This window comes from Amblyomma americanum, unplaced genomic scaffold, assembly GCF_052857255.1.
Source record: "Amblyomma americanum isolate KBUSLIRL-KWMA unplaced genomic scaffold, ASM5285725v1 scaffold_69, whole genome shotgun sequence".
NCBI classification, from domain to species: domain Eukaryota; kingdom Metazoa; phylum Arthropoda; class Arachnida; order Ixodida; family Ixodidae; genus Amblyomma; species Amblyomma americanum.
Genome location: NW_027526541.1, coordinates 247,171 through 319,259, shown reverse-complemented (window position 1 = coordinate 319,259; position 72,089 = coordinate 247,171). Strand labels below are relative to the sequence as shown.

The following is a 72,089-nucleotide window of genomic DNA, read 5'->3' as shown; positions in this document are numbered from 1 at the left end:
CGCCTTTCAGCTGGCGAAACAAGCTGCTTCACCTTTGTGCCTATGATTGTGTCCTGATGGAAGAGTAGCCCGTCAGACACAAACATTCCCCCTTCCCTTCTTTGGCATCGGCCCACGCTTTTGTCAAGCTGTCGTCGCCAATTTGAGCCTCGCGTAATTTTACACGTTGACTCGCTGCATCGCGTGCATCGGCGTCTTGTTCAATCACCGTATCGGGGGTCATATCGGGGCTTCCCTCACATGCTGTCGCCTCAGAGTGCTCACGGCACGTAGTCTCCTGAACATTGTTTGTAGGCCCAGTCGCAGTGAGCTGGTTTACGGCCCATGTCTCACTGCCGTGGTCCAGTTGCTGTATTAGCTCCCAGTCCTCTCGCGTGATCCAGCAATTCAGGTCTTTCGAGAGCTCGATGGTAAGGGCGCACACAACGTGTGCTCTCTGGGGGGTCTCCACAGTTAGTCTCTGACGTCTCAAGTTCATAGGTATAGTGACTAGCGCTGCATCAACCTTCTTGTCAAAGGCGCAGACCAGTTTGATCCTGCTTGCAGGCTTGCGATATTCACTCGGCACAATGTCTTCCCTAACCACAGTAATCTCCGCGCCCGTGTCGACGACGGCGTTGGTGGGCACACCAGCGCATTCTGTCTCGACTTCTTGTAACTTAGAGGTCCGCACGCAGTCATTCTCTGCTCGTGTTTTTATCTCAGCGACCAACGCGTCGTCACCTTGAACTATCTCACAAGCCCGTCTGCTTTCCTCGGTTGCTACTGCCACCCTGTTGGTTCGCGCCCCCTTTGCGGTGACGTTGTCCTTCTTGCGATTGGCGATCTGCCCAGAGGCCAGAATATTTCCAGCAATATGCGCCTCTTTGTGACATGCGAAGCAGCCCGTCCGCTTTCTGGTGCTTACTTCGCTCTCCTTGGGACTCTCAGGCGCTGCCGACATTGGCCGCACCGCTCTTCCTTTCCCTTAGCATCCTCGAAAGTGTCGAGCTCGTGCGCCAGCTCCTTAGGTGTAAGCCACTTTTCGCCCTCGCGCAGACGGATATACTCCAATCCTTCAGCGCTAAGGACGCATTTTATGCGGTCCGCTATCATTAGAGAAACTATTTCTTCTTTTGTTTACGACCTTCTGGCTCGGAGGTAATAATCAAAGTAGGCACGCGTACAGAAGGCAAATTGCATCCAAGTCTCGGCCTTCCCCTTACATGCCTTCTCGAACACTTGAAGTATTGTGACGGGGTTAGCTTTAGCTCGCTGAGTACTGCGGCCTCGAGTGCTGCGGCCTCGGGTTCGTACTCGAGCTGTGACTGGTTCATTGTGAATGTGGCGTCTTTCTTTCGCGCCTGTCCCTGGAGCGTCAATCTGACTAGAGCCTGTCCCTGGAGTGTCAATCTGAGTAGTGTCTGTCCCTGGAATGTCAATCTGACTACTTCCCCCTGCTTTGTTCTTACCCACTCTTCGCCAGCCAACACTACGCACCTCCCAGCTCTAATGCCTGAGCTACACACGCCAACGGACGAAAGAAATCCCGCTCACCTAAGCAACCGTAGCTCCTCCCCGCCGCGTTGCTCCTCTCTGTAGGGGCCACTACTTGACATCGGTGGCTCGGACCGCCGCCGGTTGTGGTCCCTAGGTCCCCTGCACACGTCCAAGACTCCGCTCCCTCGTTGAATGACCGGTGGTCTAGATGAGCGCAGGAAGACGTTGCGCCTGGCTCACGATACGGGCTGGCTCTTGCGGAGTGCCGGTGGTTGCCAAATCCTTGTCGACTGCGCCAGTAAGGTTTTCAAAGGTTCTTATCCTACACCTCTCTTCCCCGAGATGCAGATGATTTGGCGGGTGACGTGTAGCACGAAGTGCAGACGATGGGCACACGGAAGACGAGGCAGGTTTAAACACAGGACAGGCACACACACAGGGAATAAAACTGAAGCAGCATGCTTGACACTACAAACACATGAGCCCCAAGCTCTCTTCTCACTGTTTATCGAAGCCGGAGCTTGCCACTTCACTTGTTCGAAGCCCAATGCAAAAACCGAGTGAAAACATGCAGCGCGCACTCTTATAGCGTCATCCGAATGTTCAAGAGATGAGCGAGGGCACTGGGAGAGGAAGTAGGTGCCACGGCACTGACACTTGTTTCCCTCTCCGCCCACCTTCGGGACGCTGTCGCGGCTTCTAGAATCGCCCAGCCGCGCGCCGCTAGGTCAAGGTCACGAGAGAGGAGGACCTGTCCGCGCGCTAGAATGCAATAAGGAGCGCGCGTGCACACGAGAGCCTTCCAAGGAGTTCCACACTTTCTCTTTCTGTGCCAGGCGAGCCGAAAGCGCCCGGCGTAGCCACAGCGGCCTTACAGCCGATATATGTATTGTAGCCCATGATGTGAATAAAAAGGGAAGTGTAGGTGATTAGCTAAGTGTCAGTGATATTGCCAGCTGTAATTATCAGTATGTTCTGCTTTCCCTGCATACATTACCTGCGAATTCATTTCCTATTAGTAAACAACAGGAGGCTTGTGCCTGCCATGGCTTTTCTGGGTGCATCCCATTGTCGCTGCCTTTTGAAACAGTTTAAATTCCTGGAAAAAAGGTTGAACATGACAAAAGCCCATGCACTATAAATTATAATAAGGAAGAGGACGCACTCCTTTGTCAAGCCAATCTAATACCCCTTTCAAACGGCATTCCTCAAAGAAGCAAAAGCTTAAAAGGGCAGCGACGCAGCTACACGGTGCAGCCCAAAGGTGTAACTGTCGTTCAGGCTTAGCACCCGCTGCTGTGCTTGAGCCGGCTGAAGTGAGTGTTTTAAAATTAAAGTGTATTCTGTTCATTCGTTGAGCTCGCACAATTTTTTTTCATTCTAACTGCTTCCTTAAAAGAACTGCAGCAGCTACTCTCATCAGCAGCAGCAGGTTTTGTGTACTGCCTTGGCAACACCAGGGGCACTCGGTGTTGCTGCAACACTTTCACTGCCTTGAAATCTGGGCATAAAATATAAACACCCGTAGTAAAAGCAAAGCCAGACACACCTTTCGTATTTAAAAAAAACATGTTTTCAAACATTGTTGGCTGTATCTATTTTTTTATTGCTTTTACTTTTTGACAATTTGTTGCACTGTGATCACAGGTTCCCGAAGGCCGCGCCTTTGGGCTCCAAAGGTCTCTGACGGGCGCCTGAGCCTCCAAGGCCCTTAGCGGCAAAGGCGCAACATTTGTGCCGTGCAGCTGCACTCCTTACGCCTTTGGATATAAGGACCTGAATCTCAAAGACCTTTGCGGTGCCCGTGTGACAGGGGTATAACAGGGGTATATAAGTGGTATGTGACAGGGGTGACAGAGACTTACCAACTCGCCCAAATTTAAGCTTTACTCAGGGGTAAAAGGCTTTTTGGGTGCCCCTCCTAACATCACCTAATGTTGAAATAAAGGCATTTGTATCTGTTTGTATTTTAGGGTACCACTCCTGGTAAACAAGGAAAAGCTTCTGGCTAAAACTGAAATAATTGCCAGGCCAGCTTACACAGCTAAAGAGTCGTCTCCACTCATGTGGTAATCAGATGACGTCGTACACACAAAATTATAGGGATTATTATAATAAATGTAGCTTTAGTTCAGGTTCATAGCTGCATGGTTTTACACTACGTTTCTCTACATTATGCCTGTGCAAAAAGCTTTGCTTACTCAACCAGCTTTTACTGAAACACTACATTAATTACAGAGGCAGCATAAAATAATCTCCTTCTAAAGCACTATTTTTGCTCGAACAAATTCTACACCTCGACTTTTTATATACATAGTGCTGCTTTATCCAATGCTTGCAGAATATGCAGCAGCAGTAATTCTGATGAATTACATTTTGCCGGAACAGTAGAATGCAACCTCATATTATGTAACATTTTTTCAGATGCTTAGCATGATTAAACTGTAAATATTGACAGACAGCATGAGAGAATGGCTATTAGAACAGTTACCTTCCATATCTGCTGTCACATGCAGGCCACCTGAGCTTAATTAATTTTTAGGTTCACTCCATTGTGAAAATGCGAAAATATTATGGGTTCACGTCAGCTATGGAAATTATTCACATCAGTGAACATCACCTTCCTGCTGAAGAAGGAAGTGTTCACAGTGCAAAGGAGACAAACAGTCTCGCATAGTTGCACATCAAATTTAGCTTCACATGCGTAAACAGTGCTAGTCATATCTGTTTGGTAGCATGCCAGCCTGCCAAGGATTCTGTGCATGATTTTTTTCTGACTTTTCCTGCACATATTGCAGGCAGCGCCCCTGAACTAATTCAATATGGAACCTTTGCTGAAGTCCAGCCTACTTTTTCAAAAAAAAAAAAAAACTGCATTGATACTTCACACAACAAAAAAGATCACAATTATTCAAACCAATATTCAAAAATTCCTTCACTACTAAGTCCTCCAAAACAGCCAATGGTTCCAAAATCTGTCTAATAGAATGGCTGTAGCTGCACAAAATAGTATACTATGTTCACTGATGGACATCAAGCAATGATGAGCATGCTGCAATGTCATAATTACATAATAAAATACATACCACACAAATCTAGTCTTGACTACTCGTGCGGTTTTGAAGAAGCCAGGCTGAACTTCAGTGCCAGGAGCAACAGTGCTTGTGTGCCTTTGCATCCCTCCTGCTGCCAGGAGCACTGCAAGAGAAGCACCATTGATGGCATTAGTCTAACGGTTGGTCATAACTTGTATAATAATTAAACCACATAATGGCAGTGCACATGCTCAAGAAACAGCAGGAATATTTTGACAGTGAGAAACCACAACATTTCAATCAAAAGTTTATCCAGAACAGCACTTGTCACGTATTTATAAGAGACGTAACTGACGCAGTGCACTAGTTTATACTGGACAGCTGCTCGCACAGTAAGCATAGACAAACTTCTTACACTACAATCGCTGCGTACCACTGAATTGTCACTAAGTGCCTGACATAATTAACTTATTGTCTAACAACAGCAAGTGTAGAAGAAAGAAAGAACTATATTGTTACTGCTTACAAGGTTCAAAATATTCATAACAGAAAAAGCTTAGAAACTACACTACAAAGTCTACAATCTCACACAAGGATTGCGTGCTGAACTGAACTTAAGAGAATACAAGAGCACAAAAAGAGGTGACAGACTGTATGCTTTTGTGGTCAAATGTTTGGTCACCAACTAGCCCAGCCCTTTTTACTTGCAAAAAGAACTAAAAAAGACCACTTTTCACCATTAGTCCTTCGCCTGACTGAAGGATAAGTTATTAGCACCATTCGTACACGCACCTTCCATTCGAATACAGTAAAACTGCTGGCATGATAAGTCACCCTCTGGGTTAGCAAAGAATATTGCAAGGTGTGTGCGAAAAAGGCCGCACGCCAGGAAACGCACAACACAAATGAGCTGCGAATTTCTTGACTATCAACGTTCCACGTTTACTGTTTTATCGTTTGCTTTTTGCTCAACAGTAAAAAAAAAAAAAAATTACGCCCTCCATTCACACACGAGAGAAGAAAAAAAAAGCGACCTGGCAGGTGGAGTCTTCTTGTAGCGCTAAAATTATAACAGGTTTACTGTCCAATGAGAATCAGATATAGTGCTGCGGTAGATATGAGCACTTCGCGCAGTACGTCGTGCCACAGAAGCGTGCACACTAATTTACTCGCCCTTTTATGAACGGAGACTGCTTTAGACATACCTCATCCTGAATGGTCGTCAGGAGGGACAAACACGTTGCGTTGAAGAGACGACAGGCAATATTCTTGCGCGGAGGATCCGAAGGGTCAGAGCCTGCAGCGAAAGAAAGCATTGAGAATGATCGTGCGTTGTACACGAATCGGCTCCCTCCGGCCGCTACGGAGTCAGCTCAAAAAAAAAAAAGACAGCAACAAGTACCGGCTCGCGCACACAATCAATGATAAAACATCGTTATTCAATACACCATAATTTGATGGTAGGTGAAAACCACGTAAGACCAAACGAAAAGGTCACTTACATGTACGGTTGAAATTTGGCGCAAAGAATTCGTACGATGAGCTCGCCGCGAAGATCTGGCGTGCGCTGTTTCTTCCAGACGTTGACCCTTTCGCGAAGGTGTCGCTCACTGCAGCGGCACGCAGCCATGAAGCGTGCACGACGAAGTAATCGCACAACCGAATTCAAAAAGCGTTGTAAACAGCTAGACAGCTACGGACTACGGTGGCTACGGCTAGAGTCAGCGCAAACATCGGCTTCTTCTTCGACTTTAAGAGTGCAAATAGCCAATCCAAATAGACAGGCACGTGACCTAAAGAGCGAAGGGAAAAGTATAAAATGTAAAAAAAGAAACAGTGCTTCGCGTCTTCTGTTCGGCAGGGAGCCGCGCTTGCCCTCTTTTCCTTTTCTCCTCTGACTGAGGGAACGTCACCCAACATGTTTCTCAGCAGTGCTCCACGGTAACGCTGCCCGCATGCGGGGCGACAGGCTTCGGCGTTTTCAATGTGCGGGTTGCTTGCATTCTTCTTACATACGCCCCCCTCTGCCCATGTTACCCTACCCATGCGGCATACATTTTTCCGCGTTCTCGGGGCGCCCATAGCTCTTCCGCTCTCAGGGACAAGGAGCGCGGCGAGACTTTTTTTTTACTCGACTGTTCCTCATCTTCCTTGCAGTATGCGTTAGCTTTTCTAGTAGTAGTACTAGTTTATTTTAAAAAAAAAAGAAAAAAGGGAAGGAAAAGATTGTTGCCGGGACACAGGGAGATGATAGCGAGGAGGAATATATTGCCAGCTATTACGCAGTATAGGTAAATACGCAGATGCTACCGTAACTGTGCTCTCATTTATGTTGCACACGGAATGCACTGCGAAATGACTATCAATAAGTTTCCCTTTCTGTACTTCGAAGTTATTCATAGAACTCGCGAAAAAAGCGATGTAAATGCTATAGCATTACTGATTGCACGTCAGATACAGTAACAGTTTGTAATATTGATATGAAATTTAAACTTTCTTTGTTGCTTATGGGCCGATCGCTTACGGAGATTCCGAATAAAGAAAAAAAATTAGCTTTGTTTCCAAGTAGTCTAGTAAACCCGAACCGAGTGTATAGAAGTTTCAGGCAAACGAAGGGAATTCAATACATTTGAACTTTTGAGGAAGATAGCGCAGAGGAGGGTTTCAAACGACAGTCGACCACTGCTTATGCAGCAGTTCTCACCTCTCATCGCTCGAGTGTACGCGGAGTTCTCCAAAAAATTTTCAAGGATGGGTCTACTGAGCAGAAATTGAGCACTGCCAGCCCAAGCACGTGTTAAGACTCTTCAAGCTACAGGCAGTGCGGGCGATTCTGCCTATTATACGAGCTTTCATCTTATTCAAGCTAGGTAACAACCACCACTGAATTTGGGTTGTTGTTAAAGATGGGTTCATCAGTGCGATACAATGCGTCGTTTATTTCAGTTTTATTTGTGCGTACAAGATAAAGTCTCAATCATCCGAAGCAACTTACGACGATGGAAAGCCTGTCAGCGGTGGCCAAGTGGTTGAGCATCCGCCTCGCATGCGGGAGTTGCGGGGTTCGATCCCCAGTGCCGCCGGGTACCCACCGGGGATACAATGGGTACAAGCTTTTCCCTGGTCTGGTGCTCGGCTTATTTAGGGTGAAATGCTTGGGAAATGGGTCTTTGACCCCACCATGAGAAAAAGAAAATACCTTATGTCAAGGCGTATTTGGCCATAGATGCCCTTGCGCCATAAAAAAAAAAAAGAAGAAAGCCTGTCTGTTTATGCGCCAAAGCTTCATTTATTTTCGAGCTTCGGTCTTCGGGTTGCGCCTATCCAGTGCAATGTAGTGTTCAATGCTTATCATTACCCTTTAAAATAAAAAGTTATTTCCTGACAGATCAGTCATTCCATTAGAATTCGCAATGCACTGCCGTAATAATAGCGCCTTGGTTACTGTTTTTTGTGGCACCCTGTTTGTTGCTGAATTTAATGCTTTCATTGCACTATGAAAAAAAAAATGGAGACGGGTACATTTCTGCCCATCTGTACTGCTTGAGTGCATTAAAGCTGCGCGAAACAACTTAAAAGCTAAAAATGACGTACGCGTACACTGAGTTTAAGTTAATTTCTACTCTTGTAAGCATGCAGCACAATTTCAGCAAGAAACCCGAAAGAGCCAGGTTCGTAATAGAATTAAATTGCGTTGGTCGCCTCGCTTTCTGTTTATCAATTTAAAATAAGCTGAAATCGAACTGATTCTGTGTGAAACATTTGTAGATGCCAAAACATGACCAGGAAATGCAGCAGTCTTGAAAACTGATTACTGTGGGCTTCGCTATGTACTGTAGAGAGAAAGGATCCGTAAACTTGTATGAAACGAAATGTCTTTTACGCTCCGTTGAGGAGTTTCAGAGAGATCAGCAAAACTGCAATGTTCAGTCCATATTCACAATGCACTTGAGCTGCCGAATTATTCTTTCCCTAGTTCTTGTCTTTCAGCCTTCTTAGTATTAGTGGTGAAGATGATGCATTTATCAGCGAGTATGGCTCGTTTTTTGTCGAAATGAGGCAGAAATATGAGAGTGCAATTTATTTGGGATCTGGAGTTACATTACAATACATTGTCAGTTAACATAAAATTACTGCATCAACAATATCGCTCGTTCGTGAGCTTGATTTAATAACTTCTATGCATGTTAACCTGTATCCTTTTTTAATAGTTTGGCATTGGTGATAGTCCAGTTAAGACTCGAGCGTCTGTAACGAGCAACGCACTATGGAGGACATTATCGAGGCGTTAAAATGATGATTTCGTTCAGAGCTGCAATTGGTCAACGGAGTGACAAAGAACCCATCATGCCGTCGGTCTTTGCCGACTTACTACTTTTTTTAAAACGATACCCAATCATAAGTACGAAAGCACATGCGCCGAATATTAGTTATTATTTTGATCGTTAGCAGCCAAGAGCATGATTGCATGCGTGATGGTTGTCGTGGCTGATCGCAGCATATGCACCTTTTTCCAGTAGCGTTCTGCGCATGCGCCAAGCCTCCTCGTCCGCCATTTTTGCCGACCAGGTTAGGCGAAAATGGGGAGGAGATCGCTGCACGTGTTCTTCCACGAAACACGCTTCCGGGCTTCAGTGCTAGCACCTTCTGGGCCCTTGCAGAAGCGAGGAGGCGCGGTCAGTTTCGCCGGCGTCCTTTAAGTCACTGATCAAAAGGATCAATGCAGGGGGAAGCGTGTGTCCACAGATGACTCACGCCTACCTGCTCTGGCTAGGCGAAGCCAGCATAGTTCTTAACTATTGTCCTCAAAATAACCCAGCCACCCTGCTTTCGGGAGAGGGCCATCTTCGAGAGGGGAGGGGGTGCGGGATGCATACTTTGTTTCAGTGCACGTTAAGGAACGCCAGGTGGTCGAAATTCCTGCAGCCGTTCACTACGGCGTCTCTCGTAGCCTGAGTCGCTTTGGGACGTTAAACCCCCATAAACCAAACCAAACCAAACCATACTGTGTTGTAAAGCATCTTCGCGCGGGGGAACAGAGCTGTTTTTAAGAGAGTAAAAAAAGGGTGTAATTTTTCCGAAACAGCTAGACTAACGACGTCCAAGTGGGTGTGATGAGAAAGCATCTTCAGTCCATGCGTCTTCAGATAGCATAAATCATGACGATGCACCATTTTTACACCTTTTTTTTTCTTAGAGGGTGCCCTACTAGTGCGTCCAGATCGCTAAATTGCCGTTAAAGGATGTGTATATTTCACTGGAAGCTTTTTTTTCTTCTGAAAGTAGCACAAGCTAAACAAACATAGCCTGCCTTTATGACGAAGTACTCACACTAGAGGACAAACCTTCTGGTCCTAATTGCGATGGCTCCTGATGACGAATAGCAGTGACGTAAGGCACACTGAAACAAAGAAAAAACTAGCTATCCGGTTCCCAACAGCGAACGACCGAAGAAGCCTTCACGGCCTGTCGCGACGCTGTCGACGTCAAGGGCAAGGAGAAACGCCAAATTTTCGAGTGGTAGATGTTCTTTACAGAGAGGCTACTAACTAACGAAGAAACAGTACTATAAATATTGGAACACTTTATCAAAGGTGTGTGTAGACGTTTCTCGTGTTCGCTCACTGGTGACGTGTGTAACTGTCATCAGTGTCACCATCGTCGTCTCTATCACTAAATTGCGATAAATAAATCGTTTCTATCTCGCTCCGATTAAACACCCTCCCCTTCGCGTTGCTTTCTTAAAACTGGTCTGTTTCACTGTCTTACAAGCTAGGAATGTCGGCACTGCACATGTGGCTCTTTGGCAGCACCTTCGTCTTTTCAACGTGCAGCAGATCCACAACTTCTTCCTGTATGGCTCATTTATATCTGCATTTGCGGTGAGGTGACTACGACTCATAGTCTTGTTGCACAATTGCAACGTTTTTAAGTTCACGCTTGCAAGTTGCAACGTTTATAAGTTCACGCCGTCTTCGATGTCTGATGTATGCGCGGGGCATCGCTAGGTCCTCTAAAACTGCGAATGTCATAAAATGTGCTGTTAAGCACCTCTCTTCCAGACGAGCCTGAGCAGGCTTGCATGCTCATCGGCGCAAATTCTTTTTTTCTTCAATATCACTCAATATCGCTAACGTAGTGCACCGGCAAGTTGATAGAAAAATTTATATATAAAAAAATTTACAGACGTTTAGAACTGAGCGCGCCTTGCGCTTTCTCTTTGTTCGTAAGCAGTGGATGGATGACATGTAGTGGATGTAAGGCCACTGTGATGCAATATATTCATCCGATTCTTACCATCCGCCTGTGCGACTGAGTGCACGTTTGCACTCACAGCAAAGGTGTGTGGGGCGCAGTAAGGATGTGCAAAAAGAACTAAACGAAAAGAACTTAGAATAAATCAGTGTTCCACCTACCGTAGCCCACTTATTGGATAACGGATCACCTTACAGGCAAGCCGTTACAGAGGCATTCAAGAACAGAACTTCTCGTGCCTTAAATCCGTTGATTAGTCGTGCGTGCTCAGCTGAGATGGTTGTTAACAAATATAGCATCTTATTTACCCAAGTCTACGCACATCATCTGTTTAGAAATAGGGGCTCGGTGTCTGATAAGAAAGGGAACGGAGCGGCGCAAAAACATGCAATCACACAAGAAGGACAAGACACGACACGAGCGCTGACTGACAACTGAATTTTATTAAGCGGAGGCACGCCTTAAAAAAGGCGAGCAACAGTGGAGAAAAAGAAGGAGAGCGGACAATCAATAAGGATACCAGCAAGCACTTAAACGTTAGCTGCTTCCAAAAAGTCTATTTCAGCTACAAGAAGCGATAACGAGGGAGTGCTGATGCAAGTGTCTGCATATTTCTTGATATAGTAGGCTTCCAGGCTAACACGCGCAGTCTTGTCGGCACTCTTGCCTGGAATCCTAGTCTCAGCCAAACGAGCCACGCATCCTCTGCACTTAATTACGTGCGCAACCAAATGTGCGTACTTGTCTTTTAATTTACTTAAATTTCGGGCATGTTCCCCCAATCGTTCATTGATGGCACAGCCAGTTTCGCCTACATAAATCTTTCCACACGTCATGGGAATGGCATAGATCACGCCTGTTGAGCACTTGACAAACGGTGTATCATGTCGTATCTGGCATCCTCTTTTCTTGGAGCCACAAATGCGAGGGCACAACTTTCCCAGCTTCTTGGGTGCCGAAAATACAACGGACACCCCATGCCTGTTGGCCACTTTCTTGATATTGTGCGAAGTCTTGTGCAGGTATGGCAAAACCACAGGCTTATCAGCCTTCCGACGGTCATCATTCAGTCTTCTTGTACCAGTCTTCAATTTCTGAAGCAGGGTTTCAGCAACAGCAATTGAGACCGAAGGGGGGAAACCCGCTGACATTAGTCGGCTAATCTGATTCTGAAAACTTGATTGCATCTGATGCGGGCACGATTTTTTTGAGACAGGATTCTAAACAGTGCGAAACAATGGCTCTTTTAACAGTCTTCGAGTGTGCCGAATCATAAGGCAGGAAATCCTTTTTCGCACGAGGGTAATAGGCCCAGCAGACGTGTCTTTCAGAGAACGTTAGTTTCAGATCTAAAAACTGTAAAACAGCTGCGTAAGGTAGTTCATGGGTGAACTTTAGCCCGAGTCCATGTTTGTTAAAAGCGTCTATAACTTCGCCAACTGTAGAGGGGTAGGCGAAGGCCGTCTGCCTTTTTAAAAGCACTAAAAAATCGTCAACATATCTAAAAACCTTTAAAACCACCCCCCTCCCATTAAGATACCTATCTAACTGCTGATCTACTTTTGCTAAAAATATATCGCACAAAATTGGAGCCACGCATGACCCAATACAAATTCCATTGCGCTGCAAAAAAGGCAGGTTGTCAAAGAGGATAAAAGTAGATCTCAAGTAAAACTGCAATAAAGAGACGAAATTCTCTACAGACTCGCCTGATGAGTTGTTGCTGTTGTTTGCCTATCAAAAGATGGCACATACCCACACTGGGGGATCGACCAAGAATCGAGTGGCTATTCACCTGAACGCAGTTAATAAAAAGGAAAAGCACGTGGGAGCGCAACACCGGTGAATTCTTCGTCATGAACAGAAAAGGGAGGAGAGTTTTGATTTCAAAATTATAAGAATAATAATAAAGAGAGGGATTAATTAATAATGATTAAGTCACAATGTACTAATTGATAGAAAATAAAAGTTTGGAACACTTAGCAAGGCAGTCGGTGAGATTCTATCAGGAAATATAGAACAGCGGTACAAACAGATCTGTGGCTGAACCCAAATGTGGTGGAGCCAAATGATAGCAAGAGCGGGCTGCTCAAACTAAGGCCAAGATGCTGCAAGGGCTCCTCCAGCAACCTTTTTCTCAGAGAGTTGAATCAGCGACAATACAGCCAAAAATGTTATATAGATTCAGGCTCACGGCAAAATGCACAAAGGGGAGAGAGCGCAAAACCCGACTTGTGTAAATAGAAATTTAGAGGGGGGATGCGGTAGCGCAGCCTCGTCAGGGATACTTCAAGCTGCCGAGAGCAACAAATTTTCCTGTTCCAATAATATTTAAGGTGCTCATAATCCGCCGATGTTAAAAGAGTTGTGTCTTGAGTGCTTAAAAAGGCACGTCGTCGAAGTCCAGATGCTGTCATATAGGCTGTAGCCGGGAAGATTGGCAACACGGGGCCACTGAGGGAAGCCTTTGCGAGATTGTCAGCAATCTCATTTACTGTCAAACTGCTGTGACCGGGAACCCATACTAAATGAACAAGGCTCAAATGCGGAGGAAGTAAAGATAAGAAAGTTGTTAAAATGGGACCGTCAACACGTGCAGCGAGGGACGAACACAAAGATAAAGAATCAGTAATTACTGCAACTGCTGTAATAGAGGGGTCTAGCTTGAGTAGAGCAAGTACAACTGCTAGAAGCTCTGCTTGAAATTTTTCAAGCAGAGCTGGAAGGCGCAATGAAAAGGACCAGTCTAAATGTGAGCAAAATATTCCCACACCTGCTTTTTCATTGCATTGCGATGCGTCAGTGGCTATTGCTATATCTGTAGGTAGGGTCCTCAGATGATCTTCTAGTAGACCATTTAGAATACTCGGTGGCAAAAGTTTTGCTTTTTTTGGGAACATGTCGTCGAAAACAATGTGGATAGCGGGCCCATTGCGAAGCGCAGGAAGGATATAAATGTTTACATCTACAGGCTTCCCTTCCAGTTATTTTTTTACTTTGAATCCTATTCTGCCCCCCCTCCCCCCCCCCCCCCCCCCAAGACACGCACTTTTCATTCAAGGCTATTCTAAGCAATATTTGAGAATAGCGACGTTTAGTACAATTTCTCCATTCTGCTTTTACGCCATCAAAACTCGTCTTTTCTTGGTCGCCTCTACTGCTAATGGATTAATTTTACTTTCACTAATCCTATCCTTAAAACCCAAAGCTACTAGAAGGATCATAGCGTCCTTTTTGATGCCTGGTTGTATAGAATTACGTTATACCAAAACAAGTTTGATATTTCCTAGATTACGCCCGCATGTGCCACGAATATCTCCGATGGGTATGGATGGTCAGGCAGAACCCTTTAAATCGTGCGGCGGCTGACGCCACCTAGCCGTGACTCCTATTATATTTCGTGCTTAAACACATCCGAACTTCAGACCGGCGGGCGCGCGCGCGCGCCCGCACCACATTCTATTTTATTAGCTTTCACCAAAGCGGTCTGCCAGTGCGCTTCGCCATAAAGCTCTGGGCGGTGAAAGTCAACCCCAGTTCGAAGCGCTCGCTGAACAACACAAGGCACACATGCACGGTCTTCGCGGTCCTCAGTGCGAGAAGTGCATTAACACCGCTGACAGCGAAGGGCGTGCTCCTGAGGAGAGTGGGCCAGCACAGGCGCTCAGAGGTTTCGTCACTGGGCTTGGCGAGGTGGTCACAATCAGCGCACATCAGTCGACTGACCGCTGCTTGGAGGCAAAACCGCAGTTTCACTAAAAAAGAGCGAGAGAGAAATGACGCTGGAGCACTAACCAAACTGAGCCTTCGTCGTTCTCCTCGACGGCGCCGACGAAAGGCCGGTTTACCGCCGATTCTGCACCGGTACTCCATTGCGGGAAGGGGGGATCGGAGTATTCCCCGCAGGAGCAGTCCAGCCGTCGGCGCAGACAATGGCATTGTGCACGGATGGCTGCGGCTATCTCGTTCAAATCAGTCTATAACATGCGACCACTCCACATGTTCATTGTGTCGTGGGTGGTGGTCGCCTTGCACACACAACGAAGATGAGGCAAGCGCTCGCCGTGGCACGGACGATTGCTTGCCCTTTAATGCAGGCGAGCATCCAGGTGCTGCCCATGAACACCCGGCCCCCTGGCCTGCTACGTCCACTACGGTGACCCCGGCGCGCTCACAGTGCGCGACATGGCGCACGGGCGGCACCTGCGCGCCTTCAGCAGCACCCACGCCAGATGGTGGAAAGGCAGCAGGTGCACCGGGCCATCCGCAGCGGGGCCAGCGGCCAGAATGGGGAGTCGAGAAGCAGCGCGGTCGGAACCCGGCAGCGTGAGGTGGTCATCTCCACGATGGGGACGCTGCGGGCCGCGCAAAACGAGAACCGCCACGCGCAGGGAGCGGACGCCGAAGATGTTGCACCCGGCGTCGACTCCAACCCGGACCAGCTGCTCATGCTTACCAGTTGACCTGAGGCCAGGTGGCGAAACTGCCTCAGGTGCACCGGGGTGTTAACCGCAGCGGCCGGACGGGCGAGTCGACCAGCAGTACGCTCCAGAACCAGTAGCGCGAGGTGGCCGTCTTCACGATGGTAACGATGCGGCCCGCGTACGAAGAGAGCCTCAACACGCTGGGTGCGGACGACAGCGGTCTTGTGGCTGGTGTCGACTCCAGTGCAGACTAACCATTCATGTCGACCAGCTGACGCCAAGACCACGTTGCGCAAGTACCGCAGCTGCACCGGGGTGGTAATCCCAGGGTCCGTCGCCGGACGAGGGCGTCGGGTAGCAGCGTGGTCCTGCAACATAAGGTGGCCACCTTCCGCACGATGACTGTGCGGGCTGTATGCAGTGGGAGAGACCATGCGCTGGGGGCGAATTACGATGACGTTGTGTCCGGCATCGACTCCAAGCCCGACCAGGTGTTCAAGGTGACCAGCATACTCATCTTCGTCATCTTCACTTTGATTGCGACTGGACAAAAAGCGGCGCCTTGGCGTCAGACCGCAGCGGTGTTGCAGAATATGGACAAACTGCACAATGTACTGCGTTGCTCCGTCGAAGGGAGTACCTGGTGCCGGTCTTTTGTGAGTCCGCGTTTCGGCCAGGGGGCCCAGGTTCTCGCCTTCAAGCAACTGCGCAGATAGGGCAGCGGAGAGACTGCAGGGCGACCAAGGCTTCCGCTGTTCGAGCTTGCGGGAGCGGCGGTTCTCCATAGGAGCAGGCGGCCCACCAGCAGCTTCCAGTAGACCAGAGACTGAGGCTGCAACCTTCGGCTCGTGCGTCGCGCCGAGCTCCAACCGCAAGGACTCCAATCCTGGGTCAAACGTCCCGAGGACATCCCCGGCCATCGGCGTCGGTGTAACAGCGAGGACAGACTTGGGGCCCCCACGTCGAGCCGCCGGAGAAGCAGCAAGGAGGCAGTTGAGGCCTAGCGGAGACGTATTTTCGCTGGACCACTCGAGCCGAACGCGATTCGAGAATGCGCGAGCGGTGCGCCGCGCGAGAGGAGCGAGCCTCTTTCATTCTTTTCTTCGTCGGACCCTCAGTGCAGCCCAGCGCCTTCTTTATCAGTAAGACTTTATTAATCATGCACTAATATTTTTTCGAATGCGGCGTTTGCTACTGAAAAAAATGTTTTCACCGACAAATCCTAATTTTTTCAGAGTTTCCGAGTTTGCTGAGCAAGTCTTTTTTTTTTTTCTCTCCGAGTTCCCCTCCATTAGTGCACTTCAACGTAAACTACAGTTTTTGAACCACATCCATGTAAAACTCAGTGTAGCTATCATGGAACTGTGGAAGAGTGAGATCACGCACTGTGGGAAAACTGATGGGAGCAGAAAGTCATGGCTTCCGGATCCAGACGAGACCCAGCCCGCACTCTGACGCACACAGGCTTTATAGACACGCGCGCACACGCACGGAAGCTGTAAAAGCAAAAGGTATAAAAGGTACACAAGAAGTTCCGTTAAAACAAAAAAAAAAGGTAAGGGGCAGAGGGAGGGGGCATAGGACTGAGTCTTCCAGTGCGGAGGGCAAAAGAAAAGGATGGGTAGAGCATTTTTGGAGAATATTTTGACGGCTCTATGCGACTTGACGTTGATTATAAAGCCACAAGCTACTCGGATACGAAGCAAGCCGTTGCTGTGAACGTTTCGGACAACACGCCGTTTTAATTTGTTGCAGAGCAGCGCATCTACTCTCTTTTCAACTGGGTGTGTTTGTTTCCTTAGTTATATTACAGCGACAGCAGTACGAGGGATTTATTTTTTCGGCGCTTTCGTGGTCGCGGCGTAACAAAGGTCAATGTATGGTGAAGTGAAAAAGTCCAGAGAACCGCACGAGATACGAACTTGCGACTCGTGCGCGAAATTATTTGTGCACTGTGTAGCATCAATTCATTTTCCGTTTGAATCGGGGCAGTGACAAGTGCAATCTTTCCAAGTAGTTGTTGTTGTTTGCCTATCAAAAGATGGCACATACCCACCCTAGGGGATCGCCCAAGAATCGGGTGACTATTCACCTGAACGCAGTTAATAAAAAGGAAAAGCGCGTGGGAGCGCAACACCGGTGAATTCTTCGTCATGAACAGCCGAGATTTAAATCCTTACAGAAGTTAACGAACTTTTTCTTCACTCTAACGGCACTTTTGTTGACAGGAACAAAGTTCTTATTGATTGCCGACTGCGCTTTCTCATTATACATTCCCTTCGGCAGAACAACAAACCCCATCTCTTTGCTTGTACAAGCATGAGGTTATTTTTCTTAAACAGGGAAACCCCGTCATTAAGGTGTCTTTCGGTGTTCTGCACAAATGGTTGCGCACGTAATTAAGTGCAGAGGATGCGTGGCTCGTTTGGCTGAGACTAGGATTCTAGGCAAGAGTGCCGACAAGACTGCGCGTGTTAGCCTCGAAGCCTACTATATCAAGAAATATGCAGACACTTGCATCAGCACTCCCTCGTTATCGCTTTTTGTAGCTGAAATAGACTTTTTGGAAGCAGCTAACGTTTGAGTGCTTTCTGGTATCCTTATTGATTGTCCGCTCTCTTCCTTTTTCACCTCTGTTGCTCGCCTTATGTAAGGCGTGCCTCCGCTCAATAAAATTCAGTTGTCAGTCAGCGCTCGTGTCGTGTCTTGTCCTTCTTGTGTGATTGCATGTTTTTGCGCTGCTCCGTTCCCTTGGTTAAAAAATGCACCAACTAGCCCAAAAAGAAGTTTTAGTGTCTGATAAGAATTGTGCTGTCATGTTCCTGCTAGAGCTCCACTACTCTCTCTGAATAAACTGGCGCAGGGGCACCTACCGACTTTGCATGCTGTCTCGTCAGCATGCGGGCATCCACTTAACAGGGCTCCTAAAATATATTTTCAGAGAAAAATTCTCACATCTTCTGAGACTGCCGGTCAATCACTGAGGCAACGGGAAAGTGGCATGGTACCGCGCGTAGGTATTTCCTATAATAGTTCGCAACGCCGCCGCAGCGTGGCGTCGATTTCGGGAAAATCGTCGCTAAACAACTGGGCGGGCTGTCACATAATTCCTTTAATCACTGTTTATTTGTCGCTATAATGAGGTTCCGGTGTCATAGCTGGAATAATAGCCAGGAATAGAAATGAGACACCGCCTAATGTTGAAACTCTGTGCAGTGTTGCGTTGTGCAATGTTACTACGTGTCTGTTTACAGGGATGATGATGATGATTACCTGTGCACGGCAGTCTAGCATCTCAGGCTGCAATGCTCGCTTATAACGAGAATTGGGCCCGAAAATCTGTTTTTGTTCCCTGCTGCTTTGCTCCCGCTTATGGGGATGCAGCCCGTATAGACGTGATCGCACTGCACTGACTTAGCAGCTGGCGGCTGTAGCTCACGCTGTTCAGCTAGTCCCCGTCGGCGCCATGGCACTGGAGGCTTTGCTTATGCGGTCTGCGGCGGAGCTGTCGCTCTGTAGGAATGCGTTTTTATGGGCCCGGCGAGGCGTGAAAGCGGCGGGGCATCGGAAATCCGAGCGCGCGCCTGTGGGAAATATAAGTACATACGGGTGGCATTCGCGCACCGCTGTCTTCGCTGTGCACGACACGACAGGGAAATTGCTGCGCAAAATGACGTCGGTGTTGATGTTTAGCCCCGGCTGAGCCACATAGCTGTCGTGTATACTGTAAGCACTGTTATACCTCCTCCGCACTGTATTGCGTCCGGCATGCATGTCTCAGTGCTACGCCGGATTTGCTTCCCGAGCTGCTGCCATTAACGGATTTTCCATGCGGAACATTGCTCATATAATTCGTGCTCGTCTCGAATGCAAGCTGTTGACTCCAGACTCTCTCCTTCTGCGCAGCCGTCGTCTCTCTCTACCTGTTCGCTGCCAAGAGGGACGAGAGGCCTGGGTTCAGTCCAGGTAGAGCTATACGTCCGAGAAGAGTAGAGTGCTCACTTGAAAACTTATCCAGTGACTCCACAGAGAAGTGTCTCGCGAACATTTTTACGCCGGCCGTCACGAGTGGTTGGGCGCGTTAATACGTCCGCGTGATCTAAATTAGCGTCATGGATTTCGTGCACGCATGCGCCCTTGGCGTCTCTTGACGGGTTATCGCGCAGGCCGTGAGGTTTGGGCATAGCCGGGCAATACGCGGCTATAGCTCCCGATAGCGCAGCTCTGCCTCCGCACTCTCTCTGCCTGTCACCATTTCACTGACGTAATCAGCACGCTGTTGCTGCCGTCGTAATGGACGCTATTGGTTTCCCCGCGCTGCAGCCTACGCGCCACGCGTCGTCCGGTGATGTACAGCGCCCTCAGGTATTGAGATTTCGTCTGCGGCCAAATGAAGGAGAGAGGGGGAGGCCGACGCAAAGACCACGGAGGGGGAAGGGGATGGTGGAGAGGCGTGTAATGGCGGTCATAGTTCCGGCACTGTGCACGGAAACGGCTCTGCACTGCTCCTCGTGCTGTTTGCCTCGCTTGCGGCGAATAATGGTGGTATAAATGTGCTCGACTTTGCTGTGTTTTATTGTGCCCGCGAATATAGTATGTTTTTGTGCGTTATACATCTCGTTGACCGCACGCTAATGGCCCGCTTCCCGACCGACGGAGCTGATAAGGCCATTGTCTCGCGTGGAATATTGAGCCCACACGAGCGACGCTAAGGACGTTCCACGCGCGCCACTTCGTGGCTGCGCATTATTATTCATGGATTTCGCCTTTTTAATTTTGTGCGTGCTCGTGAGCTAACACGCGGTCGAGAGTGCATACGCCTGCATGCGAGCGGCCGGGCGATCTTGCATACCACACGCGCGTCTTGTGTACACGTCGCTTTGTAAGCCGCCACGCTGTGGTGTAGTTGTGCTTGGCGTTGCATCTGGGCCGTCTTTCTGGCCGTTTCGAGTTTCGGGCTCGATTTCTAGCCGCGCATACCGGGGCGAGGAGGGCGGGCGAATGTGCCCACCTACCTGGAAAAGAGAACAATCGAAGACGTTAACATCCTTGAGAACGGTTGCCTATCGTGTGGCCCGTATTATGACACATGTGAGGGGGTAGGGATGAGTGTGCAACATAGACGGACGTAATCATTGTGTCACGATCTGTCACGATCTGATCGCTAAGAGCTCTCTGAATGCGCATTTTTGGTGCGTGTTTCTTCTACTGCAGTGGCTCAATTAACGCGGCCGGCTTTGAGCGCATCGCAAATCTCTTCCAAATTGGATACTGTCCGCATGTCGGCAGAATTTCAAATGTTTCTTCGGAAGATCACCTCAACTGCTTCAAAGGCGGTTTTTGGAACAACCGCAATAATAATAATAATAATAATAATAATAATAATAATAATAATAATAATAATAATAATAATAATAATAATAATAATAATAATAATAATAATAATAATAATAAATAATATTAATAATAATAATAATAATAATAATAATAATAATAATAATAATAATAATAATAATAATAATAATAATAATTTTATTTCCTCATTCCAATACAAATGCGGGCCTGCCAAAGCCTTAGAAGGCTTGAGTGGCAGCGCCCGGCAGCAGACGGCACAAAACTCATGCACCGAGCACACAAACAAAAAAAAAACAAAAAAGGGGGGGGGGGTGTGAAAACTAAAATGAATTCGAAAAGCGCGGACGACCACCTTTCGCTGGTGAACCGGGCAATATCTATAATGGGCTGCTGAAATGAGGGCCGACCCAAACATTCTATGTTTTAACCGTTTTTCTCTCTCTCTCTTTGTACGATAGCTATTTGTTCACTTGCTTCCATTATGACTTCTGGAGCAGTTTAGCGTGAGAGTTGAATGAAAACGATAAAGCAGCTGTTGTATCGCAGTTTTTGTATACGTCACGTGATTTCATACTCGTGACGTAACAACCATCGCCTGCCTACTGAACCTACAGAGGAAAAAATAAACAAATTATTTTAGTACTCACTATTTCCACGTAGTTGTCCATATGTTTACTAATTTCGTATACATCATTCCAAAGCAAAAACTCACTCCGAAAAATTTGGTGTCTGCACTGCTTTAATACATTCTCCCGCAAAACTCTAAACGAAGAAGAAACAGATGGAAGTCAAATACAATGCGTGGAGAGGCTAACAACAACAATGCGTGGACAATACTTGACTGCTGATATAGGATAGAGAAAGGAAATTGCTGATGGCCTAGCTCTGTTAGGCCAGGATATACACAGCGAAAGCGAGGCGACTTCTGGGTGGGAAGAGTTAATTTATGAAACCCGTGTATTCACTAGATGCGCCTTTATTCACGATTAACCTTGAGCCGTCGTGGCGGAGTGGTAGTGTCTCCACCTCAAACGCCAAATGCACTGGTTTGATCCCCAGCCTAGAGACAGTTTTTTTTTTTATTCAGTGAGTGTGCGGGGGTTTCAGTGGCTCCCGTAGATGCCGCCTCCGAACACGTCGGTTAGCGGATAAAACGGCGAGTAAAGGTAAGGGCGGCTCCGCGGCGAGGCGCGCGGTGTGACGTCATACCAGATGGCGCAGCGAGCGCGCGGCGTCCTCCCAGCTGCGGCGGGTGCTAGGCAACGGCTTAAGGTCTGTGTCTGTGCCTCCTCGGAGCACCGCCACAGCGAAATCGCAAGTTCGTGGCCAGTGTACCTTTCGCTACAAAACAAAAACCGCTTGTCACAGGAGTGTGGCCACTTATACATTTCACGATGGAAGTGTAATTACATGTGATTAACTAAATGCGCGATACTCATGTTCAGTCCTTATTCACCATTCCATTGAAAATTATTCCAGGTTTCACAACCGAATCGAGGGAAAGACTGGTGGAATGCGAGCGTGATGCGGAGTAGCCGCGCTCGTGATGCACTTCAAAGAATAGTGCGCGACATCCGTGAACAACGCAATAACATACGGAAGAAAATATTGCCGCCTGTATGCAGTCAACCCAACAAACGAAAGATCTCTTGAAAAATAATGTCGCAGTTGACGGAGCTTTTTGAAGACGTTGCAAGGGAGCTCTGTGGCACTATGAATGAGCTTCGAAAAGTTCAGTTGTAATAGCCATATGTGTCCAAACGTTGCGACGAAGAAATAATGCGCAAGAATTTACCTAAATGGACAATACAGCGTTTCAGCGAACCTTTGAAGGCGTTATGGGCACAGAGTAAGTTTCATGAGACATGAAATGGCCCATAATTTCACGCAGTCATTCCCACCGCGCCGAGCACACAGGGATTCCGAGGTGCTCTACAAATGTCTGTTATCCTAGTTGAAGTGAGCCGTCACACAGCTGCTGCGGGAAGTAGTGGTGAATGCCTTCAACTGTAGAAAGAATAAACACAGTAGAAAATATTTATAGCCGTTGCCTGACGATTTAGTCCTCGCCATAACTCAACACTCCACTTTCCAACGACGCCTCCATAGGCGAGTTTGCGACTTGGTTGCTTGTGGCCTTTCGACAGCATCATCCTGAGGGGTGTTCATCTAACAAGCACAATCAAGATGAAGCAAGCACTGCCGCTGGATTGCAACAAGGGCATGGTGCTGCTTTCGAAGGGCATCCTGCAGCCGCCGTACTTTGACCCCAACGTTGTGGTGTCGGTCAGTTCTGGCGGCCGGGACGCACCCACGGTGTTCAGAGTGGCGCACAAGTTCTTCCTCGTCTTGAACGCCACCGGGGGCATCCTGCAGCCACCTTACTTCGACCCCAACGTCGTGGTGACTGTCAACTCCGGCAGCCGGTACGCACCCACGCTGGTCAGAGGGGCGCATAAGTTCTTCCTGCAGGCACCGCACTTCGACCTCAACGTGACGCTGAAAATGAGCTTCGGCAACCGAGGCGAACTCGTACTGCTCGGAGTCGCCCACAAGTTCTTCTTTGTCTTTAATGCCAGCAACGCCGAGGGACGAAAGTGTACTCCGTGCGTTCCCAGCAGGGACTACATCTAGTTGCAAGCGTCGTGCAGCAGACTGGAAGTGTTCCACGACCAGGACCGCAAGTTCCTCGTCTTGTTCGACGCCAGCGAGGCCAGGTGACGAAATTAAACTCGGTGAATCAGTAATATGGTCTTTTTCTTGCGGGAGGTATCGTGGAGATGGTTCGACGAGGCACAACAGCAGGCCCACAAATGTTTTGTCCTGCTGGATGCCGGCGAGAAGACGTGACGCGAGCGCAATCGGTGTATTGATAACAGGGTCTACGGCTGGGAGGAGTCGAGCAGCAGACGCGACGAGGCCCAGCAGCAGGCCCGCAAGTTCTACCTCGTCTTGTTTGCAATCAAGCGCAGTGGGTGCATCAAATATATATATGTCGCTTGGAGTAGGATTTTGGCGCTATCTTGAGCGAGGTTATGCAGCAGGTAAGCGAGTTCTTCGACGGTTGCAAAACCTGCTGTTGCCAACGCACCAGGTGAACCATGGACACAAGTTGCAGCGTGGTCGGGGAGGAGGAACTTGCCTTGGTTCAGGCCTTGAGCATCAAGTATCAACACAGGCTCCATTCCAAAGGGGATGTCACGCCCGTCGTTGAGTCCGATATCTATGACTTGTTCATGCGAGCCAGCGCGCTTCTCCTTAACGTCAGAGTTGAGTGTCTCGCACTGATTAAGCTTGGCAAGAAGGTTGTTCTGCGCAAAATCGAGACTGCGTTGCAGAATGTTATGCATTGCATCGCAGACAGGACGAGCGCCTACTTCGATTGTATACCGAGGGCGGATTCTGCCCAGGACTAGCCATTCCTCCAGTAACCCCACAGAGAGCGCGAGGAGGCTCCACGGTGACGGTGCTAGTTGCCGCTCATGCCTGCAGGAGTTGGGCTGCTCCATCGGAACAGTAGGCATGTATAGCAACTTCCGGTAGACCGGGCACGCTTCACCGAGGGCCGCAATCTTGCGCCGCGCTGGTCTTTAACGAGAAGGGCTTTGCAGGCACGCCAAGTCTCAACGTTGTCCTCTCCTCAGCAGGACCTCGCAGCCATCTTCGGTTGTACAGCGTGTACTGCTTCTTCGGATGGCGCCGTCGAAAAGTAAAGCAGCAAAGTCTGTAACTTTGCGGGTGTGTAGCGATTCCGGGGGATTTCGCAGAGGTGACTAATAATAATAATAATAATTGGTTTTGGGGGGAAAGGAAAAAAAAAGGTGACGCGCTAAACGCAGTTCGAGGATGCGCGAGAGTTGTGCGAGCTTTATTCATCCTTTTCATTGTCGTGCGGTCTTTGCAGCAGGGCAGTTTGTTGATTGGAAAATTGGTTTTGGTGGAAATGAAATGTCGCAGTAGCTGTCTCACATTTCGGCAGACACCGGAACCGAATTTGTTAATTCTTTCCATGATTTTTGTCCTCAGATTTGTTCACTGTGTATCTTGCTCATTTGATTGCCTTCCTCGGACAAAAATTTCCCGCGATGCTGCACCTTGGGACAGAACCAGACTAAGCGAGAGCAGTCAGCGTCGATTAGAATACTGCAAGCAGCCGTCTGCCACAAAAGATTTCTTGAACATGGAGGGAGCTTGCTGTGCTAGGTTCATGAAGCAAGCGTTGCTTTAATAAAGTTTGCGCGTAGGGGAACACAGTTGCGTAAAATACATGCTCATTTATTTTTCAATTAGAAAATACGTGATTTAATTAGACGCAAGTTCTACGCATTTCCTTGTATTTCACAAGGTTGCCAAGTCCGGCGGGATAAGAAGTTCTGAGGCCTAACCGCCTCTCCACGCTACCCTGCTAGCTTGCACTCGATCGCCCGCAGCCCACCGAGCAGGCCAGCTCACCTACAGCTGCTTCTAGCCGACAGTTTCTGACCACCTTCAGCGCCTGTCAGCACAGCCAGCGCGCCCGACTACATGTGATTGGCCGGTAGAATTTTATGAAGGATGCTTGCAGGCTTCTGCTCCCGTGTGGCACGACTGCGCTACAGAAACCTCTTTCCTCGCCCCCCCCCCCACCCCCTCCCAACGATCGCTGCCTTATGCCTCCACTGCATCCACTTCGCCAGCCCAGCTCGCGCATTTTCAGAGAGGCCACAGCCTGTTGCCTCAATCGATATTGCAGATATATCGCGGCAACGGCTACTAATACCGTGTGATGTTCATGCGCACTCATTTTATTGATGAAATAAACGCGTTACCTGCTGGCCACTCAGGTGATTTCCGTGGCCAGAACAGCCAGCGCTGAAAATGGTGTCCCGTGCATGCGGATATTATAGGCCAAATCAGGCCGGTGCATGGCCCCAGCATGCGTGCGCATTGTGAAATTTGCATGCAGTTGTGGAAATAAACGCGTAATGCGTACATTCATGCTCCTTTTTCTTGACTTTGCCGTGATCCAGTAGCTCAGTTTATTCAGGAGCCATAAGCGATGCTACACACGGTAATAGCGCGAGCTGCCGCCACGTATATTTACTGTCACTTCTGGCTCGCAAATAAACAGAATTGAGAATTGGTTAGCAGATCAGGAGAAGCGTGAATGTATGCACAACGCGTTTATTTCAAGGACTGCTCACGAATATCATTGCGTAAACATGAGCTGGGCCCATACACCGGCAAATTTCACATGTGGTACCCGCATTCACGGGGTATCTATTAAGCTGTGTACCATTGAGTAGTGCTGAGCCTATTGAGCTGTGTTTCGCTGTTAGGCCACGGAAGATGCCTAAGTGGACAAGTAACGCGTTTATTTCAATATTTTTAATTGCAAACGAAGGTTCGCGGCAATAGCGTGTGCTGATGCTCACGCGAAAATCACGGCGTAGCAGCGCACAATTCTGGCCTCGGAAGCCGCGAGGGGGAGAAAAAAATGCTGGGGTGCAGAGGTGTGAGAAATAAGCGGCAGTGTTCCACGGAGGGTGGGTGGGAGGAAGGATGACGATGATGCTGAATTTTATGGCGCAAGGGCAGCTTTGGCCAAAAAGCGGTTATTTTTAACACACGATGTGGTAAGCAATCCGTTTTCGAAGAATTTCGCCCCGGAGATCCTGCGCACCAGGCCAGTGGAAAGCGTCTGCCCATCGTACAACCAGTGGGTACCCGACGGCACTGTGGCTCGGACCCCGCACTTCCCGCACCCGAGGCGAATGCGAGGGGTGGAAAGAGAGGTTGCAGAGGTGGTTTTTGAGGAGTCTAGCAGCGGTTACAGCCAAAGCTTAATTTAACGCGTAACCTGGTGGCAACATTAGTTGAGCCGGAGGACGGGTAATGTTAACGAAACACTTCCGAATTGCTCCCCCCCCCCCCCCCCCCCGCCTACATGCACCAGCGGGTGTGCCCATTCGCCTTCCCGCTGTATAAGCGTATTGATCCCTTGTGCATTTCCTTTTGTGCTTGATGTCATATTTCCGTCATGCTAATAGTCATGCTAATACACTCGTTTCCTGCGTGTAGATGCACTAGTCGTCTGACCGAGGCTCTCGACTGGACCTGTGCCGTATTATGCCAGCATAATGGCATCATGCTGTTACCAAATAAACTTGAATTAGATACGAACAAACCAGATCAAGTTTGCACTACATTCACAAAAGACGTCTAAATCTGGCACATGGGGGAATTTAGGAATGCCCTATCCTTCCCTGGCCGGCGAGGCGCGCCGTGGAGACCCAGGAAAGCGGACGCTTTCCTCCTTCCCCACGGGCGAGTAGCCAGAAGGCCAGCTCGAGAGCGCACCGCCGCCTCCTTCCTCAAATCGGTCGCCAGCGCGCACCGCCAGGCGCCGCCCTTGCGGTTGCTGATTGGCCTAAAGAGGCAAGGGGCAAGTGCGCCGAGATCACCTCGCCAAAAGAGAGATTACTGCCGCGTTTCCCCTTTTCCTCTATCGGCATCAAGAATCACGAACCAATGAACGGTCGGCAGGTACCGGCCGTGGCCGGGGGACACTACAGCGAGCCGTGACAGCGAGATGATGTCAGGTAATTATTCCTCCCTTCTTCCCTCTTTGTTGTCGCAATCTTGCCCCGTGAGCTGCACGACCAAGCCAGACGGCAAGGGTCGCAAATCCAGCAGCCAGCGATTTTGGGAGAACCCAATAAACGTTTGGTCCCGGGCAAAGCGTCCTGTTCCGTGTTGTGTTTATTTCGCATTTCCGCTGCGCCGCCGTGAGAACGGCCGCGCCTGGTGTGCGATACCTGGAGCTCGGAGTTCGCGGCCTAGACCTCAAAGGAGGCTCAACGGCCTAGTACGAACCCCCACAAATTAAAGAAATAAATAAAACACGATCTATAAAAAGAAAACCTAAAAGTATTCTATCAACCGCAGTCATCGTTTTATTCCGCCAGGCGTGCTCCCCGCACCATCAAGTATAATGTGGAACAGCATAAGCGGCACAGGAGCCTTTACGTAACAATTAGGCCATGCAGAAAATCCTGATTCCTAACTTGGCCGTAAGGGGCGACTCTGCGAGTAAGTTCCCTGCTTTATGACTTCTTCTTACGAATCAGAACTTCACCCATAATTGTATATCCCTTTCACTTACCCATATATCGGCTGCTTTTACCTTTCCCCAAGCTCCCCCACAGAGTAGCAGGATCACTCTGCCTCAGTCACTTCAAGTTTCCATGCACCGATTTATTCTCTCTATCTCAAGTCCTGGCAGCGACCAAGAAATGATCGTGTAATCAGCATCGTGCGAATTATGCGGGAGGTGCGGGATTTGATAACGAGTTTCGCCGGGTACCCACCAGTGATACAACGGGTACAAGCTTTCCCCAGGACTGCAGCTGCCCGCCTTCCCTTGGGTGAGGTGTTTGGGAAAATTCGTCTTTGACCCCAACCCCTAGTGCGGACAAAAAACACACTGTGCCATGACGCTCTTTGGCCAAAGCGCCCTTACGCAATTAAAATTCATCGTCATCATTATCAAGCTAATGCACGCTCTGTGGCTCCGCGTCTGCTCATCACGTGCCACGCTCCACTTCCGCCGTTCGCCATCTTCCAGGCTTCAGCGCGAGTGCTCTCTGGCCATCGCTGCATCTTTCAAAGCGAAGACGGCGAATTTCCGCCCCTGCGCCATGAATCAACTGCAGCCGTGGGGAGAGCAGCGGCTGGAGGCCGATGGCACGGGACTCGTAGGCCTAGGCATGACATACATGGGACGAGGCCGCGGCCGCAGCCGCCCCTCGGACGGGACCGTTGGCAGAATCGACCCGGAGTTCCTCGCCGTGACATTGGGCCAAAGCTGCTCTGAAGCCTACTTGCGTCTGGTTTTGCTGGGATATTGGCACCAGCCGCTGAGACTCGTCTAGACGGAATGTCCCGCCACTTACCTGGAGTCCTGCCTGCCGCTGGTTCCGATCGTCGCTACCCATCGTTAGCATCTGACACTTCGAGCATTGCTTGTGTGCAGTCGCAAGCTTCAGCACCAGGTCGGTGGCCGTTCATCAGCGTCGCTGCTTGAATTTCTGTTTGTTTTTTTTTCTTTCATTTGAACGTTTTTTTGTTCTATACCGCACTGAGCAAGACAGTTCAGCACTGAGAAAGACTTCGACCAGACTTCTGTGTAACGCATGTAAAAAGTGGTCTGTGTGTCTTCTTCGTATTCCGGCGACGGAGTGGACAAACTTGCTTGAGTGAAGTAGAATACCGAGTCAAGCCTATGCGATGATGTCTCACCGTCTGTGAACTTTGATTTCTGCTCTTCAGTGTGCACCTGTGTGTTTTATTCTGCTCTCTCGTGCAAATTAAACAGTTTTCACCAGGCACTGGTGTGCGGTTTTCGAGTATTTTGTATCTTTCCTTTATAAAAAAAAACTGTCCCCGACATTGCATACAAGAGCTTGGTGGTGGTAGTGGTTTTATTAAAAATAATAGTAAAAAGGAAGGAAAAGATTTTTGATAGCCCCGGCATCTGCCATCGATACTGAAGCACCTGAGCTGGGGCAGCGGAAATAAAGGATAACAGGCAGAATGGAGAAATGAAATGAAAGAGGTGAGCGGACAGGAAGAGAGGATAGGGGGAGAAGTAATATGTACAAACTATTTACACAATAAGCCCCACGACACCCGACCTCACTTTCTCTCGGGGTTCACTTTCCTTTCACTGGCAGGTGACAGCCGAAACTCTTCTAAGTGACCACTTTCTCATCCATATCACCACCTCTCTTTCCCACATCCCTCGCTGTCATCCGGTTATTCACACTGACTGGCATGCTTTTCGCACTAATCTCGCCTCCGACTCCTTTCAATCCTACGACGACTGGACGTCGCGCATCTCTGCAGCGCTCACGTCCAGTAGCCGTCGCGTTCGCTCTCGTTACCCAATCCAGGACCCAGATCCACACCTTATCCGTTTATGGCGTCGCCGTAAACGTCTTCAACGCTCCTTTCGCTCCCAACCACACAATGCCCAACTTTCCTCCCGGATCACTGCTCTGCGGGCAGAGATCGTCGCCCACTGCGCCTCCCTCGAGCACTCTCGTTGGAGTGCTCTTTGTGATGGCCTTGATTCTGCATTGCACTCGCGATCCGCATGGTCTCTCTTTAAATCCCTCCTTGGCAATAAGCCTGCCCTTGCTCCCACTCTAGCTAAAGCCCTCACTCAGGGGACTCCTTCCGAAGTTTTTGATCAACTCGCCTCTCTCTACCTCCCGCCCCCTCTGGCACCCTCCTACCCGGTGTACTCAGGTGGACCTAACCCCGATCTGGACCAATGCTTCACTCTCCGGGAGCTCGAATCTGCTCTGGCTGCTAATTCTACACGCTCGGCTCCCGGTGAGGATGCCATTACATACACCACACTTCGTAACCTTCCTGACTGCGCCAAAGAATTCCTCCTTCAAACCTACAATGAGGCCTGGGAGAGCGGCTGCTTGCCGAGCTCCTGGACATCCTCCCTTATTTCTATGATTCCAAAGCCGGGCAAACCTCCCTCTCTCTCTAACCTCCGCCCAATCTCTCTGACGTCGTGCGTTGGTAAGACCCTTGAGCGAATGGCTCTGACTCGCCTCTCTGATTTTATTGAAGCACGGGAGTTCTTCCCCCATTCTCTCATTGGTTTCCGACGCCGCGTCTGTGCACAGGACATGTTTCTGATTCTCCAGCAAACGTTCCTGTCCCCTACACCCACTGAAATTTACGCACTTGTGACTGTCGATGTTCGCAAGGCCTTTGACGGTGTTTGCCACGATCACATCCTTTCTCAGCTCGCCTCTTTGGATTGTGGCTCCCGCATGTACTCCTATATCTGCTCATTCCTCTCTAAACGTGTGGCTCGCTTTCGAGTAGATACCCACTTGCCTAACCCACACCACCTCACCCGTGGCACTCCTCAAGGTGCTGTTCTCTCTCCTACCCTTTTCAATCTCGCTATGGCCCCTCTCGCCTCCCAGCTAGCTGAAATTCCCGACCTGCATCATATATTTTACGCCGATGACATCACTCTCTGGTGTTCATCTGGCTCTCCCGGTCACGTACAGGACACCCTGCAACGTGGCCTAGATCTCATCGACTCCTTTCTCACCACCGCTGGCCTCTCTCCTGCTCCTGAGAAATCCGAGCTTCTCCTTCTCAACCATTCCTCCTACCAGCGCTCACACAACCACTTCGTCTCTCTCCACCTTTCTGGCTCTCCCATTCCTGTCGTCACACAGTGCAAAGTTCTTGGCTTCCCTTTGCATGCGGCTAAGAATGTGCAAGCCCTCCACCGCGCTGTCACCACCTGCCACTCTGTAACTCACCTCCTACGGCGCGTGGTCACTCGAGGCTCAGGTCTCCACGAGGCTCACGCGTGCCGCGTTGCCCACGCGCTGGCCCTCAACAAAGTCTTGTACTTTGCACCCTATGCTTCCTTCAATCAGACTCAACTTAACGCTCTCGAGACTGCCCTTGTGGGCCTCTACAAGGCAGCTCTCAACCTCCCTATCACTACCTCTACCACTAAGCTCTTTGCCACAGGCCTCTTCCATCCTCTTCGTTCTCTTCTCAGTCTCCATCGTGACTCGCAACTTGCCCGGCTTTCCCTTACCCGTCAGGGTCAGTGGTTATTGACTCAAGCGGGTATCTCGCCCATTCCAATCTCCCCGTTTACCTCTCCTATTCCCACCCCCGCTCCCAATCTTCGTATCCTTCCCCTCCCGACCAACATGTCCCCCGTCCTGCACGCCGGACGTCGTCATGCGGCCGCACAGCACCATTCCCCTCTCTTTGATACCCAGGGTGTAGCCTACACGGATGCCTCCTTCGTGGCTCCTCGAGGTTCCTGCGGCTACGCCCTGTACCATCCACACCTCCCTGTTCCTGAAACCCACACCAGCAGGCCGTATCTACACCCTCCAGACGCATTGTCCCTCGAGGTCCTCGCCATTGCGCATGCCCTCCAGTCATTTGCCCTCCTTCCCTCTCTCCAAGAGTACACAGTCTATTCAGACTCACAAGCCGCTATACACCACATACAGAAACGCACCCTGACCCCTTCTCTCCAACAGGAGGTCGAACGAGCGGTCTCCGCACTGCAGCCTTCCATCGTTTTCCTCCGCTGGGTCCCTGGGCATTCAGGAATTGACGGCAATGAGCTGGCCCATCAGCTCGCCCGCGACACACTTTTCCGGGCACCGTTGATCCCCTGGCCCAAGCCCTCGGAGGACGGTGGGAGGCTCACCCTTCGCCGCACCATAAAAGAGGTCTACCTTGAGCTCCGCCTCGACAAACGCCTTTACCCTCCTCCTCATCCATCACTCACGGTGCCGGAGTCTCGCCTTCTTCGGCACATTCAGATGAATGCAGTTATCACCCCGTCCCGCCTCTTCCTCTATCGCTATCGATCGGACCCTTCCTGTCCCAACTGCCCCTGCATCTATGCGGACCTGGCCCATTGCCTCTTCTATTGCCCGGCTGCTCAACAGTCGGGTTCCTTCCCCCCACCCTTTCTATCCATCACCACCTGGCTCGACTGGCTTGGCGCTGAAGGGGAAGAAGAACAGCGGCTTCTGGTCGCCCAGGCGGTCGACATGCTCGGCCTCTAAATTATGGTCGAATAAAAGTCTTTACTACTACTACTACTACTACAATAAGAAATGTGTCCAGGTTGTGCGCGTGATTAGTTCATTTTAGAGGAATTAAATCACACACGCGCACAGCACTGTGATGGTTACAACTGGAGTGGGGCGTCCAGTTACTAATCGTTCAAGGTAGAACTCGCGGAGCGTTCAGTCACTGCGTGTAACTACCTGACGGAGAACAGACGGGACGTCAAGCCCGTGTGTTCGAGGAATGCACAGAGGCTCACCAAAGTTCGCTCGCGAGTGCGCGCACTGCCCTGCGGCCACAATACAAGAGCGTGAAATCACGTTTTAATGCGGCGGATAGTAGTCGGAGCTGCATGGTTTTAGACAAAGAGGTCTGTCCGTAAAGTTGAGTGGATTAATAATAAATGCATCGTCGTTCCAAAAAGAAATGCAGATAAGGGACTGCAACACCAATATCGACACTAAATCTGGTGATCGTGCTGGCTGATCAGAACCATCCGCGTGCAGTCGCGGCCGCAATAATATAAAAGCACGCTTCGGTGCTCTATGCCACCTCAGGCATGACGAAAACAAAAAGTGCGAAAGGTTTTTAAAGTACATGTGCGGCAGCAACAGCGGGGTTTGGTTGCTTTCGTTTTTGAGATTTTGAACGTAACGTGCACTGCTTCTTCAAAAAAAATTGGAGGAGGAACGCGACAGCATGCTGCAGCACTGCCCGGGTGTCCACGGAACGCCATCGCCCGTTCGGCGCGACGCCTTGCCCGTTAGAAAAATCGCTCTGTTATACCTACTGTGAAACGGACGCGCGGAGTGGCAGACCACTTAAGAAGCGCTGCCAGACGCCTTGCCGAAACGCGCGGGACTCAAGTTGCAGTTGTAGCTCGTCCGCACGTCGTTCTCGACAAACCCGATGCCACGAACGCCAGCCTAGCTTCCGCGCCGAACGAACGGGCAGCAAGCCGCTAGCTTCGTGGTGAACGCGCTTTGGATGTGCCCTGCGTTGTTCGCCGCTCAGCGCGTGACGAGAGATATGTCAGACGCGTCACTTCATTTCCTTAAAATCAATCATTTCATTTCATTTTCCTTTCCTCACGGCGCGGTTCGGGTGTCCACACACTGGGCTTCTTTTTTTTCATCAGCATATTGTCTTTGTGTCGCGCGTTCGCATCACGCGAAGGAACGCGCTAGTGCTCTGCGCCAGCTCATCACGCGCCACGTTCCGTCTACGCCTTTCTCCATATTCCAGGCTGTAACGCGAGTGCTTGCGAGCCCTCGTTCTGCACGACACCACAAGACGAAGCCTGCCGGTTTCTGCTGTCGCACCATGGACGCTGGGCAGGCATCGGGAGAAAGGTCTCTGGAGGCCCACCGAGACGCTGTCGTGCACCGCCGCCCGAGGCTAATCAGCATACGGGCCCTGGGCCGCGGCCAGCCCTTAGCCGGGATCGTGCGCAGGATGGAGCTCGAGATCCCCGCCATCGATCTGGGCCGAGGCTTCGTAGAATTCGCCTTGCCTGGCGTTATGCTTCTCGACAATCGTCGCCTGCTGTTGCAGGGCGGCTAGACTGCGTGTCCCGCAACGTCCTGGCTGCCGCTGGACATGATCGCAGCTCCCGGTCAGTGACAACTGGCACTTCTAACAACCTCTTGGAACAACCGGATTCTTCAGGACCAGGTCGGTAGTGGTCAGCCGCGACTCAGACGGACTCGTTGACGTTTTTCCTCCAGCATTTTTTTTTTTTTGCATTAATCAGGACACTCCGTCCAAGGTGGTCGTGGAACAGTACTCGTGTGGTGTGTGCCAATGTCGGGGTTCCAGCGGCGGAGTCGACCAACTTGCATGTAGAAGTAGAATGCTATGTCGAGAATTCCTCACTGTGAGAACTTTCAATTCTTCCTTGTCTCCTCACCTTGCACCCCCCCTCCCTTGTGTGTTCAAAACTCTCCTCTCAAAATAAAATGTGCCAGGCAGCCTATAGCACTCTAAAAAAAAACGTGTCATCCTAGTCTCTTTGGGGGGTCACTTATCACTGATCTGACATCTTTTTTAGGTGTAAGGTTATGCTAGTTCTTGGAGACTAACTATTTATGCTTTTGCACATAGTGTAACGTTATGCTTCTAATAGCCTAAACTTGCACTGCAATAAGAAGAGGAACTTTAAGCCAGCTAGGTATAACATTACGGCTTCCTAAGAGGGGCAAATGCTAAAGACAGCATAAACATATCCTAGCATGAAAGGTGCAAGCTTGCACCTTCAACAGGTGAATTTATGCTACGTCTAGAAGTGCAAAGCTACTTTGTCAAAAACTAAACTTACATCGACAAAAACAGAGCGAAGTTTGCGCCCCTGTGGTGCTAGCGTATACCCTCACAAGGTGGATAATGTTACCCTTTTAAGAGTATAAGGTAATGCCCAATTGCAGAGGCTATCTATGCACTATCCGGTGGTATATATATATATATATATATATATATATATATATATATATATATATATATATATATATATATATATATATATATATATATATATATATATATATATATATATATATATATATATATATATATATATATATATATATATATATATATATATATATACTGTCCACACAAGAGCCCTGTTACCCTTCTGTAGCGTAAACCTGCCCACTGAATGCAGGACTAAAGCTGACCCATAGGGTGCAAGCCGTAGTCTTTCTGGAAGTGCAGGCAGTGTTGAAATCTTGAGACAAATCTTACATCTGAGGTAAGCTGTGTCATCTCGTGTTCAGGTGCAGGTACTACTGCAGAATGCACACAGAGGATTTATCAAACAATCAGACAGAAATATACCGTCGTGTTTATTTTTCCACATGCTACACCATATTACAGCAATGGCCCCGGCAGTCTTCTCCATACAGGTGGGGGCAGTACGCGCCATGTAATTGACCTGCACAGAGAAGAAAACATGTAATAAACTTTCCAACTACAAAGCTTAGTACGACGTGGCCACGGGCTTAGTTCATGTCTAAAAATGTAAACTGCACAAAAGGCAGGAATAAAGGGTGATGCATGAAAACAATGCCACAAGTGCAGGCTTCTAACTGTTTATTAATGAGAACCAAGATCAGAAAATCTATGCAGAAAAAACAAAAAGACGTCCCAAATAACAAATACTTAATTGCTCGCATATGCTCACATAATCGCAAGCACACTGGCTTGTCAAGAAAAAAATTCATGCTGTGGCCAACAAAACAAAAAACCACTAAGAAATCACAAAAATCCAGAATATTGTTCCCAGCTCTAGGGTCAAACTGTAGGCATCCCCGATGCCGGACTACTGGGAGGGTCGTGTCAAGAAAAAGACGTTTGAAATGGAAACTAGTAAAAGGTGAGAAAATAAAATGCAAGTGAACAAATCCTTCTTTCCATTCTCATGCATTTAGTTATCCATATTATTTTCATTTACTTTCATTGTTAAATAAGTCTTATCCCTCACCTGCACTTCTACTTGTTTGCTGCTTTTCCATTCCATCATCTATGAATTTTCATTTCTGCTTTCAGAATATGCCTTCCCAGTGGTCTGATTTATTGAGTGGCTAAGGTTTTATGCAGCCCCTGGTCTTCCCAGTGGTCTGATTTATTCAGTGGCTAAGGTTTTATGCAGCCCCTGGTAACACTATGGTTCTGGTCTCTGATGCCACAGTAAGGTTTTCAAAGGTTCTTATCCTACACCTGTCTTCCCCGAGGTGCAGTTGATTTGGCGGATGACGTGTAGCACAAAGTGCAGACAATGGGCACACGGAAGACGAGGCATGTACAAGGAAGTTCGACTTTATCAAACGTTTAAACACAGGACAGGCACACACACACAGAATAAAACTGAAGCAGCACGCTTGACCCTACAAACACATGAGCTCCAAGCTCTTTTCTCACAGCTTATTGAAACCGCGGCTTGCCACTTCGCTCGTTCGAAGCCCAACGCAAAAAACGAATGAAAATATGCAGCGTGCACTCTTATAGCGTCATCCGAATGTTCGAGAGACGAGCGAGGGCATTGGGAGAGGAAGTAGGTGCCGCGGAACTGACACTGTTGTTCCCCTCTCCGCCCACCTTTGGGACGCTGCTCCCGGCTTCTAGAATCGCTCAGCCGCGCACCGCAAAGTCATGGTCGCGAGAGAGGAGGACCTGGCCCGTGCGCTGGAAAGCAATCGGGAGCGCGCGTGCACACGAAAGCCTTCCAGAGAGTTCCACACTTTCTCTTTCGGCAGCGGGCGCGCCGAGAGCGCCCGGCGCTAGCCGCAGCGGCCTTACATGCCCCACCATAAGAAGATTGCTGGGCTTTTTTGTCCGGCCAATCTGAACACAAACTCAAGGCCGCGACTCGTCGGCTGAACATCTGAAGTTCACATGCACAGTTCTAATGTACTGTCGATTTCCAACGTGCACTGCTTTTGCGGCAAGTCCTATATCTTGCAGTTTTCACAGTGTGACGAACAATGTCTTTGGGCGGTTCGCAAATCATCCACGCACACAATGGCAAACATATCCATACAGGTGAGCGGGAACGTTGACGCCCACCAGCGTGCGTGACTCAGGCTTACATAATAGACTAATCTTGCCAAGTAGAATTCGGGAGCTGGGAAAACGCGTCGGCGTTTCCATTAGACGACCCTTTTCTGTTGCTGACTGTGACATTATACCGCTGCAATGCAAGCGCCCACCTGGCGAGTTTGGCGCCATATGCCGTACTCGTGGTAAGATGGGAAAGAGGGTTATGGTCCGACACTATGCGAACCTGTTCTTCGAATACCCAGTGCTCGAATTTTTCCAGTGACCAAATAATTGCAAATGCTTCTCGTTCTATTGTGGACTAACGTGCCTGAGTTGGGGTGAAGCGGTGGCTGGCAAATGCGATAGGCTTCTCCCGGCCATCTTTCCCCATTTGCGCGAGACAAGCATCAGCTGCAATTTTGGAGGCATCTGTAAAAAGCCAGAACGGCTGTTCTAAGTCTGGCGTGCTCAGAGACATCGCATGGCAAAGTGAATTTTTCAGCCATTCCAGTGCCCGCAGTGCCTTGGCCGACCATGGAATCAAGTTGGGTACCCCTCGCTTCGTCAAGGCTGTTAACGGCGCTGCTACCTCTGCGTAGTTCTTTACGTACTCGCGGCAGTAGCTGCAGAGCCCAAGGAGACTGCGCAGCTGTTTTTTGGTGGTTGGTGGCATGATATCTCTAATCGCCGCTAACTTTTCTGGGCCCGGCGAATGCGTTCCACCACCTACAACTTGGTTGAGGTATTTAATGTGACTTCACGCAATTTGGCATTTCTCCGCATTCACCCGAAACCCTGCCTTACGTAGGCGGAGAACTGCATCTAGCTGTTTCAAATGGTCATGCCATGTCGCGGAGAATATGGCTATATCGTCTAGGTATGCCAAGGCATAATCTTGGTCTTTTGCCAGCACTGTGTTCATGATCTTTTGAAACGATGCCGCCGCATTCTTCAAGCCGAATGGCATGACGCGCCAGGCATATTGACCGTCATGCGTGGCAAAAGCAGTCATATGCCGACTCTCTGGGGCCATAGGTACTTGCCAGTACCCACGACGTAAGTCTACTAGCGTGATGAACTTAGCATGTCAGACTTTCAGTAGAAGCTCTTGTGGGTGCGCCATAGGAAATGCATCGGCGCATGTAGCCGCATTCAAAGTGCGATATCTATGCAGAGGCGCACTGAACAGTCTTTCTTCCCGACGCATACGACGGGGTGTGCGTACTTGATCACGATTGGGTAAATCAGTCCCATTTCCGAGAGTTTGTTTACTTGTCGACTGACTTCGGTCTTTAGAAGCTCTGGGACTCTATACAGGAATGACCATTTAGGTTGGTGCCCATCTTCTAGCCCGATGCGATGCTTTCCGACCTTTGCAATACCCGGCATCTCGTGAAACAGGTCCCAGTATTTCGCGAAGACAGTCCCTACATCAGCGCACTGCTTCTCACTTAAGTGAGCTAGTTTTTCCTGAGTCAGCGGAGCAATACTTTTACCATGTGGTATGCGGCGTGTGTATTCTACTTCCCTGAACTCTGCGTCTTCATCAAGAACGACACCCATGTGCCCGGTTCTAGTGTAGTACGGTCGGTGGCGATTTGCATGTACAGTGGAGCTTGTACGCCCTCCAATGTCGATCCGCTAAGAATGCTCCCTTTCGCGCGCAATAACTGTAAAGGAGCCCCGCCAGGTTGGCGCTAGTTTTGTGTCACGATCGGTGTCGAAGAGCAGTACACGGTCCCCGACATCAAACGTTTTCTGCCGTGTCGCCCGGTTGTAAGACTGCGCGTAGCTACCCTGCCGCGCGATTGCTGTGAGCCCGGCCTCGTCCGCAGCGATCTCGAGTTGTTCGCGTAACTGCTTCAGATATCGCGCTGGTTCCTCCCGTAAGGTCCCCAGGAATGGCACTTCACCTGTCCAGGTTCCTAGTAGAATCGCGAGCAGTCCTGTCGGGTTTCTACTGTAAAGCAACCTGAATGGTGCGACACCCGTTGTTTCGTGGGGGACTTCTCTATATGCCCAAAGAACATAAGGGACCAACCTATCTCCGTTTCTTAGGTTTTTGTATGACGTGGTACAGCATATTTTTTAATATGCGGTTCCATCTCTCCACCGTGCCATTGCTCTCGGGATGCTCTGGCATGAAAAAGCGAGGTGAACAGCCTAGCCTAGACACCATTTCCTGCGTCAGTTGTGATTTGAAGTTTGTCCCTTGGTCCGAACATATCACTTCCGGTACGGCTAAAGATCTCTAGCATGGCACTGCATTTTGCCTTCGCTGGTAACGATCGCAAGCACACAACTTCTGGCCAGCAGGTACAGAGGTCGACAAAGCAAAGGGCATACTTGTGTCCTCGGGGCAACGGTACCTCAAGAGGTTTAACCATGTCGACATTTACGATCTGGAAGGGGTGTTCAGGTCTGGAGGTCTGGTGAGCGGTGTAATAAGGAATCTGTCAGTTTGGAATCTACCCGACCGAATCTGACACGTGTGACACGTTTTACAATGCTCGGCCACGTCTGCTTCTAGTCCAGGCCAGAAGAAGCTGTATTTTATTCTGGCTTTGGTCTTCTTCGGGCCCAAGTGGCCTCCCCACAGTGAGTCGCGTGCCAGCGTCAGGACATCCTTCCGCCTTTCAGCTGGCGAAACAAGCTGCTTCACCTTTGTGCCTATGATTTTGTCCTGATGGAAGAGTAGCCCGTCAGACACAAACATTCCCCCTTCCCTTCTTTGGCATCAGCCCACACTTTTGTCAAGCTGTCGTCGCCAATTTGAGCCTCGCGTAATTTTACACGTTGACTCGCCGCATCGCGTGCATCGGCGTCTTGTTCGATCACCGTATCGGGGGTCATATCGGGGCTTTCCTCACATGCTGTCGCCTCAGAGTGCTCACGGCACGTAGTCTCCTGAATATTGTTTGTAGGCACAGTCGCAGTGAGCTGGTTTACGGCCCGTGTCTCACTGCCGTGGTCCAGTTGCTGTATTAGCTCCCAGTCCTCTCGCGTGATCCAGCAATTCAGGTCTTTCGAGAGCTCGTTGGTAAGGGCGCACACGTGTGCTCTCTGGGGGGTCTCCACAGTTAGTCTCTGACGTCTCAAGTTCATAGGTATAGTGACTAGCGCTGCATCAACCTTCTTGTCAAAGGCGCAGACCAGTTTGATCCTGCCTGCAGGCTTGCGATATTCACTCGGCACAATGTCTTCCCTAACCACAGTAATCTCCGCGCCCGTGTCGACGACGGCGTTGGTGGTCACACCGACGCATTCTATCTCGACTTCTTGTAACTTAGAGGTCCGCACGCAGTCATTCTCTGCTTGTGTTTTTATCTCGGCGACCAACGCGTCGTCACCTTGAACAATCTCACAAGCCCCTCTGCTTTCCTCGGTTGCTACTGCCACCCTGTTGGTTCGCGCCCCCTTTGCGGTGACGTTGTCCTTCTTGCGATTGGCGATCTGCCCAGAGGCCAGAAAATTTCTAGCGATATGCCCCTCTTTGCGACATGCGAAGCAGCCCGTCCGCTTTCTGGTGCTTACTTCGCTCTCCTTGGGGCTCTCAGGCGCTGTCGAAATTGGCCGCACCGCTCTTCCTTTGCCCTTAGCATCCTCGAACGTGTCGAGATCGCGCGCCAGCTACTTAGGTGTAAGCCACTTTTCGCCCTCGCGCAGACAGATATACTCTAATCCTTCAGCGCTAAAGCCGCATTTTATGCGGTCTGCTATCATTAGAGAAACTATTTCTTCTTTTGTTTCCGCCTTTCTGGCTCGGAGGTAATAATCAAAGTAGGTACACGTACGGGAGGCAAACTGCATCCAAGTCTCAACCTTCCCCTTACATGCCTTCTCGAACACTTGAAGTATTGTGACGGGGTTAGCTTTAGCTCGCTGAGCACTGCGGCCTCGAGTGCCGTGGCCTCGAGTTCGTACTCGAGCTGCGACTGGTTCATTGTGAATGTGGCGTCTTTCTTTCGCGCCTGTCCCTGGAGCGTCAATCTGACTAGAGCCTGTCCCTGGAGTGTCAATCTGAGTAGTGTCTGTCCCTGGAATGTCAATCTGACTACTTCCCCCTGCTTTGTTCTTACCCACTCTTCGCCAGCCAACACTACGCACCTCCCAGCTCTAATGCCTGAGCTACACACGCCAACGGACGAAAGAAATCCCGCTCACCTAAGCAACCGTAGCTCCTCCCCGCCGATTCGCTCCTCTCTGTAGGGGCCACTACTTGACATCGGTGGCTCGGACCGCCGCCGGTTGTGGTCCCTAGGTCCCCTGCACACGTCCAAGACTCCGCTCCCTCGTTGAATGACCGGTGGTCTAGATGAGCGCAGGAAGACGTTGCGCCTGGCTCACGATACGGGCTGGCTCTTGCGGAGTGCCGGTGGTTGCCAAATCCTTGTCGACTGCGCCAGTAAGGTTTTCAAAGGTTCTTATCCTACACCTCTCTTCCCCGAAATGCAGATGATTTGGCGGGTGACGTGTAGCACGAAGTGCAGACGATGGGCACACGGAAGACGAGGCAGGTTTAAACACAGGACAGGCACACACACAGGGAATAAAACTGAAGCAGCATGCTTGACACTACAAACACATGAGCCCCAAGCTCTCTTCTCACGGTTTATCGAAGCCGGAGCTTGCCACTTCACTCGTTCGACGCCCAACGGAAAAACCGGATGAAAACATGCAGCGCGCACTCTTATAGCGTCGTCCGAATGTTCAAGAGATGAGCGAGGGCACTGGGAGAGGAAGTAGGCGCCACGGCACTGACACTGTTGCTCCCCTCTCCGCCCACCTTCGGGACGCTGTCGCGGCTTCTAGAATCGCCCAGCCGCGCGCCGCTAGGTCAAGGTCACGAGAGAGGAGGACCTGTCCGCGCGCTAGAATGCAATCAGGAGCGCGCGTGCACACGAGAGCCTTCCAAGGAGTTCCACACTTTCTCTTTCGGTGCCAAGCGAGCCGAAAGCGCCCGGCGCTAGCCAGAGCGGCCTTGCATCCGATATATGTTTTGTAGCCCATGATGTGAATAAAAAGGGAAGTGTAGGTGATTAGCTAAGTGTCAGTGATATTGCCAGCTGTAATTATCAGTATGTTCTGCTTTCCCTGCATACATTACCTGCGAATTCATTTCCTATTAGTAAACAACAGGAGGCTTGTGCCTGCCATGGCTTTTCTGGGTGCATCCCATTGTCGCTGCCTTTTGAAACAGTTTAAATTCCTGGAAAAAGGCTTGGACATGACAAAAGCCCATGCACTATAAATTATAATAAGGAAGAGGACGCACTCCTTTGTCAAGCCAATCTAATACCCCTTTCAAACGGCATTCCTCAAAGGAGCAAAAGCTTAAAAGAGCAGCGACGCAGCTACACGGTGCAGCCCAAAGGTGTAACTGTCGTTCAGGCTTAGCACCCGCTGCTGTGCTTGAGCCGGCTGAAGTGAGTGTTTTAAAATTAAAGTGTATTCTGTTCATTCGTTGAGCTCGCACAATTTTTTTTCATTCTAACTGCTTCCTTAAAAGAACTGCAGCAGCTACTCTCATCAGCAGCAGCAGGTTTTGTGTACTGCCTTGGCAACACCAGGGGCACTCGGTGTTGCTGCAACACTTTCACTGTCTTGAAATCTGGGCATAAAATATAAACACCCGTAGTAAAAGCAATGCCAGATACACCTTTCGTATTTAAAAAAAACATGTTTTCAAACATTGTTGGCTGTATCTATTTTTTTATTGCTTTTACTTTTTGACAATTTGTTGCACTGTGATCACAGGTTCCCGAAGGCCGCGCCTTTGGGCTCCAAAGGTCTCTGACGGGCGCCTGAGCCTCCAAGGCCCTTAGCGGCAAAGGCGCAACATTTGTGCCGTGCAGCTGCACTCCTTACGCCTTTGGATATAAGGACCTGAATCTCAAAGGCCTTTGCGGTGCCCATGTGACAGGGATATAACAGGGGTATATAAGGGGTATGTGAGAGGGGTGACAGGGGCTTACCAACTCGCCCAAATTTAAGCTTTACTCAGGGGTATAAGGCTTTCTGGGTGCACCTCCTAACATCACCTAATGTTGAAATAAAGGCATTTGTATCTGTTTGTATTTTAGGGTACCACTCCTGGTAAAAAAGGAAATGTTTCTGGCTAAAACTGAAGTAATTGCCAGGCCAGCTTACACAGCTAAAGAGTCGTCTCCACTCATGTGGTAATCAGATGACGTCGTACACACAAAATTATAGGGATTATTGTAATAAATGTAGCTTTAGTTCAGGTTCATAGCTGCATGGTTTTACACTACGTTTCTCTACATTATGCCTGTGCAAAAAGCTTTGCTTACTCAACCAGCTTTTACTGAAACACTACATTAATTACAGAGGCAGCATAAAATAATCTCCTTCTAAAGCACTATTTTTGCTCGAACAAATTCTACACCTCGACTTTTTATATACATAGTGCTGCTTTATCCAATGCTTGCAGAATATGCAGCAGCAGTAATTCTCATGAATTACATTTTGCCGGAACAGTAGAATGCAACCTCATATTATGTAAGATTTTTTCAGATGCTTAGCATGATTAAACTGTAAATATTGACAGACAGCATGAGAGAATGGCTATTAGAACAGTTACCTTCCATATCTGCTGTCACATGCAGGCCACCTGAGCTTAATTAATTTTTAAGTTCACTCCATTGTGAAAATGCAAAAATAATATGGGTTCACATCAGCTATGGAAATTATTCACATCAGTGAACATCACCTTCCTGCTGAAGAAGGAAGTGTTCACAGTGCAAAGGAGACAAACAGTCTCGCATAGCTGCACATCAAATTTAGCTTTACATGCAAAAACAGTGCTAGTCATATCTGTTTGGTAGCATGCCAGCCTGCCAAGGATTCTGTGCATCATTTTTTTCTGACTTTTCCTGCACATGAATTGCAGGCAGCGCCCCTCAACTAATTCAATATGGAACCTTTGCTGAAGTCCAGCCTACTTTTTCAAAAAAAAAAAAACTGCATTGATACTTCACACAACAAAAAAGATCACAATTATTCAAACCAATATTCAAAAATTCCTTCACTACTAAATCCTCCAAAACAGCCAATGGTTCCAAAATCTGTCTAATAGAATGGCTGTAGCTGCACAAAATAGTATACTATGTTCACTGATGGACATCAAGCAATGATGAGCTTGCTGCAATGTCATAATTACATAATAAAATACATACCACACAAATCTAGTCTTGACTACTTGTGCGGTTTTGAAGAAGCCAGGCTGAACTTCAGTGCCAGGAGCAACAGTGCTTGTGTGCCTTTGCATCCCTCCTGCTGCCAGGAGCACTAAAAGAGAAGCACCATTGATGGCATTAGTCTAACGGTTGGTCATAACTTGTATAATAATTAAACCACATAATGGCAGCGCACATGCTCAAGAAACAGCAGGAATATTTTGACAGTGAGAAACCACAACATTTCAATCAAAATTTTATCCAGAACAGCACTTGTCACGTATTTGTAAGAGACGTAACTGACGCAGTGCACTAGTTTATACTGGACAGCTGCTCGCACAGTAAGCATAGACAAACTTCTTACACTACAATCGCTGCGTACCAGTGAATTGTCACTAAGTGCCTGACATAATTAACTTATTGTCTAACAACAGCAAGTGTAGAAGAAAGAAAGAACTATATTGTTACTGCGTACGAGGTTCAAAATATTCATAACAGAAAAAGCTTAGAAACTACACTACAAAGTCTACAATCTCACACAAGGATTGCGTGCTGAACTGAACTTAAGAGAATACAAGAGCACAAAAAGAGGTGACACACTGTATGCTTTTGTGGTCAAATGTTTGGTCACCAACTAGCCCAGCCCTTTTCACTTGCAAAAAGAACTAAAAAAGACCACTTTTCACCATTAGTCCTCAGCCTGACTGAAGGATAAGTTATTAGCACCATTCGTACACGCACCTTCCATTCGAATACAGTAAAACTGCTGGCATGATAAGTCACCCTCTGGGTCAGCAAAGAATATTGCAAGGTGTGTGCGAAAAAGGCCGCACGCCAGGAAACGCACAACACAAATGAGCTGCGAATTTCTTGACTATCAACGTTCCACGTTTACTGTTTTATCGTTTGCTTTCTGCTCAACAGTAAAAAAAAAAAATTACGCCGTCCATTTACACACGAGAGAAGAAAAAAAAAAGCGACCTGGCAGGTGGAGTCTTCTTGTAGCGCTAAAATTATAACAGGTTTACTGTCCAATGAGAATCAGATACAGTGCTGCGGTAGATATGAGCACTTCGCGCAGTACGTCGTGCCACAGAAGCGTGCACACTAATTTACTCGCCCTTTTATGAACGGAGACTGCTTTAGACATACCTCATCCTGAATGGTCGTCAGGAGGGACAAACACGTTGCGTTGAAGAGACGACAGGCAATATTCTTGCGCGGAGGATCCGAAGGGTCAGAGCCTGCAGCGAAAGAAAGCATTGAGAATGATCGTGCGTTGTACACGAATCGGCTCCCTCCGGCCGCTACGGAGTCAGCTCAAAAAAAAAAAAAAACAGCAACAAGTACCGGCTCGCGCACACAATCAATGATAAAACATCGTTATTCAATACACCATAATTTGACGGTAGGTGAAAACCACGTAAGACCAAACGAAAAGGTCACTTACATGTACGGTTGAAATTTGGCGCAAAGAATCCGTACGATGAGCTCGCCGCGAAGATCTGGCGTGCGCTGTTTCTTTCAGACGTTGACCCTTTCGCGAAGGTGTCGCTCACTGCAGCGGCACGCAGCCATGAAGCGTGCACGACGAAGTAATCGCACAACCGAATTCAAAAAGCGTTGTAAACAGCTAGACCTGGCTAGACAGCTACGGACTACGGTGGCTACGGCTAGAGTCAGCGGCAACAGCGGCTTCTTCTTCGACTTTAGGAGTGCAAATAGCCAATCCAAATAGACAGACACGTGACCTAAAGAGCGAAGGCAGGGAGCCGCGCTTTCCCTCTTTTGCTTTTCTCCTCTGACTGAGGGAACGTCACCCAACATGTTTCCCAGCAGTGCTCCACGGTAACGCTGCCCGCATGCGGGGCGACAGGCTTCGGCGTTTTCAATGTGCGGGTTGCTTGCATTCTTCTTACATACGCCCCCCTCTGCCCATGTTACCCTACCCATGCGGCATACATTTTTCCGCGTTCTCGGGGCGCCCATAGCTCTTCCGCTCTCAGGGACAAGGAGCGCGGCGAGACTTTTCTTTACTCGACTGTTCCTCATCTTCCTTGCAGTATGCGTTTGAAGGTTTTCTACTAGTAGTACTGGTTTATTTTAAAAAAAAAGAAAAAATGGAAGGAAAAGATTGTTGCCGGGACACAGGGAGATGATAGCGAGGAGAAATATATTGCCAGCTATTACGCAGTATCGGTAAATACGAAGATGCTACCGTAAATGTGGTCTCATTTATGTCGCATACGGGAGGCACTGCGAAATGACTATCAAAAATTTTCCTTCCTGTGTGCTGAAGTTATTCATAGAACTCGCGAAAAAAGCGATGTAAATGCTATAGCATTACTGATTGCACGTCAGATGCAGTAACAGTTTGTAATATTGATATGAAATTTAAACTTTCTTTGTTGCTTATGGGCCGCACGCTTCAGGAGATTCCGAATAAAGAAAAAAAAGACAGCTTTGTTTTGAAGTAGTCTAGTAAACCCGAACCGAGTGTACACAAGTTTCAGGTAAACGAAGGGAATTCAACACATTTGAACTTTTGAGGAAGATAGCGCAGAGGAGGGTTTCAAACGACAGTCGACCACTGCTTATGCAGCAGTTCTCACCTCTCATCGCTCGAGTGTACGCGGAGTTCTCGAAAAATTTTCAAGGATGGGTCTACTGAGCAGATATTGAGCACTGCCAGCCCAAGCACGTGTTAAGACGCTTCGAGCTACAGGCAGTGCGGACGATTCCGTCTATTATACGTGCTTTCATTTTATTGAAGCTAGGTAACAACCACCACTGAATTTGGGTTGTTGTTAAAGATGGGTTCATCAGTGCGATACAATGCGTCGTTTATTTCAGTTTTATTTGTGCGTACAAGATAAAGTCTCAATGATCCGAAACAACTTACGATGATGAAGGAAAGCCTGTCTGTTTATGCGCCAAAGCTTCATTTATTTTCGAGCTTGGGTCTTCGGGTTGCGCCTATCCAGTGCAATGTAGTGTTCAATGCTTATCATTACCCTTTAAAATAAAAAGTTATTTCCTGATGTATGAGCCATTCCATCAGAATTCGCAATGCACCGCCGTAATAATAGCGCCTTGGTTACTGTTTTTTGTGGCAACCAGTTTGTTGCTGAATTTAATGCTTTCATTGCACTACTATGAAAAAAAAAAAATGGAGACGGCTACATTTCTGCCCATCTGTACTGCTTGAGTGCATTAAAGCTGCGCGAAACAACTTAAAAGCTAAAAATGACGTACGCGTACACTGAGTTTAAGTTAATTTCTACTCTTGTAAGCATGCAGCACAATTTCAGCAAGAAACCCGAAAGAGCCAGGTTCGTAATAGAATTAAATTGCGTTGGTCGCCTCGCCTTCTGTTTATCAATTTAAAATAAGCTGAAATCGAACTGATTCTGTGTGAAACATTTGTAGATGCCAAAACATGACCAGGAAATTGCAGCAGTCTTGAAAACTGATTACTGTGGGCTTCGCTATGTACTGTAGAGAGAAAGGATCCGTAAACTTGTATGAAACGAAATGTCTTTTACGCTCCGTTGAGGAGTTTCAGAGAGATCAGCAAAACTGCAATGTTCAGTCCATATTCACAATGCACTTGAGCTACCGAATTATTCTTTCCCTAGTTCTTGTCTTTCAGCGTTCTTAGTATTAGTGGTGAAGATGATGCATTTATCAGCGAGTACGGCTCGTGTTTTGTCGAAATGAGGCAGAAATATGAGAGTGCAATTTATTTGGGATCTGGAGTTACATTACAATACATTGTCAGTTAACATAATATTACTGCATCAACAATATCGCTCGTTCGTGAGCTTTTGATTTAATAACTTCTATGCATGTTAACCTGAATCCTTTTTTAATAGTTTGGCATTGGTGATAGTCCAGTTAAGACTCGAGCGTCTGTAACGAGCAACGCACTATGGAGGACATTATCGAGGCGTTAAAATGATGATTTCGTTCAGAGCTGCAATTGGTCAACGGAGTGACACAGAACCCATCATGCCGTCGGTCTTTGCCAACTTACTGCTCTTTTTTAAAACGATACCCAATCATAAGTACGAAAGCACATGCGCCGAATATTAGTTATTATTTTGATCGTTAGCAGCCAAGAGCATGCTTGCATGCGTGATGGTTGTCGTGGCTGATCGCAGCATATGCACCTTTTTCCAGTAACGTTTCTGCGCATGCGCCAAGTCTCCTCGTCCGCCATTTTTGCCGACCACGTTAGGCGAAAATGGGGAGGAGATCGCTGCACGTGTTCTTCCACGAAACACGCTTCCGGGCTTCAGTGCTAGCACCTTCTGGGCCCTTGCAGGAGCGAGGAGGCGCGGTCAGTTTCGCCAGCGTCCCTTAAGTCACTGATCAAAAGGATCAATGCAGGGGGGAGCGTGTGTCCACAGATGACTCACGCCTACCTGCTCTGGCTAGGCGAAGCCAGCATAGTTCTTAACTATTGTCCTCAAAATAACCCAGCCACCCTGCTTTCGGGAGAGGGCCATCTTCGAGAGGGGAGGGGGTGCGGGATGCATACTTTGTTTCAGTGCACGTTAAGGAACCCCAGGTGGTCGAAATTCCTGGAGCCGTTCACTACGGCGTCTCTCGTAGCCTGGGTCGCTTTGGGACGTTAAACCCCCATAAACCAAACCAAACCAAACCATACTGTGTTGTACAGCATCTTCGCGCGGGGGAACAGAGCTGTTTTTAAGAGAGTAAAAAAAGGGTGTAATTTTTCCGAAACAGCTAGACTAACGACGTCCAAGTGGGTGTGATGAGAAAGCATCTTCAGTCCATGCGTCTTCAGATAGCATAAATCATGACGATGCACCATTTTTACACCTTTTTTTTTTTCTTAGAGGGTGCCCTACTAGTGCGTCCAGATCGCTAAATTGCCGTTAAAGGATGTGTATATTTCACTGGAAGCTTTTTTTTTTCTCAAAGTAGCACAAGCTAAACAAGCATAGCCTGCCTTTATGACGAAGTACTCACACTAGAGGACAAACCTTCTGGTCCTAATTGCGATGGCTCCTGATGACGAATAGCAGTGACGTAAGGCACACTGAAACAAAGAAAAAACTAGCTATCCGGTTCCCAACAGCGAACGACCGAAGAAACCTTCACGGCCTGTCTCGTCGCTGTCGACGTCAAGGGCAAGGAGAAACGCCAAATTTTCGAGTAGTAGATGTTCTTTACAGAGAGGCTACTAACTAACGAAGAAACAGTACTATAAATATTGGAACACTTTATCAAAGGTGTGTGTAGACGTTTCTCGTGTTCGCTCACTGGTGACGTGTGTAACTGTCATCAGTGTCACCATCGTCGTCTCTATCACTAAATTGCGATAAATAAATCGTTTCTATCTCGCTCCGATTAAACACCCTCCCCTTCGCGTTGCTTTCTTAAAACCGGTCTGTTTCACTGTCTTACAAGCTAGGAATGTCGGCACTGCACATGTGGCTCTTTGGCAGCACCTTCGTCTTTTCAACGTGCAGCAGATCCACAACTTCTTCCTGTATGGCTCATTTATATCTGCATTTGCGGTGAGGTGACTACGACTCATAGTCTTGTTGCACAATTGCAACGTTTTTAAGTTCACGCTTGCAAGTTGCAACGTTTATAAGTTCACGCCGTCTTCGATGTCTGATGTATGCGCGGGGCATCGCTAGGTCCTCTAAAACTGCGAACGTCATAAAATGTGCTGTTAAGCACCTCTCTTCCAGACGAGCCTGAGCAGGCTTGCATGCTCATCGGCGCAAATTCTTTTTTTCTTCAATATCACTCAATATCGCTAACGTAGTGCACCGGCAAGTTGATAGAAAAATTTATATATAAAAAAATTTACAGACGTTTAGAACTGAGCGCGCCTTGCGCTTTCTGTTAGCTCGTAAGCAGTGGATGGATGACATGTAGTGGATGTAAGGCCACTGTGATGCAATATATTCATCCGATTCTTACCATCCGCCTGTGCGACTGAGTGCACGCTTGCACTCACAGCAAAGGTGTGTGGGGCGCAGTAAGGAAGTTCAAAATGAACTAAACGAAAAAAACTTCGAATAAATCAGTGTTATACCTACCGTAGCCCACTTATTCGAAAACGGATCACCATACAGGCAAGCCGTCACAGAGGCATTCAAGAACAGAACTTCTCGTGCCCTAAATGCGTTGGTCAGTCGTGTGTGCTCAGCTGAGATGGTTGTTAACAAATATAGCATCTTATTTACCCAAGTCTACGCACATCATCTGTTTAGAAATAGGGGCTTGGTATCTGATAAGAAATGGAACGGAGCAGCGCAAAAACATGCAATCACACAAGAAGGACAAGACACGACACGAGCGCTGACTGACAACTGAATTTTATTGAGCGGAGGCACGCCTTAAAAAATGCGAGCAACAGTGGTGAAAAAGGAGGAGAGCGGACAATCAATAAGGATACCAGCAAGCACTCAAACGTTAGCTGCTTCCAAAAAGTCTATTTCAGCTACAAAAAGCGATAACGAGGGAGTGCTGATGCAAGTGTCTGCATATTTCTTGATATAGTAGGCTTCCAGGCTAACACGCGCAGTCTTGTCGGCACTCTTTCCTAGAATCCTAGTCTCAGCCAAACGAGCCACGCATCCTCTGCACTTAATTACGTGCGCAACCAAATCTGCGTACTTGTCTTTTAATTGACTTAAATTTCGGGCATGTTCCCCCAATCGTTCATTGATGCCACGGCCAGTTTCGCATACATAAATCTTTCCACACGTCATGGGAATGGCATAGATCACGCCTGTTGAGCACTTGACAAACGGTGTGTCATGTCGTATCTGGCATCCTCTTTTCTTGGAGCCACAAATGCGAAGGCACAACTTTCCCAGCTTGTTGGGTGCCGAAAATACAACGGACACCCCATGCCTGTTGGCCACTTTCTTGTGCAGGTATGGTAAAACCACAGGCTTATCAGCCTTCCGACGGTCATCATTCAGTCTTCTTGTACCAGTCTTCAATTTCTGAAGCAGGGTTTCAGCAACAGCAATGAAGACCGAAGGGGGGAAACCCGCTGACAAAAATCGGCTAATCTGATTCTGAAAACTTGATTGCATCTGATGCGGGCACGATTTTTTTGAGACAGGATTCTAAACAGTGCGAAGCAATGGCTCTTTTAACAGTCTTCGAGTGTGCCGAATCATAAGGCAGGAAATCCTTTTTCGCACGAGGGTAATAGGCCCAGCAGACGTGTCTTTCAGAGAACGTTAGTTTCAGATCTAAAAACTGTAAAACAGCTGCGTAAGGTAGTCCATGGGTGAAATTTAGCCCGAGTCCATGTTTGTTAAAAGCACCTTTAACTTCGCCAACTGTAGATGGGTAGGCGTAGGCCGTCTGCCTTTTTAAAAGCACTAAAAAATCTTCAACATATCTAAATACCTTTAACCCCCCCCCCCCTTCTCCCTTTAAGATACCTATCTAACTGCTGATCTACTTTTGCTAAAAATATATCGCACAAAATTGGAGCCACGCATGACCCAATACAAATTCCATTGCGCTGCAAAAAAGGCAGGTTGTCAAAGGCGATAAAAGTAGGTCTCAAGTAAAACTGCAATAAAGAGACGAAATTCTCTACAGACACGCCTGATGAGTTGTTGTTGTTGTTAGCCTATCAAAAGATGGCACATACCCACACTGGGGGATCGGACAAGAATCGGGTGGCTATTCACCTGAACGCAGTTAATAAAAAGGAAAAGCACGTGGGAGCGCAACACCGGTGAACTCTTCGTCATGAACAGAAAAGGGATGAGAGTTTTGATTTCAAAATTATAAGAATAATAATAAAGAGAGGGATTAATTAATAATGATTAAGTCACAATGTACTAATTGAGAGAAAATAAAAGTTTGGAACACTTAGCAAGGCAGTCGGTGAGATTCTATCAGGAAATTTTGAACAGCGGTACAAACAAACCTGTGGCTGAACCCAAATATGGTGGCGCCAAATGATAGCAAGAGCGGGCTGCTCAAACGAAGGCCAAGATGCTGCAAGGGCTCCTCCAGCAACCTTTTTCTCAGAGAGTTGAATCAGCGACAATACAGCCAAAAATGTGATATAGATTCAGGCTCACGGCAAAATGCACAAAGGGGAGAGAGCGCAAAACCCGACTTGTGTAAATAGAAATTTAAAGCGGGGATGCGGCAGCGCAGCCTCATCAGTCATACTTCAAGCTGCCAAGAGCAACAAATTTTCCTGTTCCAATAATATTTTAGGTGCTCATAATCCGCCGATGTTAAAAGAGTTGTGTCTTGCGTGCTTAAAAACGCACGTCGTCGAAATATAGAGGCTGTAATATAAGCTGTAGCCGGGATGATTGGCAACACGGGGCCACTGAGGGAAGCCTTTGCGAGATTGTCAGCAATCTCATTTACTGTCACACTGCTGTGACCGGGAACCCATACTAAATGAACAAGGCTCAAATGCGGAGGAAGTAGGGATAAGAAAGTTGTTAAAATGGGACCGTCAACATGTGCAGCGAGGGACGAACACAAAGATAAAGAATCAGTAATTACTGCAACTGCTGTAACAGAGGGGTCTAGCTTGAGTAGAGCAAGTACAACTGCTAGAAACTCTGCATGAAAAATAGGGGTGAAATCTGGAAGGCGCAATGAAAAGGACCAGTCTAAATGGGAGCAAAATATTCCCACACCTGCTTTTTCATTGCATTGCGATGCGTCAGTGGCTATTGCTATATCTGTAGGTAGGGTCCTCAGATGATCTTCTAGTACACCATTTAGAATACTTGGTGGCAAAAGTTTTGCATTTTTTGGGAATATGTCGTCGAAAACAATGTGGATAGCGGGCCCATTGAGAAGCGCAGGAAGGATATAAATGTTTACATCTACAGGCTTCCCTTCCAGTTATTTTTTTTACTTTGAATCCTATTCTTCCCCCCCCCCCCCCCCCAAGACACACACATTTAATTCAAGGCCATTCTAAGCAATATTTGAGAATAGCGACGTTTAGTACAATTTCTACATTTTGCTTTTACGCCATCAAAACTCGTCTTTTCTTGGTCGTCTCTACTGCTAATGGATTAATTTTACTTTCACTAATCCTATCCTTAAAACCAAAAGCTACTAGAAGGATCATAGTCTCCTTTTTGATGCCTGGTTGTATAGAATTACGTTATACCAAAACAAGTTAGATATTTCCTAGATTACGCCCGCATGTGCCACGAATATCTCCGATGGATATGGATGGTCAGGCAGAACCCTTTAAATCGTGCGGCGGCTGACGCCACCTAGCCGTGACTCCTATTATACTTCGTGCTTAAACACATCCGAACTTCAGACCGGCGAGCGCGCGCGCGCGCCCGCACCACATTTTATTTTATTAGCTTTCACCAAAGCGGTCTGCCAGTGCGCTTCGCCATAAAGCTCGGGGCGGTGAAAGTCAACCCCAGTTCGAAGCGCTCGCTGAACAACACAAGGCACACATGCACGGTCTTCGCGGTCCTCTGTGGGAGAAGTGCATCAACACTGCTCTCAGCGAAGGGCGTGCTGCTGAGGAGAGTGGGCCAGCACAGGCGCTCAGAGGTTTCGTCACTGGGCTTGGCGAGGTGGTCACAATCAGCGCACATCAGTCGACTGACCGCTGCTTGGAGGTAAAAAACGCAGTTTCACTAAATAAGAGAGAGAGAAATGACGCTGGAGCACTAACCAAACTGAGCCTTCGTCATTCTCCTCGACGGCGCCGACGAATGGCCGGTTTCCTGCCGATTCTGCACCGGTACTCCATTGCGGGAAGGGGGGATCGGAGTATTCCCCGCAGGAGCAGTCCAGCCGTCGGCGCAGACAATGGCATCACGGATGGCTGCGGCCATCTCGTTCAAATCAGTCTATAACATGCGACCACTCCACATGTTCTTTGTGTCGTGGGTGGTGGTCGCCTTGCACACACAACGAAGATGAGGCAAGCGCTCGCCGTGGCACGGACGAGTGTTTGCTCTTTAATGCAGGGGAGCATCAGGTGCTGCCCATGAACACCCGGCCCCCTGGCCTGCTACGTCCACTACGGTGACCCCGGCGCGCTCACAGTGCGCGACATGGCGCACGGGCACCCCCTGCGCACCTTTAGCAGCACGCACGCCAGATGGTCGAAAGGCAGCAGGTGCACCGGGCCATCCGCAGCGGGGTCAGCGGCCAGAATGGGGAGTCGAGAAGGAGCGCGGTCCAAATCCGGCAGCGTGAGGTGGTCATCTCCACGATGGGGACGCTGCGGGCCGCGCAGAACGAGAACCGCCACGCGCAGGGAGCGGACGCCGAAGATGTTGCGCCCGGCGTCGACTCCAACCCGGACCAGCTGCTCATGCTTTCCAGTTGACCTGAGACCGGTGGCGAAACTGCCTCAGGTGCACCGGTGTGTTAACCGCAGCGGCCGGACGGGCGAGTCGACCAGCAGTACGCTCCAGAACCAGTAGCGCGAGGTGGCCGTCTACACGGTGGTAACGATGCGGCCCGCGTACGAAGAGAGCCTCAACACGCTGGGTGCGGACGACAGCGGTCTTGTGGCTGGTGTCGGCTCTAGTGCAGACTAACCATTCATGTCGACCAGCTGACGCCAAGACCACGTTGCACAAGTACCGCAGCTGCTCCTCCGGGGTGGTAATCCCAGGGTCCGTCGCCGGACGAGGGCGTCGGGCAGCAGCGTGGTCCTGCAACATAAGGTGGCCACCTTCCCCACGATGACTGTGCGGGCTGTATGCAGTGGGAGAGACCATGCGCTGGGTGCGGATTACGATGTCGTTGTGCCCGGCATCGACTCCAATCCCGACCAGGTGTTCAAGGTGACCAGCATACTCATCTTCGTCATCTTCACTTTGATGGCGACTGGACAACAAGCGGCGCCTTGGCGTCAGACCGCAGCGGTGTTGCAGAATATGGACAAACTGCACAATGTACTGCGTTGCTCCGTCGAAGGGAGTACCTGGTGCCGGTCTTTTGTGAGTCCGCGTTTCGGCCAGGGGGCCCAGGTTCTCGCCTTCAAGCAACTGCGCAGGTAGGGCAGCGGAGAGACTGCAGGGCGACCAAGGCTGCCGCTGTTCGAGCTTGCGGGAGCGGTGGTTCTCCATAGGAGCAGGCGGCCCACCAGCAGCTTCCAGTAGGCCAGAGACTGAGGCTGCAACCTTTGGCTCGTGCGTCGCGCCGAGCTCCAACCGCAAGGACTCCAAGCCTGGGTCAAACGTCGGTGCTACTCTCCCCGAGGACATCCGGGGCCATCGGCGTCGGTGTAACAGCGAGGACAGACTTGGGGCCCCCACGTCGAGCAGCCGGAGAAGCAGCAAGGAGGCAGTTGAGGCCTAGCGGAGACGTATTTTCGCTGGACCACTCGAGCCGAACGCGATTCGAGAATGCGCGAGCGGTGCGCCGCGCGAGAGCGGAGCGAGCCTCTTTCATTCTTTTCTTCGTCGGACCCTCAGTGCTGCTCTGCGCCTTCTTTATCAGTAAGACTTTATTAATCATGCACTAATATTTTTTCGAATGTGGCGTTTGCTACTAAAAAGAATGTTTTCACCGACAAATCCTAATTTTTTCAGAGTTTCCGAGTTTCCTGAGCAAGTCTTTTTTTTCCTCCGAGTTCCCCTCCATTGGTGCTCTTCAACGTAAACTACAGTTTTTGAACCACATCCATGTAAAACTCAGTGTAGCTATCATGGAACTGTGGAAGAGTGAGATCACGCACTGTGGGAAAACTGATGGGAGCAGAAAGTCATGGCTTCATGATCCAGACGAGACCCAGCCCGCACTCTGACCCACACAGGCTTTATAGACACGCGCGCACACGCACGGAAGCTGTAAAGGAAAAGGTATAAAAGGTACACAAGAAGTTCCGTTAAAACAAAAAAAAGGTAAGGAGCAGAGGGGGGGTGGGGGGGCATAGGACTGAGTCTTCCAGTGCGGAGGGCAAAAGAAAAGGATGGGTAGCGCATTTTTGGAGAATATTTTGACGGCTCTATGCGACTTGACGTTGATTATAAAGCCACAAGCTACTCGGATACGAAGCAAGCCGTTGCTGTGAACGCTTCGGACAACACGCCGTTTTAATTTGTTGCCGAGCAGTGCATCTACTCTCTTTTCAAGTGTGGGTGTGTTTGTTTCCTTAGTTATATTACAGCGACAGCAGTACGAGGGATTTTTTTTTCGGCGCTTTCGTGGTCGCGGCGTAACAAAGGTCAATGTATGGTGAAGTGAAAAAGTCCAGAGAACCGCACGAGATACGAACTTGCGACTCGTGCGCGAAATTATTTGTGCACTGTGTAGCATCATGCAGCGATGGCGTAGAGGTAGAACATCCGCCTCGCGTGCAAGAGGACCGGGGTTCAAATCCTGGTGCCGCGCAATTCTCCACCGGGTTTTAAAAAAAATCCGCGTGTCGATGGAATTGCATAACCAGGCCTGGAGTGCGGCCTTATCTCGGTGACCAGAACCGACAACGCACTCTCTCACCAGAGCAGGATTTGGCCACCCTGGTGTAGTACTTGGTCACAACCTTCTATGATCAAACCAATTAACCCTCGGCCCTCAGTCCCCAGCGGCTGTAGAGCAACTGACCACGGCGGCGGTCAGACCTGTGACGCAGCGGAGGGTGCTAAGAATCTCTGGCTCCGGACAGGCCGCCATTAGAATCTGAACCTGGCAACGTTTAACGCTAGAACTTTAGCTAGTGAGGCTAGCCTAGCAGTGCTGTTCGAGGAACTAGCGGGAATTAAATGGGATGTGATAGGGCTTAGCGAAGTTAGGAGGACAGGTGAGGCGTATACAGTACTAGAGGACGGACACATACTGTGCTATCGCGGGTTAGAGGATAGACGAGAACTAGGTGTGGGTTTCCTCATCAATAAGGATATATAGCTGGCAACATAGAGGAGTTCTACAGTATTAACGAGAGGGCAGCAGCTATAGTAATTAGGCTGAATAGGAGGTACAAGCTGAAAGTGGTGCAGGCCTACGCACCCACATCCAGCCATGATGACCAGACCGTTGAGAGTTTCTATGAGGACGTAGAATCAGCAATGAATAGAGTAAAATCGCAGTACACTGTACTGATGGGCGACTTCAATGCGAAGGTGGGCAAGAAGCAGGCTGACGACCACGCGGTAGGTGACTATGGGATCGGCTCTAGAAATAGCAGGGGAGAGTTATTAGTCGAATTCGCGGATAGAAATAATTTGCGGATCATGAATACCTTCTTCCGCAAACGAGAAAACAGGAAGTGGACCTGGAAGAGCCCCAATGGTGAGATTAAAAATGAAATCGACTTCATACTATGCGCTAAACCTGGCATCATTCAGGATGTGGCCGTCCTCGGAAGGGTGCGTTGCAGCGACCATAGAATGGTAAGGTCTAGAATTAGCTTAGACTTTAAGAGGGAACGGAAGAAGCTAGCGAAGAAGAAGACCATTAACGAGTTAGCCGTAAGAGGGAAAGCACAGGAGTTTAGGATAGCGCTGCAAAACAGATACTCGGCTTTAACTGAGGAAGATGATCTTGATGTTCATTCAATGCACGATAACCTGACATCAATAATTACGGAGTGCGCAGTAGAAGTAGGCGGTAGGACAGTTCGAAAAGATACCGGGAAGCTATCTCAGGTGACGAAAGATCTGATTAAGAAGCGCCAAAACATGAAGGCGTCTAACACTACCGATAGAATAGAACTAACGGAGATATCAAAGTTGATAAATAAGCGCAAGGTAGCCGACATAAGGAAGTTTAATATGGAGAGAATCGAGCATGGTGTAAAGAACGGAGGTAGCCTAAAAACAGTGAAGGGGAAACTAGGCATAGGTAAAAACCAAATGTATGCATTAAGAGACAAGCAGGGCAATGTCATTAGCAATATGGATAAGATAGTGAACGTAGCCGAAGAGTTCTACAGAGACCTGTACAGTAGCCAATGTAATCAGAGCGCTAATGAGAAAGACAGCAGTGCACAGCAATGCGTCATCCCGCCAGTAACGAAAGATGAAGTAAAGAAAGCCTTAGAAGCAATGAAAAGGGGAAAAGCAGCTGGGGAGGATCAGGTAACAGCAGATCTGTTGAAGGATGGAGGGGACATCGTGCTAGAAAAACTAGCCACCCTGTATACGCAATGCCTTATGACCTCGACTGTACCAGAAGCTTGGAAGAATGCAAACATTATCTTAATTCATAAGAAGGGAGACGCCAAGGACTTGAAAAATTACAGGCCGATCAGCTTACTATCCGTTGCCTACAAAGTATTTACTAAGGTAATCGCTAATAGAGTCAGGGCAACGTTAGACTTTAATCAACCAAATGATCAGGCAGGCTTTCGTAAAGGATATTCCACAATAGATCATATTCACACTATCAATCAGGTGATAGAGAAATGCGCAGAATATAACCAACCTCTATATATAGCTTTCATTGATTACGAGAAAGCATTCGACTCAGTGGAAACCTCAGCAGTCATACAGGCATTGCGTAATCAGGGGGTAGAAGAGCCTTATGTCAAAATACTGGAAGATATATATATATATATATATATATATATATATATATATATATATATATATATATATATATATATATATATATATATATATATATATATATATATATATATAGGAACTGCACAGCTACTATAGTCCTCCATAAAGTCAGCAATAAAATTCCAATAAGGAAGGGCGTCAGGCAAGGAGACACGATCTGGCCAATGCTGTTCACCGCATGTTTGCAGGAGGTATTTCGAGGCCTGAATTGGGAACAGTTGGGAATAAGAATAAATAGAGAATACCTAAATAATCTGAGATTTGCTGATGACATTGCCTTGCTGAGTCACTCAGGAGGTGAACTGCAAATCATGATCAACGAGTTAGACAGGCAGAGCAGATCGATGGGTCTAAATATTAACATGCAGAAAACCAAGGTAATGTTCAACAGCCTAGCAAGGGAACAACAGTTCACAATTGGCAGCGAGAGCCTAGAAATTGTGCCGTAATACGTCTACTTAGGGCAGGCAGTGACAGCTGATCCGGATCATGAGAGGGAGATAACTAGAAGGATAAGAATGGGGCGGAGCGCATATGGCAAATTCTCGCAGATTATGAGTGCCAGTTTACCAATTTCCCTCAAGAGGAAAGTGTACAACAGCATAATCTTACCGGTACTCACCTACGGGGCAGAAACGTGGAGGCTAACGAAGAGAGATCAGCTTAAGTTAAGGACAACGCAGCGAGCCATGGAAAGAAAAATGATAGGTGTAACGTTAGGAGATCGGAAGCGGGCCGAGTGGGTGAGGGAACAAACACGGGTTAATGACATCCTAGTCGAAATCAAGAGAAAGAAATGGGCTTGGGCAGGGCATGTAATGCGAAGGCAAGATAACCGCTGGTCCGTAAGGGTAACGGAGTGGGTTCCAAGAGAAAGTAAGCGTAGCAGGGGGCGGCAGAAGGTTAGATGGGCGGAGGAGATTAAGAAGTTTGCAGGCAAAGGGTGGATGCAGCTGGCAAAGGATAGGGTTAATTGGAGAGACATGGGAGAGGCCTTTGCCCTGCAGTGGGTGTAGTAAGGCTGATGATGATGATGATGATGATGATGATGATGATGATGATGATGATGATGATGGTGTAGCATCATTTCATTTTCCGTTTGAATCGGGGCAGTGACAAGTGCAATCTTTCCAAGTAGTTGTTGTTGTTTGCCTATCAAAAGATGGCACATACCCACACTGGGGGATCGGCCAAGAATCGGGTGGCTATTCACCTGAACGCAGTTAATAAAGAGGAAAAGCGCGTGGGAGCGCAACACCGGTGAATTCTTCGGCATGAACAGCCAAGATTTAAATACTTACAGAAGTTAACGAACTTTGTCTTCACCCTAACGGTACTTTTTTTGACAGGAACAAAGTTCTTATTGATTGCCGACTGCGCTTTCTCATTATACATTCCCTTCGGCAGAACAACAAACCCCGTCTCTTCGTCTGCTTGAACAAGCATGAGGTTATTTTTCTTAAACAGGGATACCACGTCATTAAGGTGTCTTTCGGTGTTCTGCGCGCCTATATCATTTGCAGAGCACTTCCTCAGACAGACCACGCCAGTCAGGCTTGTTCCAACGCACTGGCTGAACACGTTGAAAACACGAAGCATGATATCGCTTGGGAAGAAGCGGCAATTATCGGCCGTGAGAAAAAACTGGATGTCACGCCAATATCTGGAGTCTCTGTTTATCCAGACAACAGATCAGACGCTCAACCGTAACATCGGCAATCTACCGCCCTCGTACACTAGATGCCTGCGGCGATTAGCACAACGTACTTAAGCTTTGTGTGCGAAATTTTTCCATCAGTGAACAAGACTTCCGTGGGGAAGTCGAAGCGTCCTTCCATCTTGACAACACCTTTTGGTCGGCGCTTCATTATTTTCTCCAACGTGTTCAGCATGCAAAAATCAACGCACGGGGTTAAGTGCAGAAGCTTCATGGTTAAACAGTAGCCCGAACATGCAACAGAAGGAAAGCGCACACGGGAGCTTTCACTCGGCCGCCTCGTCTCTTCGCGCTGCAGTACAGCAGTAAACCCACTCCAACTCATCCAGTTTGGCATTGTTTTGAAGTTCTAAAAGGCCTTCGGGAGTAATTAGGCAAGCAACTATAAATAAATGAATAAACAAAAGTTTTATTTCGCGCGACTCGTGTAAGCGCACCGGTGATCTGATTTAGATCATGTTTACAGGCGTTACAAGAAGTTGATCAAGAGAAAAAAACAGCGAAAAAAAGAGGCAGGACCAGGAGAAGACACACACACTGTCGCCGGAAAGAAGTTGGAGGCCAGGCTTTTATGCAGCAGCAGTACACAACGTTTCGGCTCAATTTCCTTTTTTCTTAACTGCCACTTGCACATGCACCTACACAAAAGATATGCACGCGCATTCACCTACGCAAAACATACATATCAGTCGAGGTTTGGTTTTCGTGTTACCCTAATAGGACGTGAAAGGCCCACACTGAGTTAACGAAATATCCGGCTTGCAGGCGCCGCTATGCATTCGCTTCTCTATTACTTAGCTTCTTATCAGGCGGTGGCATCAGTTTTCTGTTCTGTAGCCTGTAGTTCACAACGATTTCGGAATAGGTTTGCGCGCGCTCGTCCAGGTTCCGACAGTCCGGCGGTTCCAGGGTTACCCGTAAGCAAAGAATATCGGAATGCGCTGCGTACCCCGGAGTCGACGAAGACATTGATACCAGACAAAAATGGGAAGCCCTACTGCGCAGCGAAGAACCCGCTCGGCAGAAACAAGCCAATCCGCCTGGCGGCTGAGGCCGCGAAGAGATAAAATTTCTTTGTTAGCCTTTAGTCACGGAGGCTCTGGCCCCTGCCCTCATGGCCTGCTTTCCGGGGCCGGTGAGTAGTAAGGTGTCTCCATTTCCGGGGGAAATAAAAGCTGCAATCCATCCATCCAGTCGAGATTTCCAACACGTGAAGATGTCGCGACTTGACTTTCGCTGCCGGCGCACTCCGCGGCGTCGTTGGTTCCGCCGTTTTCTGAAGCTGCTGATGGCTCGAACATGCATGGTGAAAGTCCAGACTGTTCGGGACTGCTTGAATTATCCATAATTTTCAAAACGTAGTCCTTAAAAGCCAGCCGAAGCAACGCGCTACGCAGCAACGCCGTCAGTGCCGGCCGGAGATCCCCGTGGATGACGTCACGATAGTCCCGGCCAATCGCGGGCGAGACCGGCGTTTGCTCGGCGCCTTGAGTCGACGGGGCGCGTTTTCGTCTAAAAAACAGCTTTTTGCTTTTATTTCCGGTCTTTTTGAATTAGATATTCTTTTTCAGCGGGCTAAAAGCTATGAGATGACGTAGAGAACCCTTTAAGCCGTGCCTCCGCTCAATAAAATTCAGTTGTCAGTAAGCGCTCGTGTCGTGTCTTGTCCTTCTTGTGTGATTGCATGTTTTTGCGCTGCTCCGTTCCCTTGGTTAAAAAAATGCACCAACTAGCCCAAAAATAAGTTTTACTGAAGTATCTTTCTTGTTCAGTGGGACCATCTTTTTGTGTTCGTCCCTCTTCAAGCATCATTGACCTTTTGCTCACCCACATAGTGGACTCTAGCTGCAGGGCAAGGCGCTACGGCTTCTGTATTCGCAAAGGCCTCGTCCCGCAAGAAGTAAGTGCTCTCTTCGGTCCAGTGAAACCGTCGTGGGGACATGTCAAAAGACTATGCAGATTAATGCGTTCTGAACTGTGGCGGCAAGTCCGCCTTTTTCAAGACGGGCTTCGTTTGCTTTGCTACGCTGACCATCCCGTATGGCTCGCTCGCAGGAAGCTAGCGTCACTGAGAAAAACAGCTGCTCACCTCACAGAGTTCCACTGGAGATGTGTCTTGAACACGTTGCTGTTATGCTTGGGCAGCAAGCAAGTCACAAAAGACAGGAAGAAGAGTGTAACCACAATAGGAAATGTTTCCTTGCCAGAAATGTAATCCGCCTCCTCCAGAAAGGCCCTAAATTTGGCTTGGAGCCTAGCGTTTCCGCACCTGAGCTGATAGCGGTGAATAGAAAAATGGCCTTGAAAGCAAGAAATGAAGAGGATCGAAACCGTTGTCTTCTAGAAGGCGTGGACTGTCTGAGGAAGTGCTCTGCAAATGATATAGGCGCGCAGAACACCGAAAGACACCTTAATGGCGTGGTATCCCTGTTTAAGAAAAATAACCTCATGCTTGTTCAAGCAGACAAAGAGACGGGGTTTGTTGTTCTGCCGAAGGGAATGTATAATGAGAAAGCGCAGTTGGCAATCAATAAGAACTTTGTTCCTGTCAAAAAAAGTGCCGTAATAGTGAAGAAAAAGTTCGGTAACTTCTGTAAGGATTGAAATCTTGGCTCACTTGCCAGGGATATACTGAATAGCAGAGGAAACAGCCTAAATGCTTTCTTTACTGCTAAGACGCATAAGCCAGAAATCCCTTTTCGTACAATTGTTAGCGAGGAAGGATCGTGGCATAGAAACGTTAGCCAGTTTTTGCAAAAGCAACTAAAATTGCTCGTCTTGAACGACCCTTTACTCACGAAAAAATCTGCTGATGTTACGTATTTTCTCGCCAGCACAGATGAAACTGGGTTTGGGTTCTCTGTAGATGTGCAAGACCTGTTTTGTTCGGTCCCTCAAGATCAGCTTGTGTTCGCTGTGAAAGAATGCATTGAAGAAAACGGCGACGTGTCTTTTCAGAACTCACCAGGCGTGTCTGTAGAGAATTTCGTCTCTTTATTGCAGTTTTACTTGAGACCTACTTTTATCGCCTTTGACAACCTGCCTTTTTTGCAGCGCAATGGAATTTGTATTGGGTCATGCGTGGCTCCAATTCTGTGCGATATATTTTTAGCAAAAGTAGATCAGCAGTTAGATGGGTATCTTAATGGGAGGGGGGGGGGGGGTTTAAAGGTTTTTAGATATGTTGACGATTTTTTAGTGCTTTCAAAAAGGCAGACGGCCTTCGCTTACCCCTCTACAGTTGGCGAAGTTATAGACGCTTTTAACAAACATGGACTCGGGCTAAAATTCACCCATGAACAACCTTACGCAGCTGTTTTACAGTTTGTAGATCTGAAACTAACGTTCTCTGAAAGACACGTCTGCTGGGCCTATTACCCTCGTGCGAAAAAGGATTTCCTGCCTTATGATTCGGCACACTCGAAGACTGTTAAAAGAGCCATTGCTTCGCACTGTTTTGAATCCTGTCTCAAAAAAATCGTGCCCGCATCAGATGCAATCAAGTTTTCAGAATCAGATTAGCCGACTTTTGTCAGCGGGTTTCCCCCTTCGGTCTTCATTGCTGTTGCTGAAACCCTGCTTCAGAAATTGAAGACTGGTACAAGAAGACTGAATGATGACCGTCGGAAGGCTGATGAGCCTGTGGTTTTGCAATACCTGCACAAGACCGCACAATATCAAGAAAGTGGCCAACAGGCATGGGGTGTCCGTTGTATTTTCGGCACCCAACAAGCTGGGAAAATTGTGCCCGCGCATTTGTGGCTCCAAGAAAAGAGGATGCCAGATACGACATGATACACCATTTGTCAAGTGCTCAACAGGCGTGATCTATGCCATTCCCATGACGTGTGGAAAGATTTATGTAGGCGAAACTGGCCGTGGCATCAATGAACGATTGGGGAAACATGCCCGAAATTTAAGTCAATTAAAAGACAAGTACGCACATTTGGTTGCGCACGTGAGTAAGTGCAGAGGATGCGTGGCTCGTTTGGCTGAGGCTAGGATTCTAGGAAAGAGTGTCGACAAGACTGCGCGTGTTAGCCTGGAAGCCTACTATATCAAGAAATATGCAGACACTTGCATCAGCACTCCCTCGTTATCGCTTTTTGTAGCTGAAATAGACTTTTTGGAAGCAGCTAACGTTTGAGTGCTTGCTGATATCCTTATTGATGGTCCGCTCTCCTCCTTTTTCACCACTGTTGCTCGCCTTTTTTGAGGCGTGTCTCCGCTCAATAAAATTCAGTTGTCAGTCAGCGCTCGTGTCGTGTCTTGTCCTTCTTGTGTGATTGCATGCTTTTGCGTTGCTCCGTTACCTTGGTTAAAAAATGCACCAACTAGCCCCAAAAAAAGTTTTAGTGTCTGATAAGAATTGTGCTGCCATGTTCCTGCTAGAGCTCCACTACTCTCTGAATAAACTGGCGCAGAGGCACCTATCGACTCTGCATGCTGTCTCGTCAGCATGCGGGCATCCACTTAACAGGGTTCCTAAAATATATTTTCAGAGAAAAATTCTGACATCGTCTGAGACAGCCGATCAATCACTGAGGCAACGGGGAAGTGGCATGGTACCGCGCGCCGGTTTTTCCTAGAATAGTTCGCAACGCCGCCGCAGCGTGGCGTCGATTTCGTGAAAATCGTCGCTAAACAACTGGGCGGACTGTCACATAATTCCTTTAATCACTGTTTATTTGTCGCTGTGATGAGGTATCGGTGTCATAGCTGGAATAATAAGCAGTAATAGAAATGAGACACCGCGTGATGTTGAAGCTCTGTGCAGTGTTGCGTTGTGCAGCGTTACTACGTGTCTGTTTACATGGATGATGATTACCTGTGCACTGCAGTCTAGCATTTTAGGCTGCAATGCTCGCTTATAACGAGAATTGGGCCCAAAAATCTGTTTTTGTTCCCTGCTGCTTTGCTCCCGCTTATGGGGATGCAGCCCGTATAGACGTGATCGCACTGCACTGACTTAGCAGCTGGCGGCTGTAGCTCACGCTGTTCGGCTTGTCCCCGTCGGCGCCATGGCACTGGAGGCTTTGCTTATGCGGTCTGCGGTGGAGCTGTCGCTCTGCAGGAATGCGTTTTTATGGGCCCTGCGAGGCGTGAAAGCGGCGGGGCATCGGAAATTCGTGCGCGCGCCTGTGCGAAATATAAGTACACAAACGGGTGGCATTCGCGCACCGCTGTCTTCACTGTGCACGACACGACAGGGAAATTGCTGCGCAAAATGACGTCGGTGTTGATGTTTAGCCCCGGCTGAGCCACATAGCTGTCGTGTATACTGTAAGCACTGTTATCCCTCCTCCGCACTGTACTGCGTTCGGCATGCATGTCTCAGTGCTACGCCGGATTTGCTTCCCGGGGTGCTGCCATTAACGGATTTTCCGTGCGGAACATTGCTCATATAATTCGTGCTCGTCTCGAATGCAAGCTGTTGACTCCAACCTCTCTCCTTGTGCGGAGGCGTCGTCTCTCTCTACCTGTTCGCTGCCAAGAGGGACGACAGGCCTGGGTTCAGTGAAGGTAGAGCTATACGTCCGAGAAGAGTAGAGTGCTCACTGGAAAACTTATCCAGTGACTCCACAGAGAAGTGTCTCGCGAACATTTTTACGCTGGCCGTCACGAGTGGTTGGGCGCGTTAATACGTCCGCGTGATCTAAATTAGCGTCATGGATTTCGTGCACGCATGCGTCCTTGGCGTCTCTTGACGGGTTATCGCGCAGGCAGTGAGGTTTGGGCATAGCCGGGCAATACGCGGCTATAGCTCCCGATAGCGCAGCTCTGCCTCCGCACTCTCTCTGCCTGTCACCATTTCAATCACGTAATCAGCACGCTGTTGCTGCCGTCGTAATGGACGCTATTGGTTTCCCCGCGCAGCAGCCTACGCGCCACGCGTCGTCCGGTGATGTACAGCGCCCTCAGGTATTGAGATTTCGTCTGCGGCCAAATGAAGGAGAGAGGGGGAGGCCGACGCAAAGACCACGGAGGGGGAAGGGGATGGTGGAGAGGCGTGTAATGGCGGTCCATAGTTCCGGCACTGTGCACGGAAACGGCTGTGCACTGCTCCTCGTGCTGTTTGCCTCGCTTGCGGCGAATAATGGTGGTATAAATGTGCTCGACTTTGCTGTGTTTTATTGTGCCTGCGAATATAGTATGTTTTTGTGCGTTATACATCTCGTTGACCGCACGCTAATGGCCCGCTTCCCGACCGACGGAGCTGATAAGGCCATTGTCTCGCGTGAAATATTGAGCCCACACGAGTGGCGCTAAGGACGTTGCACGCGCGTCACTTCGTGGCTGCGCATTATTATTCATGGATTTCGCCTTTTTAATTTTCTGCTTGCTCGTGAGCTAACGCGCGGTCGAGAGTGCATACGCCTTCATGCGAGCGGCCGGGCGATCTTGCATATCACACGCGCGTCTAGTGTACACGTCGCTTTGTAAGCCGCCACGCTGTGGTGTAGTTGTGCTTGGCGTTGCACCTGGGCCGTCTTTCTGGCCGTTTCGAGTTTCGGGCTTGATTTCTAGCCGCACATACCGGTGCGAGGAGGGCGGGCGAATGTGCCCGCCTACCTGGAAGAAAGAACAATCGAAGGCGCTAATATCCTTGAGAACGGTTACCTATCGTGTGGCCCGTATTAAGACACATGTGAGGGGGTAGGGCTGAGTGTGCAACATAGACGGACGTAATCATCGTGTCACGATCTGTCTGCAGGAAATGCTACGTCGACGTCGGGTACTCATTTCGCGTGCTTGCAATCGCTAAAGAGCTGTCTGAATGCGCGCATTTTTGGTGCGGGTTTCTTCTACTGCAGTGGCTCAAATAACGCGGCCGGCTTTCAGCGCATCGCAAATCTCTTCCAAATTGGATACTGTCCGCATGTCGGCAGAATTTCAAATGTTTCTTCAGAAGATCACCTCAGCTGCTTCAAAGGCGGTTTTTGGAACACCCGCAATGGGCACATGCATTCCTTAATTTTTTCAATAATATTTTAAACGGTGCGCTCACGTTTTTCAGGCTTCTTGCAGCACTGAATTTTCTCTCTCTCTCTCGCTCTGTTTATTTTTGGTCCTATACGCTCGCTTATATTGGGGCCCGCCTGCGACATTTCGGATTGGGCTGATGTCTCTCGTGTCACACGGTCGTCGGCGTCTCCGTGCGGGCATCCCGGCGAGCGAGGTCGGCTGATGATGCGACGAGCAGCTGCGCTGTCTCTTCGAAAATGGAAAAGACAGCCGTTCTGGCGTCCCAACTGCGGTCCCCGGGAGGGTATGTGCTCCAAGGGGAGTTCGCTTGCCGGCGGCCAGTCCATCGATCGGTCTTCATGGAGCACGGCGATGGATGGCTCCTCGTCGCGGCCCGGCGAGATTAAAAAAGACGCGCTCGCTGCTGCTGCAGCCTGCTTCCTGGCGCAGCCACTGCGTGTCGCCGCGTATGAGAAGGAGGGTGCCGCCTTCATTCATTGCACGGGGAGAGAAACTTCGGCGACCCAGCCACGGCTTCTTCATCACCGACCGCGAGAGCACTCCGGGCACCTTATCAGACCGAGTGTGCAGTTTGTGGGCGCCGCGTATGGGCACCCTAAGACCCGTTAAAGTTATTGAATGTTATTAATGCGAAAGCATTAGATGGCTGTGTCCCGTGTTTGGTGTCAGCAAACTTTCTCCGCACGATTATGTCCTTCTGTGGTAAATGAAATGAAAAAGAAAAATTAAGTGAAGTGAAAAAAACTATCAATAAAATTAAAAATTAAACAATAAAAACGTAAAATAATAAAAATAAAATAAGAAAAAATTAAAACAAATGGATCGCGTACCGGCGTCGTGGAAAATTACACGCGTTCTAGAAAGTTTTATGCTTTCGCATTCCTCCACGCAAGCATTGTCTGAAGTGTTCTAAGAATTTTTGAATGATTATTTCTCCAGTGAAATACAGGGAGTGTGCATCGGACGAACAGCTATACGGCGGTAGTCTGAGAGGTGCCTGAGGCTCTGTTGGGCAAGTTAAAAAATATATATAAACATAAAAAAGCAGAGCAACAGAGCGTGTGCACACTCATACATGAAGCACGTCGTGACATAGTGCGAAACAGCGAAATTCTTACTCGTCAAACAACCAAAATAAAATAAATTAAAAGCGCAATTCCTCCGTGGCTTAAACCTTAAGAAATTAAGTGCTGAAGGTAATGCTCCCCTAGGCAAGGAAAAGAAGGACGGAGGCGTGGGAAAGAAACACGATTTAAAGTCCTTCATGGTTTCTGTAAAAATGACTGGGTGTTTATGCAGCGATGATTTAACGAGTTTGAGCCGCCGCGGTGGCTGAGTGGTTATGGCGCTCGGCTGCTGGCCCGAAGGACGCGGGTTCGATCCCGGCCGCGGCGGTCGAATTTCGATGGAGGCGAAATTCTAGAGGTCTGTGTACTGTGCGATGTCAGTGCACGTTAAAGAACCCCAGGTGGTCGAAATTTCCGGAGCCCTTCACTACGGCGTTTCTCATAGCCTGAGTCGCTTTGGGACGTTAAACTCCCACAAAACAAAACGAAAACGATTTAACGCGTTTGGTGAAGTGAACCGAGGGCTCTGGCTGCCATAATATAATGTGCTCCTTCCAGGAACATCCCCATTCCTGTTTGCTCCTGTTGAAGAAGCATTTTTCTTTCAGCTGTTTTCTTCAAGTGGAACGGGACTTGCGCTAGAAGTTCGGCTTCCGTCTTCGGTGCCGTGAGGCTCCTGCATATCAAAACGTCTTTGGTATATCCCCTTTAGTCTCGTCGTAAATGTGTGCGTGTACGCATCTTGTTTCCTGTCGGTTTCGGTTGTTACTGAAGGAATGTAATGTGCCGGAAATGGCTGGAGCTGATGTTCTGAACCGTCTGGGAAACACCGTCTAGAGTGGTTTTAAGCCGGGAAGACGGAAGGGAATGAGGAAAGCTTTTTTTTTTTAAATATGGACGCCTCCGTGCTTCGCGTAAGCGGCTGTCTGGCCCCGAAACGTTTGCGTGTCCGTTCGCTTGGTTTTAATCTGCGTTTTCAAACGCCGTAAAATAAGCTCACTTGTTTATACATACTCACATTTTCTTGCAGAAGTGAGTCAAAAGAAAGTACAGCTCACATCCGGAAAGCAATCTAATATTCATGACATAAGTATATGAGAACCCGACAGATATTGCGTGACTAAGCATCAGCGATGGTTGAATAAAGGCAGCGATGGCGTAGAGGTTGAGTGTAAGCCTCGCGTGCAAGAGGACCGGGGTTCAAATCCTGGTACCGCGCAATTCTCCACCGGGTTAAAAAAAACCGCGTGTCGATGGGAATTGCATAACCAGGCCTGCGGTGCGGCCTGACCTCGGTGACCAGAACCGACAACGCAATCCCTCACCAGAACAGGATTTGGCCACCCTGGTGTAGTACTTGGCCAAAAACCTTCTATGAACAAACCAATTAACTCTCGGCCCTCAGTCCCCAGCGGCTGCGGAGCAACTGACCACGGCCGCGGTCAGTCCTGCGAGGCAGCGGAGGGTGCTAAGAATCTCTGGCTCCGGACAGGCCTCCATTGGAATCTGAACCTGGCAACGTTTAACGCTAGAACTTTATCTAGTGAGCTAGCCTAGCAGTGCTGTTCGAGGAACTAGCGGGAATTAAATGGGATGTGATAGGGCTTAGCGAAGTTAGGAGGACAGGTGAGGCGTATACAGTACTAAAGGACGGACACATACTGGGCTATCGCGGATTGGAGGATAGACGAGAACTAGGTGTGGGATTCCTCATTAATCAGGATATAACTGGCTACGTAGAGGAGTTCTATAGTATTAACGAGAGGGTAGCAGCTAGAGTAATTACGCTGAATAGGACGTACAAGCTGAAAGTGGTGCAGGCCTACGCGCCCACATGCAGTCATGATGACCAGACCGTTGAAAGTTTCTATGAGGACGTAGAATTGGCAATGAATAAAGTAAAATCACAGTACACTGTACTGATGGGCGGCTTGAATGCGAAGGTGGGCAAGAAGCAGGCTGACGACCACGCGGTAGGTGACTATGGGATAGGCTCTAGAAATAGCAGGGGAGAGTTATTAGTCGAATTCGCGGATAGAAATAATTTACGGATCATGAATACCTTCTTCCGCAAACAAGAAAAAAACAGGAAGTGGACCTGGAAGAGCCCCAATGGTGAGATTAAAAATGAAATCGACTTCATACTATGCGCTAAACCTGGCATCATTCAGGATGTGGCCGTCCTCGGAAGGGTGCGTTGCAGCGACCATAGAATGGTAAGGTCTAGAATTAGCTTAGACTTGAAGAGGGAACGGAAGAAGCTAGCGAAGAAGAAGACCATTAACGAGTTAGCCGTAAGAGGGAAAGCACAGGAGTTTAGGATAGCGCTGCAAAACAGATATTCGGCTTTAACTGAGGAAGACGATCTTGATGTTCATACAGTGAACGATAATCTAACAGCCATCATTACGGAGTGAGCAGTAGAAGTAGGCGGTAGGACAGTTCGACAGAATACCGGAAAGCTATCCCAGGTGACGAAAGATCTGATTAAGAAGAGCCAAAGCATGAGGGCGTCTAACCTTACCGACAGAATAGAACTGACAGAGCTATCGAAGTTAATAAATAAGCGCAAAATAGCCGACATAAGGAAGTTTAATATGGAGAGAATCGAGCATGATCTACAGAACAGAGGTAGCCTAAAAGAGGTGAAAAGTTAACCAGGCATAGGTAAAAACCGGATGTATGCGTTAAGAGACAAGTAGGGCAATGTCATTAGCAATATGGAGAAGATAGTTAATGTAGCCGAAGAGTTCTACACAGACCTGTACAGTAGCCAATGTAATCAGAGCGTTAATGAGAAAGACAGTAGTTCACAGCAATGTGTCCTCTCGCCAGTAACGAAAGATGAAGTAAAGAAAGCCTTAGGAGCAATGGAAAGGAAAAAAGCAGCTGGGGAGGATCAGGTAAGAGCAGATCTGTTGAAGGATGGAGGGGACATCGTGCTAGAAAAACTAGCCACCCTGTATACGCAATGCCTTATGACCTCGACTGTACCAGAAGCTTGGAAGAAAGCAAACATTATCTTAATTCATAAGAAGGGAGACACCAAGGACTTGAAAAATTACAGACCGATCAGCTTACTATCCGTTGCCTACAAGTATTTACTAAGGTAATCGCTAATAGAGTCAGGGCAACCTTAGACTTTAATCAACCAAATGATCAGGCAGGCTTTCGTAAAGGATATTCCACAATAGATCATATTCACACTATCAATCAGGTGATAGAGAAATGCGCAGAATATAACCAACCTCTATATATAGCCTTCATAGATTACGAGAAAGCATTCGGCTCAGTGGAAACCTCAGCGGTCATACAGGCATTGCGTAATCAGGGGGTAGAAGAGTCTTATATCAAAATACTGGAAGATATATATATATAGCAACTGCACAGTTATTATAGTCCTCCGTAAAGTCAGTAATAAAATTCTAATAGGGAAGGGCGTCAAGCAAGGAGACACGATCTCGCCAATGCTGTTCACAGCCTGTTTACAGGAGGTATTCCGAGGCATGAATTGGGAACAGTTGGGAATAAGAGTTCATGGATAATACCTATATAATCTCCGATTCGCTGATGACATTGCCTTGCTGAGTCACTCAGGAGGTGAACTGCAAATCATGATCAATAAGTTAGACAGGCAGTGCAGAACGCTGGGTCTAAAAATTAACATTCAGAAAACCAAGGTAAAGTTCAACAGTCTAGCAAGGAAACAGCAGTTCACAATTGGCAGCGAGAGCCTGGAAGTTGTAAAGGAATACGTCTACATAGGGCAGGTAGTGACAGAAGATCCGGATCATGACAGGGAGATAACTAGAACAATAAGAATGGGGTGGAGCGCATATGGCAGGTTGTCTCAGATCATGA

The 72,089-nt window shown here is 48.5% G+C and overlaps 2 long non-coding RNA genes across 2 annotated transcripts in view; both read right to left on the bottom strand.

The window, feature by feature from the left end:
• The window catches only part of LOC144112346 (uncharacterized), a 10,594-nt gene extending 4,345 nt beyond the window's left edge, over positions 1-6,249 (bottom strand). The window contains exons 1-4 of the long non-coding RNA XR_013310220.1: positions 6,017-6,249; positions 5,720-5,811; positions 4,566-4,677; positions 1,537-1,769 (exon numbers count right to left, since the gene is read on the bottom strand). This is a non-coding gene — a long non-coding RNA (uncharacterized LOC144112346). The remainder of the gene's footprint in view (positions 1-1,536; positions 1,770-4,565; positions 4,678-5,719; positions 5,812-6,016) is intronic.
• A 28,760-nt stretch (positions 6,250-35,009) lies between these two features.
• Positions 35,010-45,544, bottom strand: LOC144112348 (uncharacterized). Its single transcript, XR_013310222.1, has 5 exons — positions 45,362-45,544; positions 45,064-45,155; positions 43,912-44,023; positions 40,880-41,112; positions 35,010-35,111 (listed from the first exon to the last, which is right to left on the bottom strand). It is a non-coding gene; the product is annotated as an uncharacterized LOC144112348 (long non-coding RNA).
• Positions 45,545-72,089: the final 26,545 nt, after the last annotated feature.